The sequence below is a fragment of the Urtica dioica genome, chromosome 8, assembly GCF_054948205.1.
Source record: "Urtica dioica subsp. dioica isolate 48M chromosome 8, U.dioica_male_clone48M_v1_H2, whole genome shotgun sequence".
NCBI classification, from domain to species: domain Eukaryota; kingdom Viridiplantae; phylum Streptophyta; class Magnoliopsida; order Rosales; family Urticaceae; genus Urtica; species Urtica dioica.
This window is the reverse complement of record NC_142763.1, coordinates 7,893,597-7,955,913: the sequence shown is the minus strand read 5'-3', so window position 1 is coordinate 7,955,913 and position 62,317 is coordinate 7,893,597. Positions and strand designations below refer to the sequence as shown.

At 37.0% G+C, this 62,317-nt stretch overlaps 8 protein-coding genes, 1 long non-coding RNA gene and 1 other non-coding gene across 22 annotated transcripts in view; 2 read left to right on the top strand and 8 right to left on the bottom strand.

Annotated features, from left to right (window-relative positions):
• Nucleotides 1–2,946: 2,946 nt before the first annotated feature.
• On the bottom strand, nt 2,947–4,194 carry HB1 (hemoglobin 1). The gene is made up of 4 exons (XM_089622024.1): nt 3,959–4,194; nt 3,755–3,869; nt 3,353–3,469; nt 2,947–3,252 (listed from the first exon to the last, which is right to left on the bottom strand). The coding sequence occupies exons 1-4, from the start codon at nt 4,069–4,071 to the stop codon at nt 3,112–3,114; spliced, it is 486 nt and encodes a 161-aa protein (XP_089478150.1). The 5' UTR covers nt 4,072–4,194; the 3' UTR covers nt 2,947–3,111.
• Nucleotides 4,195–5,044: 850 nt separating this feature from the next.
• On the bottom strand, nt 5,045–12,432 carry PDV2 (plastid division2). The gene is made up of 2 exons (XM_089622023.1): nt 11,983–12,432; nt 5,045–5,864 (listed from the first exon to the last, which is right to left on the bottom strand). Exons 1-2 carry the CDS (start codon nt 12,199–12,201, stop codon nt 5,211–5,213), a joined length of 873 nt encoding a protein of 290 aa, XP_089478149.1. The 5' UTR covers nt 12,202–12,432; the 3' UTR covers nt 5,045–5,210.
• On the top strand, nt 6,774–11,672 carry LOC149387773 (uncharacterized). Of its 3 annotated transcripts, XR_016300613.1 has the most exons (12): nt 6,774–6,930; nt 7,019–7,136; nt 7,660–7,795; nt 8,399–8,511; nt 9,012–9,268; nt 9,427–9,530; nt 9,624–9,756; nt 9,843–9,889; nt 10,002–10,072; nt 10,406–10,459; nt 10,549–10,587; nt 10,949–11,672. It is a non-coding gene; the product is annotated as an uncharacterized LOC149387773 (long non-coding RNA). The 3 variants fall into 3 exon arrangements; XR_016300614.1 differs by lacking the exon at nt 9,427–9,530; XR_016300615.1 differs by lacking the exon at nt 10,406–10,459.
• Nucleotides 12,433–14,532: 2,100 nt separating the features above from the next.
• Nucleotides 14,533–17,218, bottom strand: LOC149387771 (uncharacterized). The gene is made up of 4 exons (XM_089624403.1): nt 16,945–17,218; nt 16,373–16,457; nt 15,918–16,127; nt 14,533–15,188 (listed from the first exon to the last, which is right to left on the bottom strand). The coding sequence occupies exons 1-4, from the start codon at nt 16,995–16,997 to the stop codon at nt 14,592–14,594; spliced, it is 945 nt and encodes a 314-aa protein (XP_089480529.1). The 5' UTR covers nt 16,998–17,218; the 3' UTR covers nt 14,533–14,591.
• A 16,735-nt stretch (nt 17,219–33,953) lies between these two features.
• Nucleotides 33,954–37,236, bottom strand: LOC149387770 (uncharacterized). Of its 4 annotated transcripts, none has more exons than XM_089621864.1 (6): nt 36,884–37,236; nt 36,476–36,536; nt 35,973–36,170; nt 35,414–35,464; nt 34,835–35,032; nt 33,954–34,744 (listed from the first exon to the last, which is right to left on the bottom strand). In XM_089621864.1, the coding sequence occupies exons 1-6, from the start codon at nt 37,039–37,041 to the stop codon at nt 34,160–34,162; spliced, it is 1,251 nt and encodes a 416-aa protein (XP_089477990.1). In that variant the 5' UTR covers nt 37,042–37,236; the 3' UTR covers nt 33,954–34,159. The 4 variants fall into 4 exon arrangements, with proteins under 4 accessions (XP_089477990.1, XP_089477992.1, XP_089477993.1 ...); XM_089621866.1 differs by having other exon boundaries at nt 35,973–36,098; XM_089621867.1 differs by having other exon boundaries at nt 35,973–36,175; nt 36,884–36,984.
• A 333-nt stretch (nt 37,237–37,569) lies between these two features.
• LOC149387769 (uncharacterized) lies at nt 37,570–41,575 on the bottom strand. Of its 3 annotated transcripts, none has more exons than XM_089624789.1 (11): nt 41,218–41,575; nt 40,827–40,905; nt 40,648–40,740; nt 40,425–40,541; nt 39,986–40,333; nt 39,493–39,875; nt 39,309–39,408; nt 39,141–39,200; nt 38,960–39,046; nt 38,741–38,872; nt 37,570–38,264 (listed from the first exon to the last, which is right to left on the bottom strand). In XM_089624789.1, exons 1-11 carry the CDS (start codon nt 41,301–41,303, stop codon nt 37,968–37,970), a joined length of 1,782 nt encoding a protein of 593 aa, XP_089480915.1. In that variant the 5' UTR covers nt 41,304–41,575; the 3' UTR covers nt 37,570–37,967. The 3 variants fall into 3 exon arrangements, with proteins under 3 accessions (XP_089480915.1, XP_089480917.1, XP_089480916.1); XM_089624790.1 differs by having other exon boundaries at nt 37,571–38,264; nt 38,741–38,869; XM_089624791.1 differs by lacking the exon at nt 40,648–40,740.
• A 3,453-nt stretch (nt 41,576–45,028) lies between these two features.
• Nucleotides 45,029–50,903, bottom strand: LOC149387768 (uncharacterized). The gene is made up of 6 exons (XM_089622247.1): nt 50,832–50,903; nt 50,044–50,633; nt 49,431–49,773; nt 45,441–45,493; nt 45,142–45,259; nt 45,029–45,040 (listed from the first exon to the last, which is right to left on the bottom strand). Exons 1-6 carry the CDS (start codon nt 50,901–50,903, stop codon nt 45,029–45,031), a joined length of 1,188 nt encoding a protein of 395 aa, XP_089478373.1.
• Nucleotides 50,904–53,777: 2,874 nt separating this feature from the next.
• On the bottom strand, nt 53,778–58,160 carry LOC149387767 (putative E3 ubiquitin-protein ligase ARI2). Of its 6 annotated transcripts, none has more exons than XM_089623097.1 (8): nt 58,003–58,160; nt 57,752–57,890; nt 57,231–57,263; nt 56,864–57,143; nt 55,831–56,311; nt 54,624–55,172; nt 54,360–54,526; nt 53,778–54,213 (listed from the first exon to the last, which is right to left on the bottom strand). In XM_089623097.1, the coding sequence occupies exons 2-8, from the start codon at nt 57,869–57,871 to the stop codon at nt 54,074–54,076; spliced, it is 1,770 nt and encodes a 589-aa protein (XP_089479223.1). In that variant the 5' UTR covers nt 57,872–57,890; nt 58,003–58,160; the 3' UTR covers nt 53,778–54,073. The 6 variants fall into 6 exon arrangements, with proteins under 6 accessions (XP_089479223.1, XP_089479222.1, XP_089479221.1 ...); XM_089623096.1 differs by having other exon boundaries at nt 58,021–58,160; XM_089623095.1 differs by having other exon boundaries at nt 57,752–58,160.
• Nucleotides 58,161–60,196: 2,036 nt separating this feature from the next.
• TRNAN-GUU (transfer RNA asparagine (anticodon GUU)) lies at nt 60,197–60,270 on the top strand. Its single transcript has one exon. It is a non-coding gene; the product is annotated as a tRNA-Asn (tRNA).
• A 260-nt stretch (nt 60,271–60,530) lies between these two features.
• The window catches only part of LOC149387765 (S-adenosyl-L-methionine-dependent methyltransferases superfamily protein), a 1,994-nt gene continuing 207 nt past the window's right edge, over nt 60,531–62,317 (bottom strand). The window contains exons 2-7 of the mRNA XM_089623956.1: nt 62,160–62,256; nt 61,751–61,889; nt 61,501–61,583; nt 61,226–61,360; nt 61,020–61,124; nt 60,531–60,918 (exon numbers count right to left, since the gene is read on the bottom strand). Of these exons, the coding sequence (XP_089480082.1) occupies nt 60,778–60,918; nt 61,020–61,124; nt 61,226–61,360; nt 61,501–61,583; nt 61,751–61,889; nt 62,160–62,256 (700 nt within the window). The 3' untranslated portion in view covers nt 60,531–60,777. The remainder of the gene's footprint in view (nt 60,919–61,019; nt 61,125–61,225; nt 61,361–61,500; nt 61,584–61,750; nt 61,890–62,159; nt 62,257–62,317) is intronic.

Sequence of the window (62,317 nt, the reverse complement as noted above, 5' to 3'; positions counted from 1 at the left end):
AAATATTATGCTGGTGGCTTAGTTGATTATATGAAGTATTTTTATTAATTACTTATTCTAACTAATTTGTTATTTAATTTGATTTAGAGAATTTCAATATTTTGAAGTAAACATGTTTAAGGGCCTAAACCGATTTGCGTGTTCAAATGGGTTTAGTAGTCTAAATGGGTCTGTGAGTTCGTGGGTTACATGGTTCATTAAGACACGATTAATAAATGGGTCTTAGTGGGTTGGGTCTGGGTTTGGCAAAAAAATAGTGGGTCGGATTTGGGTTTTGCTCCTAGACACGATTAATAAATGGGTCGGGTCTGGGTCTGTCAAAAAATACATGAAAACGAATAAGACACGGCACGAACACGACACGTAACCCGAATTGTCACCCCTACACTAGAGGAGCTAATATGAAACAATTTGGGGGGTCAATGCAAAGATATAATTTTTTTCAATTAAATAATATTAAATAAAAATTTAAGAAAAATTATATTTGCCACACGTGTGCTTTTGAACCTTTTTTTTCAGCATATAGAAAATCATTTTAGGAATTTCATCTACCTGTACATAATTAAATCATTTGTTTAATTAAGATTTAGTCGTGGTTTTTGTCTTGGCCTAACTATATATATATTTAGAACAGCTAACTAGACAATATAAACTAACCTCTTTAGCAAATTCTATAACTACTAGCACAAATTAACCACATAATCCAAATAGCCTTTAAATTACTATTATAGCACCCCAAATTAAATTTAGGTTTTTAACTTTTCCCATCAAAATACTCGAATACTATCTACAAATGTAACCCCTGAAAATAGCTCACCATTATAACAACAAATCCGAAAGAAAAAAAAACACTCATATACTCATTTCTCTCTCTACTCATTCACCTATTTTAAAATTTCGAAATAACAACGTAAATTTTAAAGGATATGATGAACATAACATTTAACACAAATCTGAATAGAGCATCCAACACCATAAAGAATCAAAACACTACAAATCTTGAAGAAAAGTGTCAATATGAAATTCGTAAGGTAAATATAACGTTATTACAATGAATACAATTCCCAAAACGAAAACAATTTTTTTTAAAAAGTGACGTTATCGGTCAAAATTATTTGTATAAGAGAATATGCATTTCTATGGGAATCGGACTCAGGACGTCATGATAGAAATAACTGTGGAATTACCACTATACCAAGTTAGGAACCGCACATAAAACAATTTGAATGTTTCAAATTTTGAAAATAACAACATAAATATAAATTTTAATGACGAACTCAATAACAAACTGAAAACCGAACAATACAAAGATTCAAACAATCAAATTTTGAAGAAGAAGGTACCGTTCTAAAATTGGCGATATAACATTGAACATAAATTGTGAAATGAAAATAACGAGGTTAAAGACAGTAACCTTCCTAAAAAGAAAATAACAAGTTTAATATTGGACAATTTGAAGGTGTCAATTTCACATTAGTGTATGGATTTGAAAATGACAAGATGTCGCACCGATCCGGGGACATATATAGTGGTTTTAGCGTCGTTCCCCCTTAAAAAAAAAAAGATAGATGATAAATATGTGCAAAAACATAAAATTAAATTTTTTATGCATATCTTTAGACGAAATCATATCGCAAAACCCACCACCTCTGGTCAAGATTCTCGGGCGTGAGTAATTCCACGAACACGTTCTTCTTGAGTAATTTGTTGATAGGCACGATCAAGAGAAGGTAAAGGTTCTTGAGACAACAAAGCAGTACGTGATTGGGCATAATAATCAGAATTTAAACCCATTAAAAATTGATGAAACCGCTCATCACTCCTTCGTTTTTCATGAGCCTTACCCAAATTGCATTCGCATTTTCCACACTTACATGTAATCATGGGTTCATGATTAACCAATTCATCCCATAAAACCTTTAGCTTTCCAAAATATGTAGAAACAGGCATGACGTTGGATTGCTCACATTTAGTTGAATCAGTTTTTAACTGGTGAATTCGGGGCCCATTAACAACAGAGAAACGAGCCTGCAATTCATCCCACAAAAGCTTAGCATCATCATAAAAGGAAATAGTAGACTTAACCTCCTGATCAATTGTGTTCATTAGCCAAGAAACAAGCATATAGTGAATGGTAAGCCAATCCTCTGTTGTGAAAGGAGCTTTCGGTTCCATAATCGTGCCGTCGACGAAACCATATTTCCGGCGTGATAAAAAGGAGATGTATGGTCATTTCGAGAAGATATAGATGAAAGGGGATTTTTAGTTGTTTCAATCATTGTCGGTCGTGTATCTTAGCCGCGTGGCTCTGATACCATGAAAGAATGGTGAATCAGTGACCTTTATTGATATTCTTTAGTCATATATATACACAGAAAGATATAGCATATAAAAAGGAAACTATAGCTGTAATTCTAATCTATTTCCTAAACGGACGCAGATAAAATATACGTTACATAATTGCAAATTAATTCCTAAACGTTACATAATATCCTAATACCTAAACTCACGTTAATCAAATATCTGGTACAATAAATAATATCTCAATAGTGGTGTATATTCTTGAAGAAGTTACGTGACACACCTTCTTTTCAAATATGAAACCCAAATACTTCTTGAACTGTTTTTCTTATAAATATCTATCTTTACAATATATCCCTTGTCGTAATTACCGTTTTATTTGATACTTTTTTTTTTTACTATTTATAGTTTCAATAAGTTATTTTTTTCTACTTCATGTTTACAGTTTATAAGGGCAAAATCGTTTGAAATTAAATAATATGGTATTAATAGAAGGTTTTAAAATAGGGAATGTTGATGGAATTGCCATCTACGAATGAATATTTGTGTTGTGTACAAACCCCTCATTATTTTATTAGTTAAGTTTATTACGTATGGGTCATGGTTTTAGCCCAAACATATGTTTATCAGATGCATATAAGAATATGAAGAACAATTATGAAACTACACTTTAACAAGGTACATAAGGTAATAATTAATGCTATATTACATTATCGGTATCTTATTTTCTTCCCCTAAACGGAGAGTTGAGTTCGAGTAGCGACGAAAACAAAAATCATTAAAAAAAAAAAATTGGAAGCAAGAAAGTATTCAAGTGGAAGAGGGTTTCATTTCGGTCTTAATAGCTGCAACCAAGTGGTCATAAGCTTGTGCCCATGCACTTTTCATTTCCGGTGACCACATTTCTGGTACTGCTTCCTTTATTATCTCCAAAAGTGCATATTTTGTCACCTATACCCACACAAAAAATGGTTATAAAGGCAAAATGTGTTTTGAAATAGATCTCAAGACTTACTAAAACTTTTGGCAAAAAAAAAAAAATCAGTGATACCTCAAAATGTTCATCTACCACGCCGTATTTGAAGTGCGTTGCGCCGAGTTTTTTCAAGCTCGATTCTCTCACTGTAACTTTGCCAGATTTCCGAAGCTGTACCGCGGATTCGCACGTCTTTGGTGTACAAAACAGACAAAAAAAAAAAAAAATCAGAGAAATTCACATCTTTTAATCATAGTCAGTTGGTCACTACTAGTAATATTTACATGCTAGTATATTATGTTGCAATGGAGGAGAGTAAAATTTGAACATCTTTTTATTTTATTTTGAGAAAATGGACTTTGATACGAGTACGACTAATTACTAAATATGTGACGGTAGTTTATTCAAAATCATGACTTCATTAACATTAGTTTATTTTATTTGTTTGAATGGAAAATAAGAACAACGAGAACATACCATAACGAAGACAGTCATGGCATGAGTTTTGAGCTTCGGGTTCTTCTCCAGCGGAACCGGAGAGTCCTTCAAGAACGAGAACAATTTCTTGGCCGTTGGTGCAATCTCGAATATCCTGTGTTAAAAAATAATTAAATAGATCCAGGAACATGTTTTGATTACATTGATTTACACACAAACAAGATGAAAAAAAAAGAGGGTTACTTGAGGAAGAGCTTGAGGCCAAGCTCACCGGAGTTCTTCTTCATTACAGCCCATGATTTGACCACAAGACTCTCTTGCTCCTCTGTGAAAACAATGCATTCTGAGCTGCTCATTGTATTAGCTTTTACCAGTGTTATGTAAGCGTGATTAATTGTGTTGGAATTTCTTGATATAAACTTTGGTAAAGTGTATGCATAGTATATACTATATATAGTACATGAAAAAGCATTGAGATGTAAATAATGATGTAACGCTTCAAGGCAGCAAAGAGCCACCATTACTTTATTTGCTATTTATGCTCAGATTTATCTAGTGGAGGCTTGTTCCAAAAAGGAATTAAAATATCATGCATATTGATATTGATAATGGTAATTGTAATACCGTTTCGTATATGTACGTATGTATGTACGTATGTATGTGTTTCGAGAAACCAGGGGCTATGGAATTACGTCTAGTGTGAAAAACAAGTTCATGGTTTTTGAAAGTGGCTCAACTCAATCATGTGGGTTGACTTTTGACAAATTGAAGGACAACAAGTGGTTGTGGGTTAGGAAATAAATGCCTATGCACAAACTTATGTGTGCCATGACTTTAGGGGGACTAATTTAATTTAGCAAAATGTATTCTTTATGTGCATAATCTAGTTTTATAATAATCCTTCATGGAAAGAGAAAGCCAAGTTCAATTTTCCTTCCTTGTGCCATGAATCCACTTTATTAGATAAAATAACAAAATAAAGTCTTCTGAGCCAAAAAAAAAAAAACAAGATAAAGTGAATGATGATCCATATTCCATACGTTGCAAATATGTTTTCTTCTAAATTTGTAAGTCTCTCTAAAGTGAATGATGATCCATATTCCATACGTTGCAAATATGTTTTCTTCTAAATTTGTAAGTCGGGCTTTCTCTAAACTTTGTGTGACCGCCAAGGTAAAAATATATATATATATATATATATATACACACACATATATTATTTAGTTTTTCCACTTCTTGTTTGAGAGATTTGATATAGCACAATATAATAATTATTTTTTAAAATAAGCGATTTGTTTTTATCCATAAAAAATGTTACTCTTTTTGAAATAATAATAAATAAACAACCCTAAGCTTCTGATTTTTTTTTTTAAAGCATTGAGAACACACTCTTGGATACACCTTGTCATACATGGCAAAAAAAAAAAAAAAAGATTTACAAAAGATGGTCTTGTGACTCATGAACACTATTTTTTTTTGTTTTTTTTTTTTTGTTTTAGCCGCAACCATAATTTACATCCGGTTTGGAAGCGGCCGATGAAAACGGGACCTCGACTCTCTCCTTCACGAGGCACCGAGCCTCACCGTTCTCCACGACCAACACTTTCCCGGGCGGGCAATCGAATCTCATCTCTCTTTCATTTTCCTCGCCCATCATCGGCCGCCGCTGAAATAACCCTAAAATCTTAACCGGGCTCTCTCCACTACTCGCCAATTTGGGCCCGAGGCCCGTCAGGCTCAAGACCGAAACCACCCCAACGACGGCAAACACCGTCTTCACCGCCACGCCCAAGAAGAACCCGAGCCCTCTCGGGCTCTTCTCGCTCCGCTCCGGGTTCTTCTTTCCCCCGTTTGTCTGGTCATCGGAGACGACCCCGTTTCCGCTTCCGTTTCGGACGGGCTTAGAAGACAAGTGCGGCGAGAATCCGTTGCTGTCTCTGCGTAACGAGTTCGGGGGTCGGGTCGGGTACGGAGGAAGTAAGAGATCGCTGCTCCGCTCGACGGTCTCTCCGGCGAAGGCGGTGGCCTCGTTTATCACTTCCAGCGGCTCTCCTTTGTACTCCTTGATCTTCTCGAGCAGCGATTTACGGCTCTGCTCGATCTCGCCCAGTGCTACTTCTCTTTCGTAGCGTTGCTGTTGTTGCAAACCCTGATTGGTGGGAAAAAGGAAAAAGAAAAAGGATTCTTTAACACAGAGGAGTCTTAGCGAAATTACAAAATTCAGTGCTAATTCTGAGATAAAATCCGAAAGGAGTTTTGACTTCACAGTATCAACCAAAGGTTGAAACTTTGAAGGACATACGACTAAATCTCTCCATTTTTAGGATTAATAAGCTGAATCACCCGTGATGGGATGAAGTATATAATTCGTATAAAATGAGGATGTAGATTTTGTGTTGGGACTTGTAGGTGAGCAAAACCTAGAATATCAACCCTTTTTCAGTCCAAGAAAATCCATCGACTAGAGCTTTTACAAGAGTGTCTAAAGAGCTTATTGCACAATCCTCGAAAATGAAATCAATGTTTATCCACCATAAACCTAAACACACTACTCTGTTCCAAAGATCACATATTTTCTCTCCCTGAAATGTCTGTTACCTAATGAAATTAAATTGCACGGCGTCTAAAATTTCGATTCTCGAGCGTCCTGAGATGAAACTAACTCACATTGGATATGCCCAATTTCAGTTCTTAAGGCGCTATGTTTTTTTCGGCAGAAGATGTACAAAAACGCTCATAAAAAAGCTCTAGTCTTCAACATAGTTATGTTCTCAGCGTTTCAGCAGAAAGATACGAACTTTACTGGCCTCCAGTTAAATAATCTATGACGTAATTACGAAATCTACCAGAACTAAACATTGGGAAAGTGAGACAGAATAACAAAATATATATATATATATATATATATATATATATCTATTAAAATATAATAAGTGTAAATCCGAAATCACTGTTCATAAGGTTTTACCCAATTAAAACATGCCACGTCAGCCAACTCTTTATACAAACCGATTTTTTTTTTTTAAAGTCGCAACCGCTGGTTTGTAAGTTTGTTGTTAACGCGTCTCTTCTCTTTTTTCTATCATTTGTTCTTCTTCCCTCGCCGCCAGCGAAACACTCTACCTAGCGCGACATCACCGGTGTTCATCGTCTCCATGTTTCATCATCTCGAGTCCCCGTTTATGTCTCGTCGTCGTCTTCTTCTATCTCATTCTGTACGGTTTTAAATTGGGGCTTTCATTCTTGCTCTTCAAATCTGAAATTAATTATTGTGTTCGTTTCTCTTATTTATGTTTTATATAGGTTTTGCTCAAATTTGCTTTTAATTTGGGGTATCATTCGTTCTTCTTCCCTCGCCGCCAGCGAAACACTCTGCCTAGCGCGACATCACCCGTTTTCATCGTCTCCGCTACTCTCCACGGTACGCTCTCTTTGTTGTCCCCGTTTATGTCTCGTCGTCGTAAGTCAATTCCGAAATTACTGTTACACCTCACTTTGAATACAAACCGTTTTTTTTTCTTACTTTGTAACCGTTCGTTTGGGTTGTACGGCTTCGTTAACATACCAGTTGAGAAGTGCGGGTTCAGTGTAATATTTATCCAGCGAATTTAATGTTGAGACATGGCTTTGTAATTTCACTTTTTTTCTTCTTATTTCGCTTTCGTTTTCTAATGATCCATAGAAAACAAAGTTGAGTTTTAGTGAGTTGAATGATCTTTTAAGCAATTTTCGAAGTCTATATTTCAAAATATTATTCTATTTTAATTTTTTCTGGGTATTGTATTGCCCCTTGCTTTTATGAATGATTGGAAGCTTATGCATGTAGGAAAAAGGGACTTCGATCTAATATTCTTTTTGAGGATTTGTATGGTTTGAAATTTGAATTTCTAATTTTTTTAATTGAAATTCATACATCAGAAGGTGATTTGTTTATCGACATGTAGGTTTCTTGCTTTCGGAAAGGAATGTGCTGGTTGGAACTATGAAAAGACTGGAACCCTGTTTACTTGCACATAAGACAATCAAAGAAGTTGGCTCTTGAGGACAGGCCTCTGAAAAAACCTACTTTGTTGGCTATAGGTATGTTATCGAGGGCACTTTATATGGCCATGTTCGAGTTCTTAAGCTTTTGTTATAAAAAAATGGTTCGAGTTCTCAGGCTTTTTAGACATCAGATCCATTCTATTTTGGAGTGTGGTTTATGGAGTTACATCATTAATTTGAATTACTGGCACGATAGGCTGTTGGTGTTTTTTCTTCTAAAAAATTGTAAAATTGCCATTGCTTTATATTTGCTGATATCTAAAGACTCTGATTCTAACATTGATAAATTGAGAAAGGGTTCAAGGTTTATTCCTTAAAAGTGCAAGTGTGCAACTTAACTTATTAATTATGATTTTTTTGGTGAAAACTGGTAATGAATGGTCATATGAACATCTATTATGACTGTTTTAAGCTAATGTATCATGGATAATGAGTTTTTTCGAATCAGCAAACTTTGATGCCTATGGTTTCTGTGCAGTTTGTCAGTAAGCCATAAATATATGATTTACGGGCCAAGTATTTAAAAGATATAGATGCAGATTTTTTATGCGGATTTAGGCTGAATATTGTCTTTTGTGTGCTGGTTAATATCTCTTATAATTGGATAGAATGCTACGATACTTACATTACGATTTGTAGGCTTGGACGGTGGGTTCGACAACAATGAAATTGAGTATGAAGATGCGTACAATATAGTCATATTGCCCGATTATGATAGCCTTCCATTTCCTTCGGTGGAGTTACCAGAGAAGGTACTTATTTTCTCTCAGTATCTGAGATTTTGAAATAATTTATGGAGGCCTTCAAATTAATAAATTCATAAACTCTCTTATCAGCATGACCTTTTTCTTGGTGCCTTTTGATTACTTGCGTGGTTGCTATTATAAACCATCGAAAAATCCATAGTTTGATTCATGTGATCTTCCCTTCTTAGAGACCGACCAAGGGGCTCGATAAGTAATATACCCCTTTTTATGAATCTTTAAAAATATCCAGACCTAGACTCATCTCCTCCTTTTAAATACCATCTAATATGATTCGGGTATCAATATGATAAGACCCTGAACTTTCCATTTCCCACAAAATAGAAAAATGCAAGGTATTACAAGCTTTCGAGAGGCTTGGTCTCTCTCAAGGAAACATCCCAATTTTCACTCAATATTTGCCTCTCAAGGTATTACAAGCAATTGCTTAAGCACCTATTAATCTCTAATTACGATACTACCCCTAAGGTCCTAACACGATACTGTAGGTAAGGCTGGCAGTTGATGCGATCCTACTGGCCAAGGGTGCCGAAAGGTGTTATAGTTCCTCCGTCAGGGTGGAAGTGCACCAAGTGCGAAAAAACAGAGAATCTCTGGCTAAATCTCACCGACGGAATGATACTTCGCGGACGGAAAAATTGGGACGGAACTGGTAGCAACAACCATGTTGTCGAACATTACAAAGAACCAAGATATTCTCTTGCTATAAAGTTGGGAACGATCACTGCTGAATTAAAAGGAGCAGGTAATATATTGTAGTGATTAACTTATAATATCAATAATTTTTGTGGGAACTCGCCTTAGCAGCTGAATAGGCAAGTATATGGTTGAGTATTTTAAGTATTAGTCAATTTTTGAAGGTTTGTACTTGTAGATTTAATGATGGGTAACATACTCTGGCAGGTGAACTGTTAACTCGTACCCAGAGGATGATAGCGTCATAGATCCATTCCTGCTTTTACCCGATTTTATTTCAACATGCCTTGAGTTTGTAAATGTTATCTTTGGTAAAAAAAAAATAACGAGTCCTTTTGCTATTCTCAGCCTCTTATTACTCTTAATACTTAAAAAAGTTTTGCTATTCACATTCTTGTTTCCAGACAGAAATGACTACCGCTGAAAGAGAGCTCGACAAGAACACCAATTTTGATGGGGACCGAATTCAAGAAAGAGGGGAGATGTGGAACTAATCTGCGGACCGGGTTACACTGGACTTGTCAATCTTGGAAAAAGGTAATGTTGCTTAATCAGACTTGTTTTGGTCTATTTTGTTTGTTCGCTATCATTATATGTATTCAAATTTTTTCTTTTCTCTGCAGTTGCTATCTGGCAGCAACTATGCAAGTTGTGTTCTCAACTACACACGGTTAGTTTTCGACTTCTACCTTGGGTCCAACTTGACAAAAATCACGCATCACTTTGTGAACTCTGTAATGCTAGATGACTAAATATTTTTTGCTTCTTTTTCACATTGTCAGATACTACAAGATTTGAAAATGGCTTTTGAGATTGCTCCGACTGATCCAACTGCAGACCTGAATATGCAGCTGTAAGCCGCTAGCATATATTATTTTATTTTGAACTCTAAATTAATTTTAATAAGAATAACTCGAAAAAACCAGCAGAGATAGAAACAAGCCTTAAAATGTGCTAACATCAATCTGGAGTGAGACCTGACAAAGAAAAGGAATAAAATCTTAACATAAAGCTGAACGCCAAATGGTGATAGAACGATTAAGCCTCTCCCATAACGCCTCTTGAAAGAAAACAACCCCCTAGAAATTCTCTTAGTTGTTGGAGTAGTACCAGAACTGTCTAAGTAGTTAGACTTGTGCTTTCCTGATATGCAATGTACATAATGTGGCTTTATATTTTCTGGTAGAACAAAGTTGGGTCATAGTTTGCTGTCTGGTAAATACTCTATCCCATCTCAAAGGTAAAAAAACTAACCACACAGCTTTATGTGTAGATATGCATGTCGGTTATGCCTATTCAAGTTTTACATTATCTTTATTTTTTATCCAGGAAAACGATGTCAATGCTGCTACCCCAACCGCGCCTACTGTGAGTATTATATAGTTCTTTAAATTTATTTTGTGGTCTTCAAGTCACCTGTCCTAGCGTGGACTTGCTATCCAACCATTAGTCTAATGTGTTTTACGGTTCATTTTTTACTTACTCACTTATTTATTTATTTTTTTTTTATTATACGAATATCATAAACATGTGCAAAGCTATTATTGCTGCCAATCATCCTGAATTTTCGACCATGAAACAAATTCTGGACACAAATTTTGTTTTAAGTATATTAGACATGTCGCAATTACATTACAAGAGGCCCAATTTAATTTGTACGTGGAAATAATCATTTAATTATCTCGAAAATGGGCTAATTTTTAACTAAATTTAAATCGTTGTTTTGCAGCAATGTTCATTTGAGAAATCAACAGACTCGAGTGTCATAAAGTTTGTAAGAGAAGCATAAGACTGGACTGTCTACAATCTCGGTTCGGCCTTTGTCCTAGATGGATTTGGATGCTTATAGATGTTAATTCGGTTCAATTAGTCTATGTTCGTTTTTGTTGAATTTATATGAGATTTGTTTGCTCGTTTGTGTTCATATTCGATATTTAGAACTCATATTTTTTTGATACCTTAAAATAAAATTCAAATGTTTTATGTGAACTTTTGAGTTGAGTAACTCATATGTGTGTTGAAGCATTGAAGTCTACTCTTTGTGTTATTAATTATTTTTTAGGTTTCTTTTGATTGTAAAGAAGTTAAACAACTTGTAATGACGTTGAGAATGTTCTAGCTTTGCATATCCAACAAGATTTGAACTAAACAGAGGCAAGTTTTTTTTTCACAAAATATTTATTCATTTTGATGTTCACAAATTAATCACTCTACTATTTGTAAGTATACTATGTTTTCCCTATAATGACGAAGTGGTTAATCTCATCAAAATTCAAGTGTAAAGCAATGAAGCAAATAATTAAAAGTTCATAATGGTACTAATGTTTTTTCCACATTACAATGATGCTTGTAGATTGCGTTAAGAAACAAGTAGCTCTTGCACCATATTGGACCGCCAAACTCATTGTGTATGGCTTTGCGGAAGAGGAGGTTGATCAAGATCGAAAATTCTAGAGACGAGGATTCAAAATCTATTATCTCTTATTGAATTTGATTTTACTTTACTCCCACGGTCTATTATGGAGTATTATCTCTTACAATTTCATATTATTTTTCAATTGAATTTTACTTTGATAAATATTGGTAAAACTCTTTAACAACATGTATTAAAGCCATAACACTACTCAAAAATAAATTTACCAATTTATATCTATAATCACCACGTGCGAAGCACGTCCTACATCCTAGTATATATATATATATATATATTACGAATTTGGAAGTGTAAAGACCCGTAAGATTTTGGAGCGAGGAAGTCAAAACCTGCAGTGACGAGAGCTGAGTCTCGAGAGATTCTAGGGCATCGCAAATGCTCACGAGACTCTGTGCTTCTTCTTCTCCTTCCTCGTCGTCCTCTTCTTCTCCGCCATTTTCGTGTTCGAGTTTTCTCGGAGCGGTGGCTTTGTGTACGCAATTCCCGATCTTCAACCGAAGATCCGTTGCCCTCGCCAGGACCAGACCGATACTCCCTTCATCTTCCATCTCTCTCTCTCTCTCTCTCTCTAGGGTTTTGGTTTGGGAGAAAATGGGGGGTTTTGATTGGGAGAGTTTGGTGTTCAATTACAAAGAAGGAAAAGACGATTATGTCACAACTCACAACCCGCCAAATATTTCTCTCTCTCACAACTGAGATGAGATTGTTGTGTTTGGTTTTTGTAAATATGATAACAACGAGAGAGAGAGAGAGAGAGAGAGAGAGAGAGAGAGAGAGAGAGTTATTCAGTGACTGTGGTGCTCTCAATCTCAAATTAAAAAGATATCTGTGTAAGTTTTTCCGCCAAATGCCAAACTGTCGCAATCGAAGAATATAAAATAAATAAATAATAAAAAATTAGATAATTAGTCAATCAAACCATTTAAAATTGCTACATAATCAATGTTTTGTAAATTATAGGTAAACATAAATACGCATAAATTGACGTATCATATTTATATTTAAATTGTTATTTAGTCAATCTTTGATAAATATTTATTAAATAGTCCTTATTTATTACAGTTACAACGTACTATTTACATTATTATTTACAACGGATTACTTAAAAGTTGACTATTTATCAAATATTTATTAAAGATTGATTAAATAGCAAATCAAAATATAACTATATATCTACTAACCAATAAAAAACAGAAAAGCATATATCAAAATCAAAGCTTTTCTTTCTTCGATTAAAAATATTAATATTTAATACATGTGATTATGTGAACATCTTTATAATCTTAATAAAGTTGTGGTTGTGGTGGCCAGAGGAAGGTCTGTGGCGGACACGAACCCAATTAGCTTTTATTTTCCCAATTTTTTTTTTTTTTTTTGGAGAAAATTAATACATGAAAATGAAATTTCTATGAAATCCTACCTCAACCTCACTTAACTTTTTGTATAATTCTTTTTCCTTTCTCAAACTAATCTTTCTTAAGAAAAAAACAACAGTATGTGTTAGTTTGTGTGAAAGAGTTTTATAGTTTCTGAGCAAAAAAATAAAAGAAAAAAGTTTTGTATGAATAAATTGGGGAGGTTTAAGATATATGAATAAATCAAACACATCAAATAAATTAACATATGAATTTAAGAAATAACTTTTGAGCAAGTTAAAAAATATTTGGAGGCACTTTGTAAATTATTTTTATTTGTATGACTAATTATGTAATTTAGAAATTTTTAAGGGACTAATCTATAAATATAAGAAAATAAATACAGTAGTGAACAATGTCGTGATATATTAAATATTTGAGTAATGCTATTTGGCACAACTCACGAGTTGGAACGATCCACTCAGAAGTTGACACGTGGATGTTGGTGGACACGTGTCAACTTCTGAGTGGATCGTTCCAACTCGTGAGTTGTGGCAAAAATCATTCCCAGTACGACATTGTTTACCAATTCCTAGAAGTATTATTTTAGAGTGGATTTTAGAGTTTGGTTAGAGATAAAGTTATCATGTAAAATATGAGAAATGACTAACTTGTCTCATATTTTGCGAGAAATAAAATTCTTAGAACCAGCAAAACAGTACCAAAAAATCCATAATTATTTTTCATGGCATTGGGACACCAATATTTTTCGGTTTCGGGAGTTCGATATTCTTATTTTGTTTTAGTTTGTTATAAATTACTCTTTTTTTATACATAGTTTGTTATAAATTATTTTAGTAAAACAAATACAACTCAGCAAAATACGAAAATGATATCAAATAAAATTAGAAAGAGATCTCAATTTCGTCCTACTCTCCGCAAATATCCTTTTGGTATATTCATTGGTTATCGGTATCTCAATAAATTTTATTCAATAAAATAGGTATAGAATGTGACGGAAAATTGCAGACGGATACATGGCATTGAGACTCTAATAAATCGTATTTATTAGAGCACTGATTACTAAGTTTTATTGTAGACATCTGATAAGTTATAAAGGAGTTGGTAAATTTACTGTTCGTATCTTCTAAGATAATACCACAAATTTCAAGAGAGCTACTGATCTTTTGTCGTTTACACTTCTTTTTTTTTTTCACTTACTTCTTGTCACCTGCAAATCTCTTGATTTTCTTTTTGGCTTTTTTGCTCAATATTTAAGTTTACCTACAAGCCATATTATGCTCTCTTCTCTTTTTTTTTGGGTCCTCAAAACTATTTTGGTAAATAAAGCGTAAAACGCCGTAAGAAACGAATTTTTTTGACATTGTCCGTTAAATCGAATTTCATATAATATCACACATAGTTTATGCAATTTCTATTCTATTCACAAAACCAAGTTAGAACTCAAAATTGTATGACATGAATACATGATCAAATCAAACACTACAAAACCAAAGCCCAAAAACTTGCCTACGAAACCAACTAATCAATTCTGGCTACTTGATCACATCAGACATTCACTACTACCAAAGAAAAGCCTCCTCGGCGGACTTGACACGGTCCTTGACCGCCCCGATCTGAGCCTCCAGCGAGGCGCGGCCCCGCTCGTTCTCGATCATAAGCATCGTCAGCGTCGCCAGCTGGCACCGCAGCGTGTCCCTGTCCTTGTCGAGCCGCCCCATCTCGCCCTCCAACTCCGCCACCGCCTCCCTCTCGCGCTCCAAATGCGGGCCCGCCTCGAGCCCCGACATCACGCCCGCCTCGAGCCGCGAAACTCGGGCGGGGCCCGCGGGGCCGCGGGCCTCGTCCCAGAGCTGCCTGAGCCGGGCCCGCTTCTCCTCGTCCGCCGCCACGTCACCGTACCTCGTGGACCGCATGAAGAATAGGAGCTCGCCGACCGTCTCGTACACGAATCGGCGCCACCTGGCGGACATTCCCTCGCACTCGGCGAGGTCCGGGTTTTCGAGGCACTCCTCTTCGAGCAGCGACGCGTGTCGCCTCGGGAGCCTTGCCAGGCCCCGAAAGTCAACTAAGTCGTCGTCGCTGTCGTCGTTGTTGGGTTTGACGTTGAAACCGGGCGGGGCAGTTACCCGAGCTTTATCATCTTGTGGAGCTACCTCCTAGAAGAACAACATAATGTTTTGTTGTCAAAATCTTAAAACAATACAGGGTTTAGTCTTTGGTGTTTCTAATTACGAACTTGAATCACAAATTCAATATCTACCATATATAAATCAAAATCTATAGCTTTGTGCTAAGAGGCGCTATAGATTTGAGTTTATTATTTTATATTTTTTGTAGTTACCCTATCATTTGAAGAAATTATTTCACACATAAAAGTCTAACATAATCAATTACGAGAGCGAACATTGGTGCAAAAGGTTTATAATACGAGTGACTCGTCTTCGCTGCAAAATGTCTTCATGACATTCAATATTTTCTGTTAATATAAAAATTATTTCAGAATTTGAAGTTGTATTCTTGAATGTGATGAATATAACTCTTCAACTTAATCGCCATTCTTCTATAACTTCAAAAATGATTATCAAGATATTTTTGGCATTATGATTCTATCTATACAGTTGAAAGCAGCAATTCTTCTCTTGAAAAACCAATCATCGCTTGTGTTATGAACAATAATTATAGGGCTACATAATTGCTTTAAGTTAGTTTTTCTACCTCAAATTATTTCCTAATCACGCTATACGTAGAAACGATATGTATCTCCAACACAAAATAACTAGTACACTCTTTGCAAGAAACCAATTCTATATGCCATAACGGTACACGAGTACATATATATATTTGACAAATTTTTTCTAAAGTCAATGGGGGTTAAAAGTAGTTACTTGATTTTCGGCATACGCCATGCCACGAGCTTTTGAACATTTTCGGAAGTGGCTCAACAACCTTGATGTCCCATCTCTTCTACTATCGGCCGGGACGATTGTACCACAAACATGACACTTTCCACACGTTCGAGGGGCGTCGACAATGCGCTCAAAATATTTCCACATTTTCGATCGAGTCTTATGATGCTTAGGCTGTACCACTTGAACCTATTTCCTTAGAAAATTGTGCAAAAATTAAAACTTTCGTAGATGATCACAAATTTTGAATTATGACCAAATATATAAAATTTTATACATACTCGGTTCATTAGTGAAATATATTTTACCCAAAAAAAGTTATATTAGGTCCCTCTGTGTTATTCTTCCTTCGTAGAGCTTCATAACTAAGCCCTATATTAGTTTACCACACAAGTTTTAACAAGCCACAATGTTAAGTTAAATCAAAACCCTACCTTTGTCTCATTCAGGGAATCCTCTAATTCCTCATCTCTCTCTTCATACGAGATATTCGTTCGTTTCCTAAGCCGAGTAGAGTACCTGAGTCACAGTTACTTATATACATTCATTTCTTTATTTTTTCGTGAGAATCAAACAATCATATCTCAAAGATGAAGCCCTATTCTAGTTGTAATGCAATTTTGGGAATTCGTTGTACACCATTTCATGGAAAGAAATAGTGTGTGTTTCTTACGAATTTAAATTTAATCCGGGCTAAATTCTATTAGTTCAAGAAATAGACAAAGTGCCTTACGTACTATCACCAAAAAGATCCAACATTTATACATATGATATAATGACCACAAAAAACTGATATTAGATACGTTTTTCAATTAGAATTTGTATACCATTTTTCTCTGGGGTAAAAAATCACAAAGACAAGTTTTATCTGGGTTTCGTTTTTTGCAAGCAAGCATTTCTAAAGAAAGTACTGATAAGCCCTCACTGAACCAAAACATATATCATTATATTAACAAAACCACCGACCCTGCTAAATATATTTTAAATTATTTATAATAAAAAAAACCTGGAGTAGTGTGGGACTGAGGTAGGGTGTGGTGGGTTGACCATTTCCAACATCTGGTTTCTCTTCTTCTTTTTCTGCCATAGCTCTCTCTGAGGATTCGGTTTTTACTCTTTCACTTAGTTTTTTTTTTCCCATTTTAACCTTTTCACTTTCCATATTTCACCGGACTCCACAAAAAAAAAAAAAAAAAAAAAAAAAAAAAACAAATAGGCAAAGGGGTAGATGGACCGACTATTATGAGAGAGTTAATAAGTTAATTCTGCAGAGTTCATTGGATTCTGAAACAAGGAAGAGAAAATAATAAGTCGGATGCCATATGTTTAATAATTTTTTTTGGAATACGTCACGAAAGATATACCACGCATGCACATCAACGTCATTGAGACTTTAAATATTAATTTAGAGTGATCATTACGTTTGATTATATACATCACATCCGAGAAGTTGTAAAGGTGATGAACTAGTTTTTCTAAGATATAATCATATAACTAGTCTAAAACCGAGTGCCCAAGTTACAAGATTTTATGATTGAAGAAATAGAAAAAGAAGAAGAAAAAGAAAAATATGCATCGGAGACAGAGTGACGGTAATTTGAACAACCACGTGGCAACCTTTCAAGAGGAGAAAGAATATGCATTGGCTTGTTAAGCTACTGATTTGTCGTCGCTCTCAATTTTTTCTCCATATCATGCGTTTTCATTTACTTGTCGCTTGTAAATCTTCATTTTTTTCTTTTGAGAAGTGCTGTTCGTAGTCCATCAGCGTTCGGCCCAAGGCAAAAATAATTGTGGGTCCCACCATTGTAGGTCCCACACATTTGCCTACAATCCCCCTACGCTGATGCGCTGATATGGACTGCGTTTATCAATGAGAAATTCCTCGTAGTACCACCAATAATAACTTTTTTCAATAATCCATTTTTGCCAAAAATACAAGTTGACCCCAAAAACAAATTTTACCTTTCACTTAAAATTTTCTTTTAATCTCACACTTACCTCTCCAAACTAATTAATAATCTCATTTAATACTATTTTATTATAACTATAATTAATAGAGAAATTGCCTCATCTACTATTAAAACAATAACTTTTTCCAATTTCCCACCAAAACTATAATTTGGCCAAAAATGTCACTAACTCATTTGTACAACTACCATTTTACCCTCAACTACATTTTTTCTTACAATCTCAAACCAACCCACACCAACTCATTTTAATGAGCAAATATTTAAGTCTGAAACATTTTCTCTTCATCTCTCTCTCTCTCTCTCTCTCTCTCTCTCCGTCGCGCTCTCTCTCTCTCTCTCCTGTAAATCTCGCCCAAGGTCGGTCACCCATGAAACCCCCACTCAAGCATTGAAACCCTCTGCTTCTAAAAATCCACACCCAAGCGTTGAAACCCTCACCCAAGCTATGAAATCGTGGCTTAGAAATCCTCGTCCAAGTTCAACCCCCCCACAACGTCCTCGCCCAAGTTCCGACCCCAGATCCTCGCTGAAACTAAAGCTCAAGGTTCGTTGTTTCTTCTTTTTTTAAAAAAATTGTGGTTTAAAAAGTTTTATGTCATTTTTATAGATTGTTTAAAGAGATTTAAATGTTCTGTTTGGTCAGGATATGTTCACTAGGTTTTCTGAAATCGTCAACGAAGTTCATTAATTGTAGACTTTAGATGTCAACAATGGACGTCAACTGTTGACATCTGAAGTCAACAAATAATGAACTTTGTTGACATCAATGTCAACAATGGATGGAAATTGTTGACGTCTAAAGTCAACAAATAATAAATATGCCTATGTTTTTTTACTCAGTGATGACCATATATATATATATATATATATATATATATATATATATATATATCAACACTTGACATCTATTTCAGGTTTTGTATAAGATTTTAATTAAATATTTTTGTCTACTAGGTGAGGCCATCTTCATTCGGCGAGTTTGAGGTAGTAGACAGAGATGGGATAATATATGCTGTTAATTTAGAAGATAAGACATGTTGATGTATGGCATACTCATAATTTTATTTGTCCACACGCAATCGCGGCTTGTCGAGTTCTTCCGCCTCAACACGAAGCACGTGCTACCGATAGGCCCAAAAAGAGAAGAATACCCTCTCTATGGGAGGACATTATTAGGCGCAAGTGTACATGTTGCGAGAAAATTGGCCACAATCGTCAAACATGTAATAATGCTACTCATCTGTCCACACAATAAAAAGAGAGAAGATGTCTTCTTGATTTCATACTTCTTTTGTTCATTTACACCTTTTTTAGTGTATGACTCTTGTTGATTTCATACTTTATTTGTGATTTCCGACTTAATTGTGTATGCATATTACCTTCCTTCAATTTAGATAGATTGTACAGATGTCAACAATAGACAGCAATTGTTGACATTGATGTCAACAATAGATAACAATAGACGGGTTTTGCTGACATCAATCGACAAAAAAAGCAAATGGACATCAATGTCATCATGTTTAACACAATAAATGAGTACTTAATCTATTACATGAACAAACCAAATGAAGAAGAAGTCATAAATGAGTACTTAAATATTACTTTAACCAACCAAAATAAAAAGTTTCATAATCATCATCCATCTCCATGTCTGATCCCACTTTGGTCGCTATTTTCACCGCCCCGTGTCTGTATAGGTCGATCGGGAACTTCTGTAGGTTTTTCTGCTGTGGCATGTTGGCGTAAGTTTTCGACTTTGAACCGCGCTGAACTGGTGTCTTCAATACCCAGGGCCAAGAGTGTTTCAGAGACTTGTAGCCGTCATCACTACGTACAACAAAGGATAGGCATGGTACTTGTTGACTTTAGATGTCAACAATTTCCATCCATTGTTGAGATTGATGTCAACAAAGTTCATTATTTGTTGACTTCAGATGTCAACAGTTGACGTCCATTGTTGACATCTAAAGTCTACAATTAATGAACTTCGTTGACGATTTCAGAAAACCTAGTGAACATATCCTGACCAAACAGTGTTGTCAATGGTGCCCACAAGAAGAGTTGTAGTCTTTATTTTGTACATTTGATGTAATAAAGTCTCATGAAGACTCTTGCTTGTAATTGCCTATCTATTCATTAATAAAGTTGAAACGTTCATTCATTCTTTCTTTGTTTGAAGCTTTATGATAAAACCTTAGTCTTTTAGTCCATAAACAAACTTAACAACTTACGAAAAGACAAATGTAGATTTGCATGAACAAACTCTTCGTAGTTTGCTTAAAACGATATATTCGCAATCTAAGGGTCAAAGGACTATTGACCTCAGTATGATTGTTAAAAGAATCTATGATGTCTGGTTATGAGGCATTGAGAGTTGGAGACTCTATAGTTCTTCTAGGTATCTTCCGAAGGTACTGAATTGACCAGTGCACTTCTAGAGACAATATAAGAACAAACCATTTAACCTCTTATGTCTCGAAGTCACTATGTATGAATTGCATCATGCTTACCTTAATCCTGAAATGAGACATGCCATTTCACACCTTAGTATTCTCATTTGAGAAAGTCAAAGTTCGGACTCACTATGTGATTCCGAACAAGGCCTATTGGTGAAGTACTAAGTTGTGAGTCTGTCATGAGTAACTTTGTGAAGTTCTCATAGATATGGAATTCATGTACAAGATTGCTGAAATGCAATGTATGTCACCTCATGCTTTGTTCCTTGGAGTGTGAATAAATGAACTGGCCAGTGTCCAAATTGAGTCCTGACTCTTTTGGATGAAACAATGTGACTTGTTAGCTCCTCGTCAATACATTGTTTCCAACTTATTCACAAGCGACAAAGGAGTTGAGGAAATAACAGCTAGAAGGGTAAAATGGTAATTTAGTAAATCCCGACTAGCTGATGACATTCATGAAGGGTAAACATAGATAATATTCAGTGGATCCGCTCATCATAATTAGGTCGAATTCTTGAGTAGAAAATAAATTCATTTGAACCGAGAGATTTTCAGTGTCAGCTCTTTAGTGGAGTCAGTTGGCATTAAGCTAAACTTGGAAAAGGTTTGTGAACTTTTGAGTCCAAGTGTTTAGCTCAAGCTTTGTTCATTTGGGTCCATGAGGTCACTGTCACGAATCACATCGATAGGAATTGTTAAACTGGAAGCTAAGTCAAAACAAGAACGAAAATTGTCGAAATGGTATTTTTGTCTTTTGAGACAAAGGATGAAATGAATGTCAATAAATTTTTGACAAGGTCATTTTATGACATGTTTCACTCGGCCATGACTTGATCATTGGGCCTTGTGAATTAATTTCATTTCATAAGAATTTTATTGAAAATTCTTATTGGGCCTTTTTCATGTTGTCATGAACAAATGGAAAAGCTTCTAGAAGCCTTTTCTAGAAGGCTATAGGCGCCCAACATACCCAAGAGATAGAGAGAATATTTTGTGCATAAATGTATGAAGATACTTGCCAAAAGAAAAAGAGGAAACAAATTTCCTCTAAGGGAAACAAGAGGTAGGCGCCCAAGTTGAGAAAGAAGCAAGGCAAGGAACAAAAAAGGAAACAAATCCAAGGCTTAATGAAGCCTACCTTGGCCGAGTGCATCATAGAGGAAAAGAGGAAATTGGCTCATGAATATGTGATATTCTATAGAAGAGGAAACTACCTTATTGAAGGTGAGACCTCTCCTATAAATAGGAGCCTCATTCTTCTCATTTTTCTCATTCAACATAAGTTAGAGATTGAGAGACTCTCTCTCTAGACATTGTTGGCCGAAAATCCTCTCTCTCTCTCTCTCTAGTTTATTTTCGATTTTTTCTTGTCTTGGCACCTAGGTCCTCACTCGACCTAGTGTTTAGCTCTGCGACTTCAAGACTTGTTCTTAAGTCGTAGTGTTTAAAAGTGCCCACTCACTGATTCCTTCTTTTCGAGTGATTTAGTGATAGAAACTTTCGTGGTTGCTCGAGGTGCCGATGAAAGAAAGAGAGACGTGCTGCGAGGGGAGACGAGCGTTGCAAACTTTCCAAAAGCTTCTTCAAAGTTCAAGCTTCAAGAAAGGTTAGTAAACTTCTAGCTCATATTGGTTTTTTAATTACATGTACTTGCTCTCTTGTCTAGGTTAGTAAAAACTGTTTTACTTGTAAAAGAAAATTTTTAAAATTTCGCCGCTTACCGAAGCGTTAATTATTTTCTCAAATCCTAGATCGATTCCAACAAATGGTATCAGAGCTATGGTCAAAGATTAGCATGTACATGTTTTTAAAATTATGAGCTTGAAAATCGTTTTCGAAAGTTTACTAATTTTGTGACAAGTTAGAATTGTAATCTTAGTTTTTTTTTAATTTAATGCTCTTGTCTTTAAATTAAAAAGCATGTTGATTTTCTATGAGTTTGGGATGTTTTTAAAACACATTAGAATCAGTTCTAAAAGTTTTTAATTTTTTATATTGAAAAACGTGTTTTAAAGGTTTGAGAAATTTCGAGTAAAATTTTGTGACTAGTTTTGATATCTTGCTAGTTTCTTATTTTTACTTGAATCGTTTTATTCTATGTTATTATTTCTTTTATTCTATGTTATTATCCTGCTAATAAAACACAAATAAAAGCTTTAAACAACATCTTAAAACGTTCCGTTACACTCGATTCTTTTTCGCACCTAAAAAGGACCAAGCTTTAATTTATTTCTTTTTCTTCGAGCTGGAGTAAACCCGCATTAAAAGTGGCATAACTCTCTTCTCAGAAATCGAAATTTAATGATTTTTGAATCAAATTAAAGCTCTGTCTGTCCTCTGTCCAATGCCACCAGTTTCGGCTCAAAAGGACATTGGAGCCGCCAGATATGGCGATTTTACTCCGAGGTGCGCGGCTGTCTGAAACTCCAGTTTTTTAGAAATCCGGATTTTCAAACCCCACTACCATGAGTTATAGAACTCTAATGAGAAAATTTTCTTGAGCAAAAATGTTTTTCATATGATTATAAACATGATGTGTAAGATTAAAATGTTTTGATTTTTGAAAGTTTAATTGAAATTGAATTTTTACAAAACTAGTTTGAATTTTGAAAAACCGTTTTCACTTTCAAACTTGAAAATATTTTGTCATCCAAATCAAATAAATTTTCAAAATGTTTTCAAAACTATATCTATATCACATATGTTCAAAATCTATATGCTCTTGAAAATTTGAGTGGGAGGTCTCCTTGTAGACAAGCCGAAAAATAAAAAGATGTGTAATCTCAAACTTTCAAGTGTTCGAGTGAGTTGAAGTTCACACTTCCCTCACGCACTTTCCCGAAATAGAAAATAGGAAAAGATCGAGTATGTACCTTGTGCCTTTATGCACTAATACTGCTCTGAACATGTCGATCTAGGATTCTCTTCTAGTTGTCCGCTCTGTCGCTCTCTAACTAGGAAATCTGTTTCCGAACTTATAAGAGTCGATGAACCAACTCCAAAAACTAAGTGGGAGGGTTATATTCGTTGTTTGTAACCCACGATCCCCAACACTAATGAAAGATGCAATAACGTGGGACTAAGAGCCGCTCTTGCGACCCTCACTTAAATGTGAGTACTCCAAGGCGTTATTGCTTCGATCATTGCTCAATGAGCTACGTCCGAGAGTGATGCAATGATGACAAGGCCTCCCCTTGGGGGATTGTTTTTCAAAGCTGATTTTTTGGACTAAGTGGTTGGTTGCACACTTAGGCTCAATCCCTAGTATCCTCCCTTGAGGCTCTGCGAAAGGATGTGAGTGATCAAACCAATTTAAAAGGTGGCTAGTCAAAGCTGATGTATTGACATCTTGGCTAAGCATTAATGATGTATCATTTACTTATAAAAGTAGATTTTTTGCGGCCTTCTCTTGAGGGAGTAAATTATCGTTTAGTTTATAACACCTTTGGATTTTATAAAAGTCTTAATAAAACTTAAATCCTAAACCAAAGACTAATCATAAACTTGTTTCAACTTTTATAGACAATATGTCTCTCAACCCTCTCTCTACAATTCTTTCCTCGAATAAACTCGAAGGCGACAATTACGTCGACTGGAAACGTAACCTCGACATAGTCCTTACTGTCGACAAGCACAAATGGGTCCTCACCACCCCCTGTCCTCAAACGAATGAAGATTCGACGCAAGAGGAGAAAGACGCCCTGGCGGCCTGGCTTCGATCCGATGAGATTGCGAGATGCTATATTTTGGCATCGATGAACAATGTGTTGCAACAACAACATCGTGATTATGAAACTGCCACCGATATGCCCTACAATCTCCATGAGATGTTTGAAGGGCAAGGACGTCAAGCTAGGCAACAAGCGGTCTGGCAATTCATGAACTGTCGTATGAAGGCTGGAACTCCCGTTAGAGATCATATGATGCTGATCATTAGCTATCTCAACGAGATGGAGATTCTTGGATCTGAGATTGATGGGAAGACTAAAATAGATATGATCTTGGAAACTCTCCCCGAAACCTTTGATACCTTCAAGTTGAATTATTCCATGAACAAGCTAGAGTACACTGTTACCGAGCTCAAGAAGGAACTTCAAACCGCTGAGGCACTCACTAAGAAAAAGAGGGCTCAAGGAGAAGTACATGCTACTGCCTCCACCTCTGGATCTAAGAAGAGACCTCGCAACGCCAAGAAGAAGAACCAACCTAAGGTTCACACGAAGAAGAAGGTGCCAAAGGCTCCGAAGGTGGACAAGTCTAACGACAAGTGCCACCACTGCAACGAGCCTGGTCACTGGCGTAGGAACTGTCCTGCCTACCTCAAAACCAAAGCAAAAGGTATTGTACTTGTTACTGAAGCCTGTTTAGTAGCTGATAATGTATCATCGTGGATTATTGACTCCGCTGCTACTAACCATATTTGCTGCTCCTTGACTGGTTTCAGGAAAAGCAAAAGCTTAGAGGATGGCGACTTCTGCTTCAAGTGGGGTGATGAGAGCGTGGTGTCTGCGAAGGCTGTGGGATCCGTGACGCTATCTTTTGAAGATCGAACTTTAAATTTGAATAATGTTTATTATGTTCCTTCCTTTGGGAAAAACCTAGTATCTGTTGCTCAACTTTTCGAGCAAGATTATTATTTAAAGTTTATAAAGAATGGAATTCGTATTTCTTTTTCTAATTCTTTCGTCACTGATGCATGTATGAAGAATGGTCTTTTTTACATCTATCCCACTCAACCTTCTCTTTTAGACACCGAAATAGATAACGATCTAATTAGGGAGCCAAAGAGGATCAAACTTTCTGAATCATCCGATCTAACAAAATCAACATACCTCTGGCACTTAAGACTTGGTCATATCAGTCTAGATAGGATTAAGAGACTTGTGAGGGATGGTCCACTCCAAGCCTCTGCAATAGGTTCACTACCTACTTGTGAATCCTGTATAGAAGGAAAAATGACTAAGCGACCTTTCTCCGATAAGGGTCGAAGAGCCACTGAGTTGCTGGAACTAATACATTCTGATGTATGTGGTCCGCTCAACCAACAGGCACGTGGAGGATACGAATACTTCGTTACCTTCACTGATGATTACTCAAGATATGGGTTTGTCTATTTGCTTAAACACAAATCCGAGACCTTTAACGTATTTAAGGTCTTTAGGGCTTTAGTGGAAAAGCAAACTGGCAAAGTGATCAAAACCCTTCGATCTGATCGAGGTGGTGAGTATATGTCTGGAGAGTTCGATGACTTTCTTAAAGAAGAAGGTATCGCTTCTCAGCTTACCGCACCTGGCACACCTCAACAAAACGGAGTGTCAGAGAGAAGGAACCGAACTCTAATGGAGATGGTTAGATCAATGATGAGTTACTCATCATTCCCTCCTTCCTTTTGGGGATATGCCCTCGAAACAGCCGCCTACATTCTGAACCAAGTTCCGTCCAAAACGGTCCCTGGTACTCCTTATGAACGATGGACTGGCCGTAAAGTGAATCTTGGCCGCATCCGAATTTGGGGTTGCCCTGCACACGTGCTGAGGCAAAAGACTAGCAAGTTGGCTAGTAGGTCAGAATTGTGCCTGTTTGTAGGATATCCGAAGGAAACCAAAGGTTTTACTTTCTATAGTCCCGAGGACGATAAGACTTTCGTTAGCACGAATGCTCGTTTCCTCGAGGAGGACTTTATGAAAGATGCGAAACCTAGAAGCAAAATTGTGCTTGAAGAAAAGTTGGGTGAGGAAGCTTCTACCTCATCTGTAAGAACTGTTCTTACCCCAACTGAAACACAACCTAACTCATCAGAATCTCGTCAAGTAGTACTTAGACGTAGTGGGAGGGCTACTCAAAAGCCTGACAGGTACATGTCTTATGGAGACTCTCTTGTAGCCGTCTCCGACATGGATGACCCTGTTTCCTATAGCCAAGCGATGGCTTGTTCTGAATCAAACCTTTGGCTTGACGCCATGAAAGTTGAAATGCACTCGATGTATGTCAACAAAGTCTGGAAACTTGTAGACCTTCCTGAAGGGATTAAACCCGTAGGGTGTGAGTGGATATACAAGAAGAAAATGGGTCCTGATGGGAACGTCGAGACGTTCAAAGCACGACTTGTGGCGAAGGGTTATACCCAACAAGAAGGGATTGACTATGAAGAAACCTTCTCGCCAGTCGCAATGCTTAAATCCATCCGCATACTCCTATCCATAGCTGCAGCTCTCGACTATGAGATCTGGCAAATGGATGTCAAGACAGCCTTTCTGAATGGCAATCTTGACGAGCGCATTTACATGGCTCAACCAGACGGTTTCGTGGATAAAGGTCAAGAGACCAAGGTTTGTGAGTTGCTTAAATCCATTTATGGACTAAAGCAAGCATCTAGGTCATGGAATATTAGATTCGATGAAACTGTAAAGAGCTTCGGCTTTGAACAGTCAATAGATGAGCCTTGTGTTTACAAGTTAATACACGAAGGCAAAGTTGTGTTTCTGGTACTATATGTCGATGATATACTACTCATTGGTAATGACGTGGGTAAGTTATCTGAGGTTACCAGGAAATCCACTTCGGGATCTGTGTTCATCCTTAATGGTGGAGCTGTTGTGTGGAGAAGTATTAAGCAATCTTGCATTGCTGACTCCACAATGGAAGCAGAATATGTGGCTGCTTGTGAAGCATCCAAAGAGGCTGTATGGCTTAGAAAGTTCCTTAAGTATTTGGAAGTTGTTCCAAACGTCGACGAGCCCATGACCCTTTATTGTGATAATAGTGGGGCTGTCGCTAACTCAAAGGAACCTAGAAGCCATAAGCGCTCTAAGCATATTGAGAGGAAATACCATTTGATTCGAGAGATCGTGCAGCGCGGAGACGTGGAAGTGAAGAAGATCTCAACGATGGACAACCTCGCAGATCCATTCACCAAGGCCCTAGCGAACAAGGTCTTCGACCAACATCGTGAGGGATTAGGCATGAAGGACTACACACACCTTCTTTGAGTCAAGTGGGAGTTTGTTGTCAATGGTGCCCACAAGAAGAGTTGTAGTCTTTATTTTGTACATTTGATGTAATAAAGTCTCATGAAGACTCTTGCTTGTAATTGCCTATCTATTCATTAATAAAGTTGAAACGTTCATTCATTCTTTCTTTGTTTGAAGCTTTATGATAAAACCTTAGTCTTTTAGTCCATAAACAAACTTAACAACTTACGAAGAGACAAATGTAGATTTGCATGAACAAACTCTTCGTAGTTTGCTTAAAACGATATATTCGCAATCTAAGGGTCAAAGGACTATTGACCTCAGTATGATTGTTAGAAGAATCTATGATGTCTGGTTATGAGGCATTGAGAGTTGGGGACTCTATAGTTCTTCTAGGTATCTTCCGAAGGTATTGAATTGACCAGTGCACTTCTAGAGACAATATAAGAACAAACCATTTAACCTCTTATGTCTCGAAGTCACTATGTATGAATTGCATCATGCTTACCTTAATCCTGAAATGAGACATGCCATTTCACACCTTAGTATTCTCATTTGAGAAAGTCAAAGTTCGGACTCACTATGTGATTCCGAACAAGGCCTATTGGTGAAGTACTAAGTTGTGAGTCTGTCATGAGTAACTTTGTGAAGTTCTCATAGATATGGAATTCATGTACAAGATTGCTGAAATGCAATGTATGTCACCTCATGCTTTGTTCCTTGGAGTGTGAATAAATGAACTGGCCAGTGTCCAAATTGAGTCCTGACTCTTTTGGATGAAACAATGTGACTTGTTAGCTCCTCGTCAATACATTGTTTCCAACTTATTCACAAGCGACAAAGGAGTTGAGGAAATAACAGCTAGAAGGGTAAAATGGTAATTTAGTAAATCCCGACTAGCTGATGACATTCATGAAGGGTAAACATAGATAATATTCAGTGGATCCGCTCATCATAATTAGGTCGAATTCTTGAGTAGAAAATAAATTCATTTGAACCGAGAGATTTTCAGTGTCAGCTCTTTAGTGGAGTCAGTTGGCATTAAGCTAAACTTGGAAAAGGTTTGTGAACTTTTGAGTCCAAGTGTTTAGCTCAAGCTTTGTTCATTTGGGTCCATGAGGTCACTGTCACGAATCACATCGATAGGAATTGTTAAACTGGAAGCTAAGTCAAAACAAGAACGAAAATTGTCGAAATGGTATTTTTGTCTTTTGAGACAAAGGATGAAATGAATGTCAATAAATTTTTGACAAGGTCATTTTATGACATGTTTCACTCGGCCATGACTTGATCATTGGGCCTTGTGAATTAATTTCATTTCATAAGAATTTTATTGAAAATTCTTATTGGGCCTTTTTCATGTTGTCATGAACAAATGGAAAAGCTTCTAGAAGCCTTTTCTAGAAGGCTATAGGCGCCCAACATACCCAAGAGATAGAGAGAATATTTTGTGCATAAATGTATGAAGATACTTGCCAAAAGAAAAAGAGGAAACAAATTTCCTCTAAGGGAAACAAGAGGTAGGCGCCCAAGTTGAGAAAGAAGCAAGGCAAGGAACAAAAAAGGAAACAAATCCAAGGCTTAATGAAGCCTACCTTGGCCGAGTGCATCATAGAGGAAAAGAGGAAATTGGCTCATGAATATGTGATATTCTATAGAAGAGGAAACTACCTTATTGAAGGTGAGACCTCTCCTATAAATAGGAGCCTCATTCTTCTCATTTTTCTCATTCAACATAAGTTAGAGATTGAGAGACTCTCTCTCTAGACATTGTTGGCCGAAAATCCTCTCTCTCTCTCTAGTTTATTTTCGATTTTTTCTTGTCTTGGCACCTAGGTCCTCACTCGACCTAGTGTTTAGCTCTGCGACTTCAAAACTTGTTCTTAAGTCGTAGTGTTTAAAAGTGCCCACTCACTGATTCCTTCTTTTCGAGTGATTTAGTGATAGAAACTTTCGTGGTTGCTCGAGGTGCCGAGGAAAGAAAGAGAGACGTGCTGCGAGGGGAGACGAGCGTTGCAAACTTTCCAAAAGCTTCTTCAAAGTTCAAGCTTCAAGAAAGGTTAGTAAACTTCTAGCTCATATTGGTTTTTTAATTACATGTACTTGCTCTCTTGTCTAGGTTAGTAAAAACTGTTTTACTTGTAAAAGAAAATTTTTAAAATTCCGCCGCTTACCGAAGCGTTAATTATTTTCTCAAACCCTAGATCGATTCCAACAAACAGAACATTTAAATCTCTTTAAACAATCTATAAAAATGACATAAAACTTTTTAAACCACAATTTTTTTTAAAAAGGAAGAAACAACGAACCTTGAGCTTTAGTTTCTGCGAGGATCTGGGGTCGGAACTTGGGCGAGGACGTTGTGGGGGGGTTGAACTTGGACGAGGATTTCTGAGCCACGATTTCATAGCTTGGGTGAGGGTTTCAACGCTTGGGTGTGGATTTTTAGAAGCAGAGGGTTTCAATGCTTGAGTGGGGGTTTCATGGGTGACCGACCTTGGGCGAGATTTACAGGAGAGAGAGAGAGAGAGAGAGAGAGGGGGACGGAGAGAGAGAGAGAGATGAAGAGAAATGTTTCAGACTTAAATATTTGCTCATTAAAACGAGTTTGTGTGGGTTGGTTTGAGATTGTAAGAAAAAATGTAGTTGAGGGTAAAATGGTAGTTGTACAAATGAGTTAGTGGTATTTTTGGCCAAATTATGGTTTTTGTGGAAAATTGGAAAAAGTTATTGTTTTGGTAGTAGATGAGGCAATTTATCTAATTAATAACCTCATTTAATATCATTTGTTCATTTATCATTTAATATAACTTGTTCATCTATCATCTCTCTCTCGTCATTCTCTCTGCTAAAAATAACCTCAAAACCAAAAGAGAACCAAAACCCTAGATTTGAGCTCACTCAATCCTTGCCAAAGTTGAGCTGACTCAAACCCTTGGATTTGAGCTCCGACACGCTCAAGGAAGCACGACCAAAGCTCATAGATCCGGTCACAAAGAAGAACGTAGCTCCGACCAAGCACGTAGCTTCGATCCTCGCCAAAGGTTGGTTTTTTTTGTTTTTTCAAACTTTTCCTTAGTTTTTTGGTATGTTTATTCTGGGTCTGTTTGAGATTGGCCAAAAACCGAGACTCTTTTTGTTCTGGGCAATTTTTATTATTTTTAGGCGAAGTTCATCAGTTGTTGACATCAGATGTCAACAGTTGCGCAACTGTTGACATTTGATGTCAAGAACCGATGAACTTCGTTGATAGTAATGTAATCGAAGTTCATCAGTTGTTGACATTAGATGTCAACAGTTGACGTCAACTGTTGAAATCTGATGTCAACTGTTGACATTGGAAGGCAACTGTTGACATATACTTTTGACATCTGAAGTCAACATTTATTAACTATGCCTTTGTTTCTCGTTTTTTTGTACGCAGTGATGACGGATATTTATTTATTATTCAAGCACAATGGTACTTGGGTTGAACCTGATCGGGATATTCCCCCAGAGGGGGAAAATATCATAGTTGGTCCGCCGGAACACACAGTGCGTGCCGCCGGTAAGCCAAAAAAGAGAAGAATACCCTCTCAAGGGTAGGAAGTTAGGAGGCGCAAGTGTGCGCGTTGTGGAGTACTTGGTCACAATCGTTAAACATGCAGTAGTGCTACTCGATTGTCCATGGATTAATTTTTTTTATTGTTTTGTTGATTTCGGACTAGTTTATGCATTTCAAACTTCGTTTCTTTAATTCCACACTTTTTTAATGTATGCCGCTTTTTGAATTCATTACACTTTTGTTTAAACTGTGAGTTCTTAGTTCTTTTTAGTGTATGACTCTTTTTGAATTCATTACTCCTTTGTTCAGACTGTGAGTTCTTCTTTTGTCTACAGTTGATGTACATTGCTGACATTGATGTCAACTGTTGACATCAATGTCAACTGTAGACATCAACTGTTGACATTGCTATCCATAAAATTCATTCAAAAGGTTGTCTAAAATTCAAGTTTAAAGGATGTCATGAAATGCAATGTCAAGCGTGGAAAAAAGATAAAGAGTACGTGAACAAACCAAAATAAAAAGACATAAAGATAAAAAGTTTCCTAATTGTCATCAATCTCAATGTCCGATCCAACGTGTGTCGTTAACTTCACCGCCCCGTATCGGTATAAATAGATTGCGAAATTTTGTCGGTACATGTTACGTCCACAACCTTCTCTTCTGGAATATACTTCTTCCAGCCCTGAAAACCACAACAAATAGAACTAAACTCAGGGAGGGAACATTAAAAAAAAAAACTTTAAAATAGCAACAATTAACATAAACTGTTGACATTCAAGTCAACAGTTGATGTCAATTGTTGACTTAAATGTCAACAGTTTATGTCAATTGTTGACATTGAAGTCAACAATTAAGATTAATTGTTGACATTGAAGTCAACAATTAAGATCAATTGTTGACATTGACGTCAACAATAGGTATTAATTGTTGACTGCAATGTCAACAGTTGATGTCAAGTGTTGACTTCAATGTGAACATTTGATGGTAATTATAGACCATCTCAACAAAAAATTCACACAATTTCAGGTTTAATCAGTATTCAATTCCACAATTTCAAATGCACACATACCACAATTCATCCTAAGATACCATAATGTACACATACCACAATTTCAAATGCACAGATTCCACAATCAAAATTCAATTCCACAATCAAAATGCAATTCACATTCCACAACTTTGAGCAATTTCTCATATGTATTTGACGTCTAATGCACTTTCTCATATGCAATTGTTGACGTTTAATGTCAACAGTTGCCTTCCAATGTCAACAATGTCAACATTAGACGTCAATTGTTAACGCTAATGTCAGCAGTTGCCTTCCAATGTCAATAATTGGTGTCAATTATTAACATTAGATGTCAACAGTTGACGTCTACAGTTGACATTAGATGTCAATAGTTGACATTAGATGTCAATAGTTGACGTCAACTGTTGACATCTAATGTCAACAACTGATGCACTTCGATGACATTACTATCAACGAAGTTCATCGGTTGTTGTCATCAGATGTCAACAGTTGCGTCAACTGTTGACATCTGATGTTAACAACTGATGAACTTCGCCTAAAAACAATAAAAATTGCCCATAACAAAAAGAGTCTCGTTTTTTGGTCAATCTCAAACATACCCAGAATAAACATACTCAAAAACCAAGGAAAAGTTTGAACAAACAAAAAAAAACTAACCACCTTAGGCGAGGATCGGAGCTACGTGCTTGGTCGGAGCTACGTTCTTCGTCGTGACTGGATCTATTAGCTTTGGTAGTGCTTCCTTGAGCGTGTCAGAGCTCAAATCCAAGGGTTTGGGTCAGCTCAACTTTGGCAAGGATTGAGTGAGCTCAACTCTAGGATTTTGGTTCTCTTTTGGTTTTGAGGTTATTTTTAGCAGAGAGAATGACGAGAGAGAGAGAGATGATAGATGAACAAGTTATATTAAATGATAAATAAACAAATGATATTAAATGAGGTTATTAATTATATATATAATAAAATGGTATTAAATGAGGTTATTAATTAGTTTGGAGATGGTAGGTGTGAGATTGAAAGAAAATTTTAAGTGGGGGGTAAAATTGATTTTTCACAAATGGTCAACTTGTATTTTTAACCAAAATTATGTTTTGGTGGATTATTGAAAAAAGTTAGTGAAAATGTAGTACTTTTCCGCAATTTCTCTAAGGGAAAATAACACATTTATACCCTGTGTTTTAGTGAAATGTCGAGTTTAACCCTCGGTTTTCAAAAATGTCGAGTTCATACCCTCTGTTTAACTAAAATGACAAAATTATACCATCTGTTTAACTAAAATGACGAAATTATACCCTGAAATGAATAACAGCGTCACAAATCTCTCTTTCATTGATACTAACTCTTATATAAGAAAAATCAAATCAAATCTAAATCAGTGCCCTAACTTCCAAATTCTCAATTTTGAAATAAAAATAGCCTTAAATTGAAATTAAATAATAAAACTCATACCTCCTAAGAAATGACTTCATTCCGTATTCGAATTGTAACTCTAAATCCTGGATTCTCTGTTCGAATATGCGATTTTATGACTATCAACTATCGATGTTTACCTCTTTGCATCTTTCTGTGTTCTTCACGATTAAGAGACTGTTCTTTATTTTTTTAGTTTTTAAATAAATTACATATATGGCGCGAATGAATAAAGATAATTTGTGTTTATATATAAATATTATAGTCAACGTCAATGAAAAGTCAATAAAAAGAATATTCGTGACACTGTTGTCTATTTCAGGGTATAATTTCGTCATTTTAGTTAAACAAATGGTATAATTTCATCATTTTAGTTAAACAGAGGGTATGAACTCGACATTTTTGAAAACCGAGGGTTAAACTCGACATTTCACTAAAACACATAATATAAATGTGGTATTTTCCCTTTCTCTAATCACTCTATAGCTCAAAATTTAGAGTCATGGTCTTTTTTTTTTAATATATAAATTTTAGTCTTCAAAATTCAAACTAGCATTATAACCAAAAACGCTACAAAAAAACACAAAAACACAAAAAACAATTTTTTTTTTTACAGTATTAGCTCATAAATTGAATTTCATATAATACCACACATAATTTGTTAAACTTCTGCTAGTTCTTTACTTTGTCTCGTGATTGATTTACATTCGATTAATAATAATTCCGGCTTTGCTTTTCCCAAAACCAAGTTAGAAGTTAGAAACACTAAAATGTACGCACATGTTCAAAAACACCAAAAAACTAAAGCCCAAAAACCGGCCTAACTAACTCTGGTCACCAAAGAAAAGCCTCCTCGGCGGACTTGATGCGGTCCTTGACCACCCGTATCTGAGCCTCCAGCGAGGCGCGGCCCCGCTCGTTCTCCGCCATCAGCATCGTCAGCGTCGCCAGCTGGCACCGCAGCGTGTCCCTGTCCCCGTCGAGCCGCCCCATCTCCCCCTCCAGCGCCGCCACCGCCGCCCTCTCGCGCTCCAAATGCGGGCCCGCCTCCAGCGCCGCCCTCACGCCTGCCTCGAGCCCCGAGACGCGGGCCGGGCCCGCCGCCCCGCTGGCCTCGTCCCAGAGCTGCCCGAGCCGGGCCCGCTTCTCCTCGTCCGCCGCCACGTCACCGTACCTCGTCGACCGCATGAAGTGTAGGAGCTCCCCGACTGTCTCGTACACGAATTGGCGCCACCTGGCGGACGTTCCCTCGCACTCGGCCAGGCCGGGGTTTTCGAGGCACTCTTCCTCGAGCAACGTGGCGTGTCGCCTCGGGATCTTTGCCAGGCCCCGAAAGTCAACTAGTTCGTCGTCGTTGGGTTTGACTTTGAAACCGGTCGGGGCAGTTTCCCGAGCTTTATTGTCTTGCGGAGCTATCACCTAGAAGAACAGCGTATGATGTTTTGCTGCTCGGGAGATCGAACAACTTTTCTTTTTGTGGTGGATGGGTTGAAACTTGAAAGTACTTACTTGAATTTGGGGGGACGTGATACCACGAGCTTTAGAACATTTTCGGTGGTGGAGCTCCAACATCTTTGTCCCATGTTTTTGATTGTCGGCTGGGACGATTGTACCACAGACGTGACACTTTCCACACGTTTGAGGTGCGTCGAGAACACGCTCGAAATATGTCCACAATTTTGATCGAGTACTTTTGTAGCACTTAGGCTGCACGACTCGAAGCAATTAGGCGATTACAAATTTTGAATTTCGACCAAATGTATATAAATAAATAAAAAGATGTTTCATAGTTATTTTTTTCTGAAATGTTTTATGTGAATTATATGTATACGGAAAGAAGTATCATCTTTTTAAGTGAGCTTATAAAGCTTTTTAATTGATAAAATTTTGTTTTTGCTCTTATAAAAAAGGAGCTTCACAGATCACAACATCGTCAAGATTTCAACTTTAAAATATCATGTCTATTCACTTTAAATGTAGATAATGAAAGTTCGAATTCGGTTTCTAACAAGTGCAGTGACTTTATTTTTCGAATCATGATCATGCTCCTGTTATTTACTTATTTATTTATCTAAGTCTTGATCGTACCTTGTTTTTTAAGTCATTATCATGCCTTTGTGCTAGGTCAGTCCTAACAGCCTGAACTTAAGCGCCCAAACACAAACACACACAGACAAAAAAAAAAGAATTAGAGAAATCATTTCGCAAAGACAGGAAATGGAAAGGCAGAACCAAAATTATGGCATTCAATTGTTTCGGCTAACTGAGAAATCATTTTGGGATTTGAAGTTAAATTATCTAATGCAACGAAAATAACTCTACTACTTAACTGCCTTACCTTCCGAAATTCAATTCAACATATTTTCGGCATAATGCTTTCCATCTATACACTTGAAAGCAATAATTTTTTTGTTCAAAAACCAATCATCACCTATGCCATGAACAACAACCCTAAGGTTATGGCAAAAGATCCCAAAGATATAATTTCTTCTAGCTTTTTTTTTCTACCTCAAAATATTTCAAAATGACACCTCTAAGTGTAGGAAACAAAATAACTAATAAAGAAACTGATTCCATATGATAAAGCCGACCTCAGTACAGATCTGAAAAAATTTCTTCTACGGTCAATGAGCTTGAAAGTACTTACTCGATTTTGGGTGACCACAACACCACCAGCTTTTGAACATTTTCGGTAGTGGACCTCCAACATCTTTGTTCCATGTCTTTTATTGTCGGCCGGGACGATTGTACCACAAATGTGACACTTTCCACACTTTTGAGGGGCATCAAGAACACGGTCGAAATATTTCCACAATTCCGATCGAGTTTTTCGGTGGTACTTGGGCTGCACTACTCAAAGCTATTACCTTAAACCATTGTGCAAAGACTACAACTTTCATTGATGACGAAAATTTTGAATGTCAATCAAATACAAAGTCAACATATTTCCACAATTCGGATCGAGTCCTTTTGTGGTACTTCGGCTACACTGCTCAAAGCTAATACCTTAAAACATTGTGCAAGAACTACAATTTTGTATAATATTATTTAATTAGTAATTTTATTTTACCCAAAATTTTTATATTAGTCCCTGGTTTCAACCACACAAGTTTTAACAATACACAATGTTGAGTTCAATAAAAACCCTACCTTTGTCTCGTTCAGGGAACCACATGATATTTCAGCTCTCTCTTCATACACAGTAGAGGACCTGAATCACAATTAATGAAATGAACATTCATTTATTATATCTTTCTTGAGAACCAAACAATCATATGTCATAGATAAACCTCATTGTAGCTGCAATACAATTTTTGGGAATTTGTTGTACACAACGGGTTTTATTTTCGGTTAAAAAAAAAATTTGGGCAAGTACCAAGGACTCTTCAATCTGAACCAAAACGAAGATCTGTTGACAATGTGACTTACTAGGACCCAAAAAGTTCCAACCTTTATATATATGAACCACAAGAAACTGATAAACCCTTGATGAACCAAAACATAGATCATTATATTAAGAATTACTGACCCTAAATATATTGTATATTGAAAATAAACCTGGAACGCTGTGGGATTGAGGGTGTGGCAGGTTGTCCATTTTCAGGATCTGATTTCTCCTCCTCTTCTTCTTCTTCTTCTTCTGGCGTTGCTCTCTCTAGGGATTCGGTTTTTACTTTCACTTCAATTTTTCCAATTTCAACCTTTTCAATTTTCATATTTCACCGGAGCACAGATAAACAAGAGAGGGAAAGTGAATAATGGACGGAGTCGAGGGGGAGTAAATTAATGTTAATTCTGCCAAGTTCATTGGGATCTCAGACAAAGAAGGGAAAAACAGCATATCTTAATTATCTTTTTGAACATCATTCACATAATAAACTATCGTTATTTTGAACAAAAGAAAGTGAAAAAAATGTGAATGATGTTTTTCATTTTACAAATATTATGTGAATGATTTTGAGGGCATTTTTGTTATTTCGAAAAACAGAGTTATGGAGTCTTCAATTTTAATAGAGATAATTAAGTAATAAACAATAAACTCTTAGAATATTTATTATTTTGTAGAAAACTCAGATACATGGATTAAAATTGCTCAGATAGATATGCTATTTTCCGGCAAAGAATGATTACGATTTTTTTTTTTTCATTTATTCCAAAAAAATGTCTTGAATTGGGAGCTTTTAATAAATACTTAAAAATCTCTGTTGTGTCAGTTTTAAACCGGTAATTAAAAGCTGATTAGTTGTTTGTCAATCGCTCCTAATTACAGGAATGCATTAAATAGAAAACAATAATATAGCTATTCCTCAAAAATTTGCATAGCAATAGCAATTCTATATAATACATTCAAACCAACCCCTAAATATTACCAACATATTAGAGCCAAAAATCAGAACCATGCCATTAAAACTAGTGATCAAACAAGCTCAACCTTACAAAGACATCAATGACATTCTCTGCTTCCGTTCCTCTTTTGTACTCGCGTTATATTATTATTATTTATAACTAGTTTCAGTTGAGCCAATTTGATCACCCATAAAAGCCTCTCTTTTTTCACACATTGCTTATTTACGGCGCGGCTCAGTAAAGCTAAAGATCGGGACACCATTTCGGAAAAGAAGATCTTCAAGAGGATCAATCGTCAATCCCTAAAAACGACCTCTTTCGAGATGGAATAGTGGAAAGTAAAGTTGTGGGGAATCCACTCGATGCCCTTGGAACCTTTCTTGTGGACGAATTTGCTTCGAGAATTGAGCATCAAATTATCGGCCATATCGGCCAGATAAGCAGTTGTCAAACCCGAGTCCTTTGCGAAAGACTCCACGATCTTCGGGAGAAGAATCTTTTGCTCTTTCTGTGCAATCAAGCTCGACCGGATGAACACATCTCTTGCTTTTTCCATCTCCTCGAACACCCTTTTCGGAGTAAATACACGAACCTGAAAAAAAAAGTCAATACTTACTAGACATTTTTATTTGATCACCAGCTTTTATTTGAAAAGCCACGTCCGGTTTGGTTTCAAGTAATAGAAACCGCAGTCCAAACGAAATCGTAGCAGACATTTTTTTTATTATTTTCAACTCTTGCAAGGATTTAAAACTTGTTAATTAAAGATGAATGCGTGCTTATTTTTAGGACTTGGTAGTATGTATGAAATTTTTTCTCCGTTTCATTTACTTCGAGTTTCGAAATTTGAAAAAAATCTTAAGTAACAGAAAAATTCAAACGTATCCAAAACGATAGTCTGGTTAAGATATCTTAACAAGTAAAAATTTATTTTTATTTTCTTCTCAGGCACAGTTCAGTCTCAATTTCAAACGATCTGGTCTAGTCCGGTTAAGATAACTTAGCAATTAAAGACCCCTACTATGAAGATTACTTGGCCAACAAGTAAAGAAAAAATATCAGGTGTACCGCGGGATCGGATTTGCTTCCCAAGCAAAGCGAGAAGTGTAGAAGAGGCTCGATTCTTTGGATGGCAAAAGCTCTCCGAGCATCTCCAATTTTGAATTTTGTCTTTAACAAAAAAAGCAGCCTCAACCACTGATGATAAACAACAACAAAAAAAGGTAAGGCAAAAAAGCCATGATCAAACAGTTTCAATGATATTAATAAAATGAGATTCGGTTTTACTTGTCCCGGTCGAGGTAATCGACACCCTAGGATGGAATTCTGAATCGTATCGACGCTTATGGTATGACCTCCAATGTTATACGCGGCCTAATTTACACACATTCGAAAGATCATACCGAGGATAGTTCAGAGGCTGAAAATATTTTGTGGAAGATAATTTAGTATATAATTAAGAACTTACCTTAAGTACTAATGAGACTCTTTTGAGATTGTTTCGTGGAATACCATAAACTAAAAACGCCTGCGGAAAAAAAAAAGTTAAACGAAAAAATAAGCGAATGTCAATTTTACTCGCTAACCCCTGAAGAACATATCAATAATTTTAGCTGTATTCTGGAATTAATATTACATGCATTGCTAGTGAATTGTGAACATTAATCCAAAATGCCAACTTCTCTTCATGTCTCAGCTTTCTCGGATCAACGTCTTCCAAACGATACACGAGCAATCTGCAACAAAACAATTTCGACATTCTTAAAAAACGCAAAGAAAAAAAGTAAAAAAAATAGAAACGAAAGAGAGATATCGCAGACCTAAACTTTTGTAGGTTAGTCTCAATATCTCCTAATTTCTCGGCATCTCTGCAAATCCATTTGATATTGATCACCCCTGAATAAGAATCACCAACGAGCCCTGCTTCTTCTGACCCTTCAAACTGATGAAAAGGATCGTCGAGATACGAGCTCAAGAACGGTAATTTCCTTCCGGTCAAGCCCCGCTTCTCGCAGTGCAGGCCGTTCGAAGAAGGCTCGCGATTGACCAATAATGGCGGGTCCGCAAGCTCGCAGTATATGGATGAGATGCACCGGATCATTTCCTCAGAGAGCGAGTTTGGTGTTTCGGTAGCCTGGTCTGAGCAGCGAGAGCCTATTTGCTCGGCAAAACTTGTATTGCTCGGTGTTGCAATCTCAGCTTGCTGTACCAAATAAATTCCCTTCAAACTTCCGAATACTAATTCGAATATTTGTACGTATATTTCTTTTGATTTTAGTACTAAAGTCTTGGTGAGAGTGAGATTTTTGATACCTCTAACATTGACAAAGGCAAAGAGTGGTACGAATCCACGGCCTTGTTCAGAAACTTCCTTCCCGGAGAGGCTCTGAAGGAAGAAGCCGAGCGTTGAGACAACGAGGAGTGACTTCGGTGGATGCTTGAGTCTAGAAGCTTCTCCGGCTCCGAAACGCTCTCCCCGAACGAATTTCGAGGGGACGCGAAATGTCCCGAGTGGCTCACTTCGACGACACCTCTCTGTTGAGCCGGGTTTGTCGAGATTGTCTGGTCGAACGATCTTCGATACAGATCGAGGAGATACCGTTCCAGGTATAGGATTTCGAGCTCCAATGTCGTGATTTCCTTTATAAGCTCCTTCGTGGGCTATATATAAAGTCGTAATTTAATTGGAGGGACACAGAACTAGACACAAAAAGAAAACATATATGATGCGGAACATGAAACTGAGGAAAACCTTTGGTATCGATTCGTCGAGTTCGGCTTCGCTCGACAATGGCTGGTGATTCAATGCGTTTTCCAACACGTGACGAACCGCGAATTGGTCCTGTAATTGCTTCTGAAGATTCCGAATCTGTTGAATTTTTTTCTACGCTTTTAGAATCTTGGACTACTTGTATTTGCATAAACATTATGTGATAATGAGTGAACTCAAAAACTCCCCTATTAACTATTTGTACCTCCTCACTCAAAGAGCTCTGAGCATTGTTTGATTTCTTAGGGGTTGACTTTTTCCTGGCTTCAGCAGAGCCATTTTTACTGGGCATTTCTTTCTATGAAAAATAACAAAGACTCGCTCAACAAAAGGAGCTTTTTACTGAAAGTGAAGGAAAAGAAAATAAGTGATTTTTTTTCCTACCATTTTTAGCTTGTAAGTTTCTTCTTGGACAGTGCTCAGTTTATCCCTCTTTGATTTTCTTGTAGCTGGTTCACTGTCACTGCAAAATATATATATATATATATGTAATAAAAAATAAATAAACTTCGATATAAAAGTAATCAAACTAGTGAAACTCAACAAAAAAATCATTAAATTGGTCTTGGTTCGTAAGTGTAACCTCATAAACAAAAAAAAAAATGAGCAAAATGTTTTCAGCTTCTCATCTATTCTGTACTGTATGTACACATTTGTATCCACACACACACACACACACACACACACACACACACACATATATATATATATATATATATATATATATATATATATATATATATATATAGTATAGGAAACATAGAAGAGTTTTTACCTGCTGTAACGCTTGTTTCTGGAGAATCCAACTTCCATGAACTTGAGAGGCTTCGAACTATAAACCCGCCACTTTGTTTCATGCATAGTTATAAGTTATAACTTATATATATTGATAATATAAATAGTATTTGTTTATAGCATCGGCACAAAAACCCTACAGTCTAGAATCCGAACAAAACAAAAGAAATGATATATTTCACTGAGATAGCATTAAATGCAAAAGCATAAACAAACATTGGATATTGACAAGTGGGTTTAAGCCGATCGATCGATAGAGAGAAGAGAGCGATGTTATAGAATCGAAAGACAGAGCCAAAATTGCATTAATTGCAATCAGCATTAACAACTCTCTCTCTCTCTCTGCTAATTTATAAGTTTATAGCAAACAAAACAGAGAACCCACTCAGATGGAGTGAGACTAGTCACCGAAGAATTGGCTTTTCAAAAGACGCACCAAAACATTGATCTTAGTCGTTTTAACTTTTAAGTATACTAGAAAACATTATATCAATCAAATGGTGTCCGTATTATATTAGACTATGAGAAATTAAATAAAAACAAGTAATATATGAAAATTTTAAAATGTTAGTGTCATATTGAGTCAAGGCTTTTAATTTACTTTTAATTAAACTAAAGATTTAATTTGTTGCTATGCGGATATATGAGGGTACGCATTGAATTAGCAATGATAAGAAGTTGGGATACACACGTAAGTTGTTATCATACCTTCTTTTTTAAAGAGAGAAAATCTTTAAGGCTACGCTTGTTACGAACATATATTTTGAAATTTAGCCCATGAGTTATTAATGTTAATTGAAATAAATGGCGCACAAAATTTCATATATTTTTTTAATAATTCAATTTTACATCATATCTTATATCATCATTTATATTGAACATTTAAATACAAATTACAAAATATAATCTTCAAAAGTCAATATTACGTTTCCCAGATATTGAACCATCGTTCTTTTGTAGAGGTCATCTCACATGCATGAAGTTTTGCCCCAAACTACCCTTAAGCCCTTGAGCGTAATCTCATATTATTTTTATTTTTTCAAACCCACAATTGTACTTAGTAGCCCACGTTTCATTAACCGCGAATTAAGAATATCAAACAATTAATGACCGAAAATTGAAATCAAATAGGTAATGCCTCAGGATTCTATTATGTTAACTTTATGGTCGAAATATTTGGAATTTGGATCAAAGACTGAATATTCGATGGTTGAATTTTTACATTTGTTTATATTTTTAAGTTATTTGTGTAATATATGTTTACCAAGTTAGTTGAGGGGTATTTTTGATAAATTGTGCTTGTATACTATAGTTAATGGCTATTTTGCAATGTAAATCAAACTTGAATTTACTTTATTTTTGTAAATACAAATATTACTTTTTAATTTATCTTATTTGCTTCATTGCTACAATGCCCTTTAATATTTTAATTTAGTGGTTTAAGTGTTTATTTTTGTCACGCGTGAGCTTCAAAACAATATGAATATGTTAGTACACGGGTATAACATAAACATAAAGATTTGTTTGCATGTCCACGCTTTATCTCCAAAAAGATGACTAATTCGTTTGACCCCCTTTTGTCTTAGAAAGCTATCACCACCTTGTGAAGCTTTTGCAAATGGTAGGCTCTTTGGCATATTTGCATTAAAAGAAGGAAAAAACCAGCTCGTTACAACTTTCTGATTGAATACACGAGACGACGTAAACGCTGATCAAAATCATCCCCACCATTTTTATTTTAATGAAAAGACCGACGATCGAATAATGAACACATATATTCTATTCTATACTTCTATATATTAATTTACACATATATATTATAGTGCGGGTTGCGACTTGCGAAGACTTTTTGGTGTAAAGACATGCATAAAGCAAATGCAGATCAAACATAGTCAACTTGGTAATGCTCTTTTTTGTATCTAAATTCATTATATTATTATTATTATTATTATTATTATTATCTTTATTATTATGATGCTGGGAGTAGTCAGTATATGCTATTTTTTAAGTTAATTACTTCATTTCTTACAGAAGTAATCGTTAGACCTAAAATAAAAGTTACGGATATTTTTTTAAACTGGAATCGCGTACTTACGTTATGATATAATAATTAAACTTTTTTTTTTGTGAAAGAGATATAATAATTATCTTGACAATAAACAACCCTAGAATTGATATGAGAAATGCCGAATCTATAAAACGTCGGTCAATTTATAAAGTTACATAAAAGAAACAAGTTACAATACATATGTAAAAGACTATACTTGAAACAGCATAATAATTTATTCTGTCCTATATGCATATATATAATAAAAAGTACGCTTTCTTACCTCGCTAAAATATGTAGTCATATATAGTTTAATCGACATATTATTAGATAATGTAGACAATTATTCTACGTTTATAATAATTGTTACCTACGCGCATTGACTAAATTGCCACAATATATTATATATAAATGAGAGTACTTTAATCAAAGACGAAAGAAAAGATTCGGTTGATTTGCAGACTTTTTCACGATGACATTATAATCCCTTTCCCTTCTATAAAACTTGAATATTATATATATATATATATATGTAAAATTGGCCAATTTATTGACTGCATTCCTTTATTACTCACTATTCACTAATAACCAGGGACCTCCAACAGCAACAATACTCTTTATCTTTAGTTGTGCAATCTGCTTGACACCTCATGTTTGTATATGCGTATGCACCTATGATGTATATATTAATATATATTGCCTCAAATTTTTTTTGGCCCAATTTTATTTTCTGGGCATTAGTAATCTCTGAACTTTAATCATTCGGGCCGAGACAATTTTGTCTCATTTTCGCTGGTTCTTTTCTATGGAATCTTAAATGTACAATCTACGTGACCTTATCCTTGTTTTTCGATAAATAATCATTTCACGTGAAAAACATAACCAAATAACATATATTCGGAAAGTTAGTTTTATTAATATTTTTGGATTTCAACAATAAAGTTAGTTCCCCCCACTTAGGAGTTCGTCTACAACTTGATCCGGTAATAATTTCGCACATGAAAGAGAAATTTTACAATGTAAACCTTTTAAATTAGAAAATATCAAAAATAGACTTCTTACTTATAAAATATATAAAAATAAATTTTTGACCAAAAAAACGGACATCTCAAAAAAACCTTTATAATGTAGCTTCGACAGAGTATTTTTGTTTATTTTTTGGTGAAAAATCTATTTTTGAATATTTTGCAAGTAAGAGGTCCATCTTTATTATTTTTTAACTTATGAGGTCTAAATTATAAAATTTCTCTTTATCACAAACATAAGGTCGCAAAATGGAGATTCCGTTAAAACGTTGACGGAAATCAGGCTCAAGAGTCATGCATGGGTGTAATTTTTTAAAGAGAAATGTAAAGGAAAATAGCCTTGTTTCACAAACATATTTAATAAAAAGCTAAGATTTGCACGGTTCAAATTAGAAAAACAGAAAAATTGTAGAAGTACTTAGGCCACTTGAAACATTTAGATATAGAATAATCATGTTTGGAGAATTTTAACAAAATAATGAAATTATTTTATGTGGAAATATAACCAAAATTTTAAATCTAATTATAATATTGGCGAGTAACTAACAGTTTTGAGGTCGCATAAAATTTCTACGGTACCATCTATTAAATTACTTGTAATAGCTAAAAAAATTACTGTGTAGAGTTGTATACTGATCACATACCATAAAACCATGGTTCTATCAATTTATTTGGTATTCACTATATTTTGTTAGATTTATCGAAATTTTAATGTGTTTTTAGTCATATTTCTAAAATTTACGCATACCCCACACAAAAACATGCAATACAGCCAATATTCATGCATACATATATATATATATATATATATATATATATATATATAATGTACAGTGAGTGAATGACCAGCTGCCAAAAGCTTCTTTCCTTTGTATACACTGATAGAACTTGTCACAGAAGACAGAACCAACCAAAGAGACGAGGGACAAAGTAAGTTTTTGGTCTTTAGTCTTAAAACAGAATCAGCCAAAATATAGCTCAGAAAGTACTCTATATATATATATATATTATATATATATGGATGAATATGATCAAACGTTCACATGACTATTTTGTGTTAGATGTGTTGAAAAACTATTGCTTCAACCAAAGTGTAATATTCCAACCGACCCGCTTGAAAACAAAATTTACTGAGCTCCTTTCAGAATGTACACTGTGTACTCTCGTACAATAATCCGACCTTTCTAATTAGGTAGCAGAATTAAAATGACAATACTTTAGTGTTAACGATGTAAAAATTGTACTTATATTATACTACATCTAGCTTATATAATTTTACATCATATTTCTACCTTAAATTTGGCTAAGCATTAGCACGTGTATGTTGAAAAAGTTACACTATCCTGTCTAACAGGGTATTCTCATCCGACAGTGTATTTTCTCTTGTGATTTTAATTTGTAAAGGGTAATATATTGGCAAAAGAGTTCTGTACTATGTACCAACCAAGTTTTTTTTTTTCAGCCCAATCTTTGGAACCCTTTAGATTTTGATTGTTTTGTTATATATTTTTTACCAATAAAAAGAACACACACACACACACACACACACACACACACACACACACACACACACACACACACATATTTCTTACATGATTTGCTCTAAGGGTTGCCATGTGTCTTTGGTTTGGTTGACTATATGTCTTTACGAGCTTAATCCCAAGACTTTTCTCTAATCAATATGACAAGTTCATTGATAAGGTCAAGTTTGGTCTCTAGCTACATCAATCGGACCAATTAATTCTTGGGTCATAATTGACAAGCTTTTGGAACCACTTAATTTTTCCTTACATTTCTCATTGATAAACGTAACAAACAACATTGTTTGGAAAACGTACCTTACTTTTAAAAATTTATATCTCTATAGTATGGAATGTGTGAGAATATATATTAAGATTGAGACATTAAGAAATATATATATATATATATATATATATATATATATATATTATAAAATTAGAATGGTCGTGCTACGTACCCCAAGGCAAAGTCTAGGGCATGTAATTTTCTTTCAATTATTATTAAACCACCAAAATGTGAAGATTTGCTAAATAGTCAATTTTTTGTAAATTTTAAGCAAATAGTCATAATGTTATGAAATTGTTTGGACATTTTTAAAATTTCATTCATGTCATTGGATTCTGATGATTATTTACAATTATTAACGAATATTTACAACTATTAATGTATTTTTGGTTTTGTTAATAAAATTTCATGACTATTTACTTAAAATTTACCAAATGTTAGTTATATGATAAAATTTGAGTTTTCATATGGCTATGTATCTAGAGAGTCTACTTTCTTTTAATCTCTTTTATATGCATGGGTGTGTGTATGAAAATCCTAGATGTTCAATTTTATGATTTTGAATGCACACGCTTTTCATAACACAAGTTTTTGAGACTATCAAAATAAACGAGTCCCATGCATAATTTTTTTCTTGGCTATCATAACAAAAATCTCATGTGATGAGTCGCATAAAATGCTAAAATTGCAAAATAGTTAACCGTTTTACGTTTCAGACTTGTTAACAAAAGGAATTCTTGATCAATCAGAGGTTGTGATATCATGGGCTAGAAAAAGGAAACAAGCACTTCTTCGTCGGGGTCTTCATGCTGCTATTGACTACCCGATCGAGACATGTAAAGATTCCGACGCCAATCAATTACTGAGCGAGGACTCCGCCGTAAGGCGTATCATCTTCTCTTTCGGATAAATTTTTATGGAGGTATAAACTAGTATATATCATTGTTAAACTAGTTTATATGTAATATTTATATATACAAGTATGTTAAATATGTATAATTTGAATCAAGTATGTATATTTTTCTCGAGAATAGAAAAGCTTTCTCCTATTGTATTGTTTTTGACATTTATTATTATTATTATTTATTAGTTTACTATTTACGTAATGTAATAAAGAGTATTTTTGTCTTTCAATAGTACTCAATTATAAAGGTTTATATAGCTATTTATAAATATTAACTTAATGTTGATTATTTTTCCAAATTTATAAATTGAGTTGGCTAATTGGCTATACAAAAATATTAACTTTTTTTTTTCTTTCAGAAATTTGTCTTAGAAGATAAAGGATAAGTGAAACAAGTCATGGAACCCATTATCTATGTGTAAGTCTTGAGCTACTTTAATTATAATAAATAAATAAGTGAGACTTTCTATCCATGAAAACAAGTCATGGCAAGAGCAAGAACAAGAACAAGAACAAGAACAAGTGAGGCTATTTTTCTATTCATTACGAAAATGGTTAATAGTGTTGAGAGTTTGAAGGGTAATCATGTCACGTGTATATCCTTTATATCACTCATTTAAAAATATATTTGTGAACATTATCACTAATTTAATATAACCATGCTATCAATCTGTTGAAAAATCTCTCAAATCTGAAAGATCATGTGCTATATAGGATATGTGTGGAAGAACGAAGTTTCTAATTTGGCATGTGGTTGATGGTCAACTTAAACAAGACAACAAATTTAAATAAAGGAAGTACAATCAAATTAAAAGTCCATATAAACCATCGGTAAATAAATATTTAAAAAAAAAAAAAAAAAAACACAACACACGTTTCATTTCCAGTCTTGAGCTTGTTGAGTAACCCAGTTCCCAAAAGAAATCAGATGACAGACATACTTGTATTAGTAAAACAAAATTTTCAGGCTTTGGTTTGTCAAGATCAAATTATTTATAAATTGGAAGATATATATAATAATATATGCTGAAGCCTAGGCATTAGAATTAGTGCATGCAAGAGCTTACTGCGATAAAAAGGTGGGGCTTAGAAAGATACTATTGTCTCTGTCTCCTCTATCATTGTGAACTAAATTAATTAATAGGATAAAGACACTGCAACGCAAATTTTTGTAACAACAAACTTGAACAAGCTAATTAAAAAGTCAAACTAGCTAGGGACTATACAATCTCACTTATATATGCAATTTCATTAGTAATGAAACAGAATCTTGTGACGTATAGAGGTCTGAATTTTATTATGATGAAGAAGTTTGGATTTTTTTTTTTTTTTTTGAGGAAGCGTGGTCGGTGCCACGAAATAACATAAAAGCCCTCACGTATGGCGGAGGAAAACCGTGGTTACAAGGATAAGAATCAAACAGAAACCAACGGAAAGAGAACAGGAAAAGCTCAAACAACAAGGCCCTAGGAGGCCGAGCGGGACCGCAACTCGCGATCATCGGCCCTAATGGCCTCTTCCGAACAAGGCGGGACTAAACCCAGCCAGGTCGAAGACGAGTGATGGTTAACCGCATAGCGCGCTAGATTATGCGCAGCAACGTTACAAAGACGAGAAATATGCAAAATGCGAAAAACCTCAAGCTCCCTCACCTCTCTGAAGATGCGGTGCAAGATCGTCCCAAGCTCTGTCGCAGGCGTCACGCCCTCATCGATCATCCTCACCACCCCCAAGCAGTCAGACTGGATCTCCGCTCTCCTGCCACCGACGCTGCGAACTAGCTCTATGCCATGGAGGACAGCATACGCTTCCGCAAGCTGGGGGGAGAACCCCCTAGCCAGGAAAAGCGTCTGCGAGGCGATCACCTCTCCGGTGTGGTCTCGAAGTATACAACCTACACCGAAGTCTCCACGGTCGCGAGCCAGGGCCGCGTCAACGTTAATCGAGAGGGTCCTGTCCCTTGGGGGGGTCCATCTTGGGGTAGTAGTCACCCTCGTGCTCGTCGGAGTCACCCCATCCGTAGCCGCTCTATACTCCTCGAGGAAGCTCACCGTCCACTGGACTAGCTGTGGCTGGCTCCAAGCTGATCTCCCGGCTAAGACATTGTTCCTGTGGTTCCAAAGTTCCCATATAATAGTAATGAAAAGCTCGTGGAAACGAACCTCAAGGGCATCCATCAGTCTGAGGATAGCATCGAAAGCATCGCCGTCTCTGAAAGGCGGAAGAATGTGGCCGAAGCCCACGTCCTTCCAGACTCTCCTGCTCCACCTGCAACCCCAAAACGCATGAAAAACAGTCTCTCTCGCCTCCTGACAGACAGGGCAGCTGACGTCAGAGGTGATCCTCTTCTTGGCTAAGACTGCTCTGGCCGGGATCTGGCCTAAACAGACTCGCCAACAGAAGAGTTTCACCTTAGGAGGAGCTCTCAGAAGCCAGAACTTCGTCCACCACCTCTCCATCAACGTCGGATCTGAAGAGCTGGCGGCCGGAGTACAGGCTCTCTCCATAGCAACACGGTAACCGCTCTTGACGGAGTATTCTCCGTCCTCGGTGAAATGCCAGCGACGTACGTCGGGAATACCCTCGCCACCACTCGGGATGCTCAAGATCGCCGCAGCGTCCTCCGCCCCAAACATCGCTGTGATGAGGTCGACGTCCCAACTACCGTCGAATCTCATAAGCTCAGCTACCCGCATATCGGGGGGAATCCAAGGGGGATCAATCCAGGTGGCAGGTCTGTCCCTAGGAACCCAGCTGTCGCCCATGACAAACACAGATTCCCCGTCCCCGATCCTCCATCGCGAACCGGACTGAATGATCTCACGACCCCAAAGGAGACCACGCCACATGGAAGAGCTACACGAGCCTGGAAGGGCCGTCATAATATCACCATCGGGGAAGTAGCTTTGTTTGTAGACACGGCCTACCAGACTATCCGGTCTCCTGAGAAGTCTCCAGACACTCTTAGCCAGAAGGGCCTGGTTGGACTTCTCCAGGTCTCTGAAGCCCATCCCTCCCACTGACTTGTGCCGCGTGAGGTCATCCCACTTGCACCAGTGAATCTTTCTTGTCGCCGATCCACCCCCCCACCAGAAACGGGCTATCGCCGAATGGATGTCCCTAATCAAACGCAGCGGGATCTTGTGGCATGAGGCCACGTAGCTGGGAATAGACTGGAGGACGGACTTAATGAGAACCTCTCTGCCAGCCTGCGAGAGGGAGAGACCGTTCCAACTCTTAATCTTATCCCAGACACGGTTTCTCACAAACCCAAAAAGCTCTGTCTTCCTCCTGCCGGTGAACGCGGGAAGACCCAGGTAACGCTTATGGCACTCCGTCTTCCTAACACCTAGGATCTGGGCTAAGACTTCACACTCCTCCTCGCTGATCTCCGTACCGAAACAGACATCGGACTTTTGAAAGTTCACCATCTGGCCCGAGGCCTCTGAATAAGTCCGTAAAATGTCTGTAACCCTCTCACATTCGGCGGGTGTCGCTCGACAGAAAACCAGGCTATCATCCGCGAAGAGAAGGTGAGACACGTGGAGTTCCCGGAATCGGACTCCTGAAATCGCTCCAGCTTCCTCGCTAGCTCGGAAGAGGCTCGAGAGACCCTCAGAGCAGAAGAGGAATAAAAAAGGAGAGAGAGGGTCCCCCTGGCGGAGACCTCTGAAGGGAGTCACACTGCCTCGGGTGGAGCCGTTGATGTTGAAAGAAAATCTGACTGAGGTAACGCATCTCATGATAAGGTGCACCCACTGCGTGCTGTATCCCAGTCTCAACATCATCGACTCCAGGTAGGCCCATTCGACCCTGTCGAAAGCCTTGGCCATGTCAAGCTTGAGGGACGCACATTTTCCATTTCCGAAGCGTTTCCGCTTCATCGTATGGAGAGCCTCGAAACCAACCATGACATTATCGAAGATCAGTCTACCTCCTACGAAAGCGCTCTGGGACTCAGAGATAGCATCGTGCATAGTGGTCTTAAGACGGTTGACCAAGCACTTGGCCACTATCTTGTAGATCACATTGCACAGGCTAATCGGTCTGAAGTCGCTGACTCGTCTCGGGTCCTCTACTTTGGGGATGAGGGTGACCACAGTATCATTGATGGTGGCCACCTCATCTCCGTCGTTAAGAATCCCGAGGCAGGTCTTCAAGACCGACTCACCTACTATGTCCCAATATCTCTGGTAGAAAAGCGCGGGAAAGCCGTCACTTCCCGGGGCCTTGATCGCATCCATCGAGAAGAGCGCATTTTTCACCTCCCCTGGCTCAAAAGGGCGCTCCAACTCGGCGTTTAACACTGCCGAGATCCTAGGCTGTACGCCCGCAGAAACTAACTCAATACTCAGCGGAGAAGGCCTCGCTGAAGAGAAAATGTCACCAAAGTAATCGGAGACGATCCTCTCTATCTCAGAGTCTCCACTGTGCCAATCCCCGAGTTCGTCCTCTAATCCTCTAATGGCGTTCCTCTTCCTCCTAGCAGAAGCCTTGCGGTGAAAAAGCTTCGTATTCTTATCCCCGCACCTCATCCAGGACACTCTGCTCCTCTGTCTCCAGTACTGCTCCTCCCTCTCAACTAAAGCGTCGAGCTGTCTCTCCTCCCGTCTGAAGGACTCCATGCAGAAATCCGGGCCCGATCGTCCCGCAAGCTCAACGATCTTCTTCTGCTTCTCAATCCTGACTCTGATCTCTCTGTTCCTCGCTCCGCCCCAGCGGGAGAGGCTCTGTCTGCACTGACTGATCGCATCAGCTAAGCTCGGATTCTGATCACCACTCTGGCCCGTCCCCCAAGCTCTACGGATCCGCTCGTCGCACTCAGGCTCGCCTATCCATGACTCCTCGAGAAAGAAACGCCTCTGCCTCCTGCTCCTCCGGCGATCTCTGGAACCCGCAGTAAGCAGAAGAAGAGGTCTATGGTCCGAACTCCAGAAACTCAAGTGCCGAACAGTGGCCGAAGGGAAGAGATCGCCCCACTCGTGACTCGCAAGGCATCTATCAAGACGCTCATCTATATCTCCTCTCCGCCGCGTCGGGACTCTCCGGGATCCCCTGCTGGATAGGGTTGTTCTCGCTCTTATGACGTCGCTCCGTCTCCGCCGTAGAATTCCCAGGAAAGCCCTTGTTGTTCTTAGCCGACGCGGCCGTCGGGGAAGACGGGATAGACGCCTCGGCCGTCGTCGTCGAGCTCCCCGGTCCAGCCCACCCCGATATTCTGGACGGCCCGGTGCCGCTAAAACGTCTGGTTCCGCTGGCGGGGTTGGATGGCATAACTCCGCGGAGCCACGCCCCGAATCTCGGCCTCACCGCATCGCCGTCAAGATTAGATTGACACGGGCACTCAGAGCTGCAGTGACCGAGGCTCCCACAAGTGTAGCAAAAGTCGCCGAGCTTTTCGTACTTAAACGAGACCCAAGTTTTTTCTTCCCCGATCAAGATGTGGATCCCATTCAGCAGCGACTTCCCGATGTCGATGGTCACTCGGACCCGTAGGAAATCCTCTCTGATATGATCTTCCTTGTCTTTGTCAACTCTGAGAACACGACCGAGCCTCTTGCCGATCAACTCCCCCATTTTTGCTGACCGGTTCCTCGGAGGGACCCCGTGGAGTTGAACCCAGAAGTCGACATACCGGAGTTCCTCTCCATCGTCCCGCTCCGGATCTCCAAGTACCAGCAGCGACTTATCGAAGGTCCAGGGACCCAAGTCCCAAACTCTCTGTTTATCCGCCTCCAGCTCAAATTTGAAGCGAAACCCGCCTCCATCATAGTCGCTAATTTCCAGCTTCCCCGAAGTCCTCCAGATTCTCGCCATAACCGTCTTCAGGGCATTCCGGTTAAAGGTTCTCAACCTGAGGAGCCTTCCCACGAGGCAGCTAGAAAGGTTCACTTCTGTACTTGTTATCTCATCTTCCTCGAGAACCAATACCTCATCTTCCTCTTCTCCGATGTCTAGTTCAGACCACCTATCACACAGGTCCTCCATCTCCAGGAAGAAGAAGGAAGCACTGGTGAAAACTCTAGCTCCGAAGCTCGCCTGGAGCAGAGCAGAGAGGAAGTACGGAGAGAAAAGGAAAAAGCAAATTTGAGTCCAGACTATATTTATATATGAAGAAGTTTGGATTGGACACACATGAATCTGAAAGTTGAAGTTAGGTGAAAATTTAGTCAATGACTCATTGCCAATCATACAATAAGAAAAAAGAGTATCCACTTCAGAGCAAGAGATTTTGACTGGCTGAAATCCTTGCGGTGTGGTCTAAGAGAATTTGACCTATAATTTTGGTTCAACTAAATCCTAAGTGGTTGGTCTAATGGTAATTAGGAAATTATCCTGGAATATTTGGTTACGAAATGTGTGTTTTTTAGTCTTTGTTTATGACTAGCCACTTGGATTAAATGGAAGGAAAAGAAAAGAAAATCAACGTAAAATCATTCTTGGTAAAACTAAAATCATTTGTGTTCCACTCCAAATGCGAGCTCTAAAACTGAAATCCATGACCATAAAATAAAAAATTAATACCAAACCCTAAGATGAAGCCCAAACTTTTTTGTTCAACTAAGCAGAGAAGCACCTGAAAAATCTTTTTCCGAGCCCCATGAGCATCCATTTTAATTTTCCAAAAATCATAAAAAAAAAAATTACAAACTTCCTAGTAATGCCAATAAGCAAAATGCTCTAGAAAAATTATGCTTTGCCACAAATTACGTAGCCAAATTCACTCCAATTCTACAAAATAAAAGGGATATCTATACGTAAGCATCTCAAAGTACTAGAGAAAAGAAAAGATGAATCTGTCAGGTGCGGATTTACATGTTTTATTCCCCTAAACCCCAAACAAAGAATATATACACCATTACGATTTCAAAATAAATACCACCACATATTCAAGAGGGGGAGAAGGGAAGAAAAAAGAAGAAAAAAAAGGCATTGCTATTATGCTTCCATTATTAAGAGTTACTAAAAACGAAATCCATGATCATCGAGACACACCAACGACGGTGTGTGCATTAAAACTACCGTCTGTACACATCTAGTATATCACCAATAGTCAGACCTCATTTCCGGCCGGTAAATTTAGGTCAAAAAAGCCACTTCCAGGTCCGTCCTTCCAAGCCCGTTTACGAGAAGAGAATCCGCTTTCGTCTGAACTACCCGAGCCCAGAGGTTGATCAGATTCCGTTGTCCCTGCTTTAAAATAGGTCTGTCACTAATCAACATGTCCGGTGGTTACGACAAACGATCATTTGAATAATTCAAGTAAATAAAAAAAAATGTTATTATTATAATGAAAAACAAAAGACAAGGGTCTTCAGTGAAAGAGAATGAATTAATACCGCTCGATCCGTGATGCAATGCCAGAGATTTTTCAGAAGCGTCGATTTGATTGCCCCAAGCAACAGAGAGTTCCGAGGCTTTCTCTATGCCTTTGGACATATAAGAAGCAATGTTATGGGTACCGAGCTGTAAAGGACCCAGTAAATCGTTCTCAATACACTCGTACCTGCACGCAATTCATACAAGAGAAACAAAATATCAACTTCAATAGCATCATATGAATTTAGATACGTATCTCTGTGTACATCGCAGGAAAAACTTACATCTTCTGGCAAAGGGTATCGGTGACAGTTGAGAGAGTGATGACTCTCATCCTCATCTCCGTAACCTGATCCTCGTCGAAAGACTCAAAAGGTGCCTCCAGAGCCTTGGATAATTTCTCGACATTTTCCTCGAGTTGTTGCTGCTGATCTTCGAACAAGTTCTGCTTTATTTCCCTCTCTTCTTTTGACATTTCGTCCTTAAAAATTTCTTCCCCAAACATATAGAAAGCAAACGGGTACGAGTATGAAAGAACCCGCCTAGACCGGAAAAGTCTGTACAGCCCGTTACTCACCCAACTGAAATCTCTGAGCTTAGAGTCCCTTTCTTCCAAACTCGCCACCTTCTCTTGGGTACTCCCTTTCAGCTTGCTTTCGAGCTTGAAGGAATCTGTGTGAGCTTTGTAGCGATTGTGATAGTGCATGTATCGATATAAATCACGCTTTGCCCTCTCGGCTTTTTTCTCGCCGTCCTCTTTGTAGCGTCCACAGCTGTGCCCGGCTATAGTTGACCAAGTGTGGTCACGCCCGGTGGCCCCACCACATAGCCAGCTGCATAAGAAGATGAAAAAATTATGAATTTATTTTCCATGTTTGAACTAAAAAAAGAAAAGAACACGGAATAAAGAGCCGTCGAAAAAAAATAGATTATTATGTAATAACTCGCTCTCTGTCCGGGGTTCAAATTTCAATAGCACAAGGTCCACATACACCTACCATGTGTATAAAATTTACCAAGAGTTTTGTGGTAAGAAAAACTACCTAATCCTGAAGTTCACAGGGTTACACGCACAATGTATGTGTTAGACCGGGTTTATGATTACTTATATATTTAGATTAGTTAGGTGATTTATTTATCTCCTAATTAAACAGCAAGATATTCCTCTAGTAATACAATCAATATGATTAGGAGATTTTTGAGGATTATGATGAAAATTGAGTACGATGATTAGTTTAGCTAGTTTCTACTAGCATAGTGTAGAGGCAGAGATTTGCCTAACGCTCTGGTTCGATTTCGGGTTGTCATCGAGTTCATTATCAGAAACAGTATTTATTTTGTGTTCTGAATATTCCTGGTTCCTATCAGAAACCTAATAGTTGAGGGGAAGAAGTACATGGGTTTAGGTCTATAGATATGCATCTAACTACACTCGCAGAAAACCAAAATCAAGAACAAGATGTAGGAGAGCGCCAAGCAAAGAAATCTTACCAAAACGCTTGCCCACATATACAGCTGACTAAATTACACCCACCATTCTTTTCCACGGGCTTGTGACACTTGGGACAGGGCTTTGTGTGGACTGTGATCCAATTCACCGTCTCGGATTCATCCCGACACTTTTTTACCCAAAGCGCCCACATTGTGCACGAGCAAGGCGAGTGAGCCTCTGACGAACAACCAAAGCAAAATTGATTACCGCACGAGCACTGGACCTCACAGAACTCATCGTCCTCGACACGAATTGCGTTCCCACAGTGAGGAGTGCTCGGGCACCATTTGACCTTTCTATTATCCTCGATGTACGACTCGAGAAGGAAACGATCGAATTTCTCTGCAAGATCTGGGTGATTTTTACTAACCAGAGTTCTAACGACCCCTTCGTCACAAATTGCGTTGCATTTGTGTGCCATACACTGTATCCGCTTACTTTGACCGTCATTTATCTTCACAACAAAATGACCAGTCCAACCTATAATTCAACCCAAAAAAAAAAAAAGAATGTTAAACAAACAAGCCATGTGAAAATGATCATAGGCATAACCCCCATCAAACACAGCTAGCAAGAAAGATCATTATAGTTTGTTTGGCATTGTTTTCTGTTTTAAATTAAAAACAAATGCAATTGTTTTAGTGTTTTTTTGACATTTTTGGTAATTCTGGAAACAGTATTCAGATTTCAAAACACTTTTATAATGTCTTCTATATCAACAATTATCTACAAATTCACGAATTTTCATGTTCGAATGTTTTTCTTTTTGTTAATTAGTATATATCTAGATTTTAGAGCACACAGTGAACAAAACATTAAAATGTTGTTCTCAATTTTTTTTTTTTTTTCCTAAGCTCTGATTATTTTAATAATTCTTAAAATAAGAGCCAAGCATGTCATACTGTTGTCCTGTAAACATTCTATGTTACGATGCCAAACAGGACATAAATTCCACTGAAAACTAACTGCCAGGCCATACAGAAAAAAAGCACACTTATACAAGCAAAAAACATATCACGGCCAAGCTCTTACACTCATTGCAATAGCAGTGACCACAGTCCATCTGCGTCGCGTCACTGCTCAGCACTTCTTCCATGCAGATTTCACACATGGCCGCTGAAGAAAGAGGTCGCGTGTTCTGATCTTGATTACCTACGACCGACACACCGGCTTGAGCAAAAAGGCGAGTTTTTCCCTTCTCCACTAACACCGCAAAGAGATTTTCAACGTCCCAACGATAATGAATGAGTAAGGTCCGAGCGTGATGCTGTTTTATAGACAGCATTTCCATCACTCTCCGTAAATCTTCATTCTGCAAAGTAGAAAAGATATAACAAACTAATTCTCGACAAGCCTTGTGTTTTCTATTTCTAAAGCCTTATAAGGAATTTATTTTCACCTGCGCAGCTAAAAGAGATTCTTGTGTAATGACCTGCAAAAAAATAAAAAATTATCGTCAACTTGATAAACTCTGGCGTCGCAAGAATATATAAATTCGATCACATATCTTAACAACAATGATGCTCAATCTTCAATATCTCTCTACGGCTATTACTGAATCGTTATTCCAGCCAAAAACCACAAAGATAGACCAACATAGGGTCAATATCTTAACAACAATGATGCTGTTCGTATACATTAACACGGCCAAACACATACATCTTGCTCATCAATATCAAAACTTCTTCAATTTTATATTCCGATAAAAAGAAATTGCCTTTCCGATCATCACACTCAATTCTTGAGCTGACGTGACCTCAAACAATCAAAAACCCCCAATTTCAACGTACCATGAACAAGGGTTACAAACAAACCCCACATCACATAATCAACACAATCCAAACAAACGACCTTTTTGCGAATCGATTGCCAATAAGAGAGAAGGAAAACAACATAAGAAAGAGGAACAGAGAAAATTACCTTACTCGACGGACCCTTAGAAGTGACCCACTGAGGATCGGTGTCTTCATTCTCGAAGCCATCGAGCGAGTCGCGATCGGAGTAATAGTACTCATCGTCACTGCTGAGATAATCTTCCATTCACGGTTTTTATTAATTTCTGAGTAATTCAAATAGAAACCAAGGAACGAATTCCACACAAAATCGTTATAATCTTTTAAAAAATTATTATCAACAAAGATTAAATAAAAAGAAAGCTTGAATTCTGGAACCGGTTAGGCGATTCGCACAAGTTTCTCTCGCCGGGCCGAAGAGGAGGAAATCCGGAATCTCCGGCGAGTATGGAAAACCCCGACGAGAGAGAGGAAAGGGAGATAGAGATAGAGAGAAGGACAGCTTATAAAGGGAAGCTGCATAAATTATAATGAGCTTTTGTAACGAAAATACAAAGGACGTGTATATATAATTGGAATGCAAGGGGAAAAAAGGCACACAAGAATATATACATATATATATATATATATAAATATAAATATATATATATATTATTTTAGATGTAGTATTTTACTATTTTTTAAACTATAAAAAACTATAAAAGTTAAATAAAACTTAAAATAGTTAATAATTTTATTAAAAATCTGTAAAGATGTTCACAACTTGAAAAATAATATTTTCGCCATAAAAATTTAGACACATTATTTTTACGATTAAATTCAAAAAGAGAAATTGCCTCAACTATCACAATTTGATAAATTTTATCCAATTTCCCACCAAAAGCTTAATTTGACCAAAAATACTAGTAAGTCACTTGTACAAATACAATTTTACCTTCAATATAATGTCAACAAATTAACATCTATTTTTTATATCTGTGAGTTTTGAATTCTTTGTTTCTGTCAACAATCGACATCTATTACTGACATCTATGTCAACAATTGACATAATTTGTTGACATCAATTGTTGATGGTAAAATTGTATTTGCACAAGTGGCTTAGTAGTATTTTTGGTCAAATTAAGCTTTTGGTGGAAAATTAGAAAAAACTTATGAAATGACAATAGTTGAGACAATTTCTCTTTTAAAAATACACTATCAGATGTGACCTTGACCTCAGAAACGAAAAAAATAAAAATTTGTTGCACAGCTTTGTCGGAGATCCGTCCGTACACAATCTTCAATCCTTGTCATGGTTGTCGTCGAGTCGTCGACAACAACAATCTGTTCAATTTAGGGCTTTTGGTGTTGGGCTTCTTTACGGATGAAATTCAAAGTGCACATCTTGAGAGGCTTGAGCAGCTCGAGGGAGCCATGTCCATTTTATTTTTTAAACTAATATTTTTAATCCTAATCATATACATATTTTTCCGAAATTTTAAAATCTTGAACGATCGCTCACGAAATTCTAAAATTCGCAACCAATCGATTATGAAATTCATATTTTCGTGTTCGATAAGTCACAACTTTTTTAGAATTCATGACCAATCGGTCACGAAATTTTGAGAATTCGTGATCAATACGTCACTAAATATTGTATTTTGTGACCAATTTTCGTAAAGGTATAACAATTTTTCCACAACTCATTTACTAATAAATCCTTATAATTTGAAGTTTTGATTGATTTTAGTAAAATGTTGCCCAAATGATAATATTCAGGTAAATTTTCCATGTTCTAAACATAACCTTGGTAATCGAAAAATAAAAAACGAATCCGTTCACTTTCATATATATCCTTTTGTAAACACTTGTGTATAAAGAAACGTATAGTAGTATAATATCAAACAAAATTTAAAATTTAATAATATAATATCATTTCAATTGTTATATCGATCTCGTTATCATCATGTTCATATTACTTTGTGAATCATGCTCCGATGCTCGTTTCTTTATACGGCATATGAGAATCACCTAAAAATAATGTGTCTAATACTTTTCATATAGGAAAAAGTTTTAATGTTCGTTATATAAAAGTTACTTACATGCGATCATTTTTTTTTTCTGGGTAGGAAGAAGTCATGCATTGACACAAATGCCTTCTTTTCAGCGATCGGTAGTTTTTTTTATGACCTAATTTTTACTCATTTCTATTTCTATGTCGCCTTTGGTTTTCGATTCTATGTTTAATTAATTCTGCAACTTTCCTAAGAGATTTTCAATTTTTTTTTTTTTTAAACAAAAATACGTACATTTACTCGTATGGACAAGCACACACAAAAATCCGTTCATCCATGAGCTTTTTTTGTATTATTATATACTCTGTAATTACCTTTTTTTTTTTTTTTTGCAACGAAGGGGAACGGATTTCCATCACTTATTCGAACCAATATTTAATTTTTATTTTTAATCTTGGCTCTGATTTTCAAGATCCAACGACCCTAAGAAAATTGCTTACAAAAATATAAATTAATGTGTGTCAGCAATAGATTCATTTATGGATTTTATTTTAAAATAATATCGGCTTTGTCATCAAGCTGGAGTAGCTCAGTTGGTTAGAGCGTGTGGCTGTTAACCACAAGGTCGAAGGTTCGACCCCTTCCTCTAGCGTTATTATTTTCTACTTTTCATATTCCACCCCCATAAATGTTGTATTTTAAATCCATTTCACCACAAATATTTATTGTATTTTTTTCTTTCTATATTAGCATCAATAGCTTATAAAGACCCAAAACTCAACTTTCACATTTGTCATCTTTTTTACCTTCGAGTCAAATTACATAAAACAATTATTCGGTACCAACTATTGCCAATTTGCCATCTACTTCCATGCGCGGTTGTTCGTTGCGTATTGTAGTAATCTTCCCACAATCTCCAATAATTATTGGTAAGTAAATATTATTGTTTTATCATATAGGACATAAAATCAAGCTAGCTTAATGAATAGTTTAAAAAACTCTTTGCAAAAGAGAAGCATAGAAAAAGGACAATCAACTAACATACCTATGACCCAAAGCTAAACAAGATACAACAAATCTAGTTTAAAAAGCAGAAGAGAGAGCCACAATCAACTCAATCTGATCAAGAAACTTGAGTTTATTGATCATGAACACCGTTCTAACAATTCAATTCTTCGACGTTAGTTCGGAACATATAATCTTCACTTTCCAGCTCCTCGTGGAACAGAGAGATCGATGGTGGGGTCTCAAGCTTCTCGTCGTTTGTTCCGTCTCTGTCGATCAGTCTCTCTCTCTTCCCCTGAAATACGAGGTGTTTATCGGCCACAGAGCATAAAAGTGAGTAAAAGAAGCCCAAATGAAAGTATATATTTCAATTATAAGACATCGAATCACTTTGACCTTTTCGAGGACATAGACGAAATAGTGAAACCCGTCCCCAAAAGTGTTCCATTGTAGAGACCATGTCAACCCGGGAGCTTCGAAGAAGCGACGCCTGAAGTGTGGCTGCAGAGTAATAATAAGACCAATGCAAAAATTACAGTGATGCCACATAATTTTTTCGATTAGGAAGTTCGAAATCTGGACGGTTCTCGCGTACACACAACCTGACCAAACGAAACCGAGATGAAGATTCCTTGGGGTTTCAAAACCCTGTGGATGCCTTCGAGCATCACCGTGACTTTATTTACCGTTTCGGCCCTCGGATTCCATGGATCGCCACTGTCCACAAACAATACTTCCTTCAACATCAAATACAAATTTTAAGAATCTTTTTCAAGGTGACAACAAATATATCGAAACTAAGCTTAGGATCATCGATTGTGAAACGAATAATAACAAGAAAGAGATTACCAAAAAAAAAAAAAAAAAACTGCTATACCATAGTTCCTTTCTCAATGACAACATCAAAAGACTCGTCGCCGAATGGAAGATCGAGCATATCAGCTTCCAGAACTTTTATTCCTGAGAGAAAAAAAAAGAGGATAAGATTAAGCATCATATAACGGAATCTTAATATATGCGTGCATTATGTGACTAAATCTATACTATACTTTGAACGGTGATAATATCAACCTCAATGAAACCATAATATCTTAGGTTATATATAATTTCTATTGACATAGACATACCATCAAATCCTTTAGATAACAACTGTTTCTTCTTCTTCTCAACTGCGACGGCCGAGAGATCGATGCAAGTAATGTTGGTACTTCCGTCTTTGTACAAATCCTCAGACAACTGTGAGTTTCCACAGCCCAATTCCAGTACCTGCAAATATAAAATATTCACCACTCTCAAATTTCAATTAACATACATACCCATTTGAAAATTAATGTCCAGTAATACTAATAATAGAATAAAGAAACATAATACAGCTAGATTGCTGCGACTACTGAAAGTAACAATGCATATATTGATAGCAGGATTTACAAATAAGAATACACATTGCACAAATCATGATTTATACATATTATATATTTACTGTTTACTTGGGAATAATACATAGAGAATAGATAAGCTATTAGTACGAAGAAGTACAGAAGATTTTGGATTGAGATGGGGTTGAACAAGGTGTCGAAACTGAGAGTAGTCCTTTAGCCACTCGTAATTTTCCTCATTTGAGAAACGATCATCCCTGATATATTCCATAACCCTATGAGAATAAAAAAAAAACTTGGACTTGAATAAATACACAA

What these genes read in the sequence shown, in the direction of transcription:
- HB1 (XM_089622024.1), bottom strand. Translation starts at nt 4,071, where the DNA reads ATGAGCAGCTCAGAATGCATTGTTTTCACAGAGGAGCAAGAGAGTCTT. An exon ending in CCATGACTGTCTTCGTTATG is followed by an intron (nt 3,470 to 3,754) that starts GTATGTTCTCGT and finishes TGTACACCAAAG; the next exon opens with ACGTGCGAATCCGCGGTACA. An exon ending in TGGTAGATGAACATTTTGAG is followed by an intron (nt 3,253 to 3,352) that starts GTATCACTGATT and finishes GTGTGGGTATAG; the next exon opens with GTGACAAAATATGCACTTTT.
- PDV2 (XM_089622023.1), bottom strand. Translation starts at nt 12,201, where the DNA reads ATGGAAGATGAAGGGAGTATCGGTCTGGTCCTGGCGAGGGCAACGGAT. An exon ending in CTCAGCTCTCGTCACTGCAG is followed by an intron (nt 5,865 to 11,982) that starts GTTTTGACTTCC and finishes CCCACCAATCAG; the next exon opens with GGTTTGCAACAACAGCAACG.
- LOC149387771 (XM_089624403.1), bottom strand. Translation starts at nt 16,997, where the DNA reads ATGTTGGAAATGGTCAACCCACCACACCCTACCTCAGTCCCACACTAC. An exon ending in TCAGTCCCACACTACTCCAG is followed by an intron (nt 16,458 to 16,944) that starts GTTTTTTTTATT and finishes ACTGTGACTCAG; the next exon opens with GTACTCTACTCGGCTTAGGA. An exon ending in TGGCGTATGCCGAAAATCAA is followed by an intron (nt 15,189 to 15,917) that starts GTAACTACTTTT and finishes TTGTTCTTCTAG; the next exon opens with GAGGTAGCTCCACAAGATGA.
- LOC149387770 (XM_089621864.1), bottom strand. Translation starts at nt 37,041, where the DNA reads ATGAAAATTGAAAAGGTTGAAATTGGAAAAATTGAAGTGAAAGTAAAA. An exon ending in GTTCCCTGAACGAGACAAAG is followed by an intron (nt 36,171 to 36,475) that starts GTAGGGTTTTTA and finishes TGAGTAGTGCAG; the next exon opens with CCCAAGTACCACCGAAAAAC. An exon ending in TCACGTCCCCCCAAATTCAA is followed by an intron (nt 34,745 to 34,834) that starts GTAAGTACTTTC and finishes CTGTTCTTCTAG; the next exon opens with GTGATAGCTCCGCAAGACAA.
- LOC149387769 (XM_089624789.1), bottom strand. Translation starts at nt 41,303, where the DNA reads ATGCATGAAACAAAGTGGCGGGTTTATAGTTCGAAGCCTCTCAAGTTC. An exon ending in ACTAACCTACAAAAGTTTAG is followed by an intron (nt 39,409 to 39,492) that starts GTCTGCGATATC and finishes GTTTTGTTGCAG; the next exon opens with ATTGCTCGTGTATCGTTTGG. An exon ending in GAGTCTCATTAGTACTTAAG is followed by an intron (nt 39,047 to 39,140) that starts GTAAGTTCTTAA and finishes TGTGTAAATTAG; the next exon opens with GCCGCGTATAACATTGGAGG.
- LOC149387768 (XM_089622247.1), bottom strand. Translation starts at nt 50,903, where the DNA reads ATGAAGCGGAAACGCTTCGGAAATGGAAAATGTGCGTCCCTCAAGCTT. An exon ending in TGGCCAAGGCTTTCGACAGG is followed by an intron (nt 50,634 to 50,831) that starts GTCGAATGGGCC and finishes TTCTGCTCTGAG; the next exon opens with GGTCTCTCGAGCCTCTTCCG. An exon ending in TTCTGAGAGCTCCTCCTAAG is followed by an intron (nt 45,494 to 49,430) that starts GTGAAACTCTTC and finishes CTACCTAATTAG; the next exon opens with AAAGGTCGGATTATTGTACG.
- LOC149387767 (XM_089623095.1), bottom strand. Translation starts at nt 57,871, where the DNA reads ATGGAAGATTATCTCAGCAGTGACGATGAGTACTATTACTCCGATCGC. An exon ending in CTAAGGGTCCGTCGAGTAAG is followed by an intron (nt 57,264 to 57,751) that starts GTAATTTTCTCT and finishes ATTTTTTTGCAG; the next exon opens with GTCATTACACAAGAATCTCT. An exon ending in ATATGTGGGCAAGCGTTTTG is followed by an intron (nt 55,173 to 55,830) that starts GTAAGATTTCTT and finishes CTTCTTATGCAG; the next exon opens with CTGGCTATGTGGTGGGGCCA.